The sequence below is a fragment of the Chenopodium album genome, chromosome 4 (genome assembly GCF_948465745.1).
Source record: "Chenopodium album chromosome 4, dcCheAlbu1.1, whole genome shotgun sequence".
NCBI lineage: Eukaryota > Viridiplantae > Streptophyta > Magnoliopsida > Caryophyllales > Amaranthaceae > Chenopodium > Chenopodium album.
In genome coordinates this window covers 69,670,158-69,742,246 of record NC_137837.1, presented here as the reverse complement: position 1 = coordinate 69,742,246, position 72,089 = coordinate 69,670,158, and the positions used below count along the sequence as shown (strand labels likewise).

Here is a 72,089-nt window from a genome sequence, read left to right as displayed (position 1 = left end):
CACTTTAGTTTGTTAATTATTATACTTTAAATTAACCTCTAATTCTCTTCTTCATTATCTCATTTTGTTCCTATTATTCTTCTCCCAACCATATGTATATCCATTTAAATTTTCTTATCTTTTAACCCAACTATTAATCTAGACTTAATTTAATTCAAGTACCTTAACAACCCAAAAAATTTATCACATTTTCTAGTAATCATATCACACCTTAAGCTCTATCCTTTCTACACCCTCAACACTATAAATAGACCCTTAATTCTTCCCACTTATTCACACCAATTCTCTACTTTTCTTCTCCTGGCCTCTTTTTACACAAATCATCCCGTTTATCTTTGAAGCCAATTTTTGGGCACTTCTGGTCAGTTTTTGGGGCATTGACGTTTCACAAAAGATTGTTTCTCTCGAAAAATTATTGAGTTTAGGATCAAGAATCACTTAATTCGGAGTTATACCAAAGGAGTTATAGCCTCTGCAAGTTATGCCTATTCTTTCCAACGCAAATCCAATTCTTCTCTTTTCCTTGGTTTCTTATCTTTTCTTATTCTCTTCTCTTATTCAATTATTATTATTATTATTATTATTATTATTATTATTATTATTATTATTATTATTATTATTATTATTATCATCATCATCATCATCATCATCATCATCATCATCATCATTACTACTATTATTACTACTATTACTATTACTACTATTACTATTACTATTACTTTTTAATTTAATTATTTGTGATTATTTGTTAACCTTATATTGATTAAGGTTATATTTATTTGTAGGGTGTGTTCAGTTAAGGTTCTTGAGGTTCTTTTTGTGTGGTTTTTCTAGCAAGGATCAAGGTGCTTTTAGGTGGCTAGATACCTTTGAAAGTAATTGGTTTGAATAACATGTTTTACATGATTTGATTGGTGATTGAATTAAATTGGATTTGAAATAAATTATGTTTGAAGGTATTTATTTTAATAAAAGTATTTGAATGATTGATTTTTAAATCATGTTTTGAATGGTTTGGATTACTTATCGTGTTTAAATAATATTGGGAACTATTGGATATTAAAAGGATTTATTGAACCATTGAATTATTATTATTAATGATTTATAAGCATGTTAGTAATCCCACTATGAGGATTTGGTTTATTGATAAGGCCTTGGACTTTGTATGACCGTGTCTTTCCTCAAGAATAGCCTCCTAATATAAGGAGACTAGCTTGGGGAATGTGCACACTTGGGTGAGGAATTGGATTAAAAGGAATTGGTTCTTAATAAAGGAATTGGTTTTATTAACTATTATTTTGAATATTGAATCATTGGAATCGATTTTGGAATAATGAGTTTTGAATTTATTGGATTAATTATTAGAATTGGTTTTAAAAGCATGTTTGCAAATAAATTGAGTTTACGCTATCTTGCACTTATCGTACTTAGCATAGTTTGCTAATCTCTATTTCTTATTTGTTTTGGTTCGCCCTGTTTACCGTAATGGTAAGCAGTGTTGACTATTTTCAGGTGGAGTCATGAATGAGCATATGGGAGTCCAAGGATTTGCTTCACCTAGTTTAGGAATGTTGGTCTTGTCTTTATTTTTGAGCACTCATAACAATGTTACTATTTTAATAAGTATTAATAAAAGAAAATTGAGTTTCCGCTGCAAGTTGTTGTTGAGTTAAGTACTTTGAGTAGCCTTGCGTAATCACGCGGCAGTAATACGCCCAAGTCTATCTCTACAGTATAATCATACGTATTATACTAGTATTTCTGTAACACCCCCAAAATTCGAGTCTTTAAAAACAATAAGAGTAACCTTTAACTTTCAAAAACCCAACCATCGAACTCTGGAAATGTTACTGCTACACTTATTTTCTGTAGAAAATAAATGCAAAGCAAAAATAGCATAATATTTAAAATAACTAAGTGGTCTAAGTTGTGGCAAAATAAAATAGTCATTACATAAAAAACTGCAATTATTTGAAACCAATAATTGAGAGGAAATAATTAAATTCAGGGATAAACTAAATTGTCTTAGCTACGTGATTATTCTAACGTCTCCTCACACGTAACCGAGTACCCTTTTTACCAACCTGCAAAATAAATCAGAAACAAGAAAAGAGAGAAAACTCCCAAAAATCAGATAAACTGAGTAATTCCAACTTCATCCCGTAAAATAAATAAATTTTAGTTCAAAACAGTTTATACATAATATAGTCTCATAAATATTTTAATACTCAACCAAGTTCAAATAGTCACATAACATATTATTACTTCATTTAAGAAAGGGAAAGAGAACGTCAGTAAGCCGGGATTAGTCCTTGTCACCACCTATTTTACAGAGGGTCGCGCATTACCCCAAATGGCCATGAAATAGACAGAATGTCCATAGTGTGCACACCCCTCACTAATACCCAGTGATTAGGAGGAAGACTAACAGCAATATACAATAATTTAAACCAACTAGTAGCAACCATAACTACTAGTGGGCAACCTGTTCTTCACCCTTTCGGGTTTCATTTCCCTTCTTAAATTAAATTTCACTGTACAACTTATTAGATTATATCATCCAATTACACTGTACACAAGTATTTCACAAATCAATTTAATTTCAAGTATCAATACTTCAATTTCAGTATTATTAGACCATAGTCATCCTACATGACATATAGACCATCAATAACGTATAATCAATCATCCAATACCCAAGATTATATTTTTTTTTAAAAAACTCATACGATAACAAATAATCATATTTTTCGAAATTACATATACTAGTACATACACAAAATAGAAAACTCATATATAATATATGATTCCATAATATCATACGATAGCACACTCATCACATATGATTACATAAACACGTATTTGACACATAATATTTCAAAACAATTTCCTAACGGGATTCTAAAGATGATGGACATTGAAAATTACCTTGATCGTGCGTAAAATTCAAGGTAATTAACCTCTGGAACGGTCACCTAGTAGCCTCCGTCTACAAATAAACGATTCTAAGTTAGATAATTATACGACTATATATATAAAAAAAAGTTGAGGGTGTGATTAATTTATCACAATCCATAATCTAGTCACCCCAAAACAAAACATAAACAACTAATTATAGAGTTAGATGGATAGTATTATATCATCATCATCTCCACCATTATCATCATCACCATCACCATCACCATCACCCATCATCATCATCACCGACATTATCATCATCACCATTATCACCAAGATTCCACTAAAACCCAAATCCCAAATTCCACTGAAGCCATACAAAATCGTTTTTTTTTTATTATTTTTTTTATTTTTAGAAATCAATAAGCACAAAAATCCAATAGACCAAATACATACTGAAACCGAAACAATGGAGTGATGAGTTGCGGTGACTTCCGAACTCGTCAAAATATTTATTATTATTTTTTTTTTAGAAGAGATAGTTTACCTGAGAAAAGATTGAAAGTACGGTATTGAAATTTGAGGTTAAGGGGGCTTTATATAATTTGAGTTGTTTAGCACTCTAGAAATTTCACAAGATAAGGGTCAAACTTATCTTGAGTTTGTTACATAAACTCAGTAAACAGATTTTCAAAATTCCTTTTTATCAGCTTCCAAACCAATCTCTGTATGTTATCCAAAATCAGTTTTTTTTTTTTTATTTTATTTTATCAAATCCGAAAATAATAATAATAATAATAATAATAATAATAATAATAATAATAATAATAATAATAATAATAATAATAATAATAATAATAATAATAATAATAATAATAATAATTTTTACAATTTGAAAATAATAATAATTAGTTTTAAAGTTTATTTATTTATTTTTGAAAAGAAATCGTTGACTAAAAATACTCCAAAATTAATACTCCAAAATTTGGGGTATTACATCTACTCCCCCTTAAAACGAAAGTTCGTCCTCGAACTTTAAAATTAGCTCTCAAAAAGTCTCACACGAAGATAAAAGATAAGTTAGTATTACTGTTGGACTTAATGATTTTGATGATGACACAACCTCACTTACTTACAAACTAATAAGTGCTTGATTGTTTAAGTGTGTACTCAGTTACAAAGACTAGGAGAATGAAGTGTCTTGTAAAAATACCATGAGGAACAAGAAGGCCAGAAGCAGAGCTAGCCATATAGAAGAGTTCCCTCGCAGGAACTGGGCGCTTCAGAAATGAAGACTGGAGAAGAGAAGGTTTCCTCAGGGAACAGAAGCTTCAGAGAAGAAGCCTCATTAGAGAAGAGAAGTTCCTCCCAAGGAACAGAAGCCTCGGAGTAGAAGCTTCATCAGAGAACATGAAGACTAAATATATTTTTATATTTTAGGATTTATGTTAGTATAAGATATTAAATGGCACTCGAAAAATCTGTGTGGAATTGGTCTAAAAAGATAAAATTGTGCATGCTAGTTTTTAGGAAAACGGTTGCTTTCTAAAACGTTTATCTTTTGAAAGGGATTTTATTTTATTCTGAATTTCGAAAATATCTTGTGCAAAAAGATTTTATTTTATTTTCTTATTTTCGAAAATATCTTCTGAAAAAATAAAATCACCATGTTTTCCAAAACTTACGGCTTACTCTCCCATGTTCTATGTCAGTCATGGTTTTGCACATTGAGGAGTTCATAGTTCCTTAATTCTAGGAACATGATCTTCTTAGTGGGTATGAGTAGTGGCGTAATGGTGTTGCTGCACAAAGAGAATTTTCCAAAGCATTTGTTGATCTATAAATAGCCATTGATTTCTGTTGGAAAAACTCACCCTTGCTCACATAAGTTTTCAAGCTTTAAATCGAGTCAAGTGTCAAATTCCACACAAGTTCATTAGAGTGTTTTAATGTTCTTATACTAGAGTTTGTTTTTCTTTTCGAGTTGTAATTTGGGGAATGGGGAAGTTCGAGTGAACATTTGTATGAGAAAGAGAAAAGGGAGAGAGAAGAGAAAGAGAAAAGAAAGAGAAGAGAGAAAGAGAAGAGAGAACAGAGAAGTGAGAAGAGAGAAAGAGAAGAGAAGAGTAACAAGTTGGGTGACTTGTTCCTCAGGGTCTCAAGTTCGTAGAGGAACTTGAGTTTGAGTCTTTAGCTTGTAATAGGATCATTTGCCCTATTATAGTGAAGATTCTTTTCCCAAAATCCCAAGTGGTCGTGGTTTTTCTCCTTGTTAGGGCCAAGGAGTTTTCCACGTAAAATCTCTCTTGCATTCTTTAGTTCCTTTAGTTTATCTTTCAGTTCCTTTAGCTAACTTAATTTTGATTCCGCAAAAAGTTAGGCTAAATTCTCATACTACAATTCAACCCCCCCTTCTTGTAGTATTCTTTGGAACAACAATTACATTCTACCCCATTTTAAAAGTTTTGACCTCGAAATTTGGCATACCTGGTCGAAAAAGTTCCGGGTAACATTTTTTCATATCATGCTCAGCTTCCCAAGTTGCTTCTTCAGAATTCTGATTAGACCATAGGACTTTAACTAACTTTACCGCCTTATTTCGGGTACTTCTCGTTTTGGTGTCGAGAATTTTCATAGGGCGTTTTTCGAAAGTTAAGGTCTCATCTAGCTCAATAGACTCGGGTTGGATAACATGGGTAGGGTCATGAACATATTTTCGAAGTTGGGAAACATGAAAAACATTGTGAACATTGGCTAACTCCATGGGTAAGGCTAGTTGATATGCTACCTCTCCAACTCTCTTCAATAATTCATACGGGCCAATGTATCTAGGACTCAACTTCCCTTTTCTACCAAACCGCATGACTCCCTTGGTAGGTGAAACCTTAAGTAAAGCCTTTTCCCCAACTTCAAATTCCACTATTCTCCTATTCTGGTCTGCATATGACTTTTGTCGATCCTGAGCTGCCTTCATGTTTGCCTGGATAAGCCTAACTTTATTCTTTGTTTCTTCAATCATTTCTGGCCCTAAAGTCAAAGACTCACTGATATCGCTCCAACACAAGGGACTCCTACATTTTCTCCCATACAACGCTTCATAAGGCGCCATTCCTATACTCGCATGATGGCTATTATTGTATGAAAATTCAATCATAGGTAATCTTTCGTCCCATGCTCCGCCAAAGTCCATCACACAAGCTCTCAACATGTCCTCCAAGGTCTGAATTGTTCTCTCTGTCTGTCCATCTGTAGCAGGGTGAAACGTTGTGCTAAACTTCAGGATAGTGCCAAATGCTTGCTGAAACATTTCCCAGAACTTTGATAAAAATCTTGGATCTCTGTCTGAAATAATATCTTTAGAAACTCCATGTAGCCTCACAATTTCTTTCACATAGGCAGCTGCCAACTGATTCACATTCCAAGTATCCTTTATTGCTATGAATCTTGCTGTTTTCGTTAAACGATCAACTATGACCCAAATAGCATTCTTTGCTGCCCTTGTAAGTGGTAATCCCATCACAAAATCCATAGAGATAGACTCCCACTTCCATCCTGGCACATCTAACGATTACAACTTCCCTCCAGGTCTCATATGTTGTATCTTCACTTTCTGACATGTAAGGCACCTTGCCACAAACTCGGCTACTTCACGCTTCATGTTTGACCACCAAAAATGTTTCTTAAGATCCTTATAGAACTTATCTCCTCCTGGGTGTACAGAGTACGGGGTGTTGTGAGATTCTTCTAAAATCTTCCTTTTGAGATCTTCATTTTTAGGAATACACCATCTCCCTTTGTATTTCACTGTTCCACTATCATCAACATCAAACTCAGTTGTCGCTCCTTCTTCTTTTATCTTCCTCACCTTGGTCAACCACTCATCTAACATTTTCTTCTCACGAATCTCATCATATATGGTAGGTTTGACTGACATTGCATTCAACTGAGCGTTCACCTGACCATACTCTACAACCTCCAAGTTCAACTTTCTAAATTCTTCACAAAGTTCCTTGGCTAAAATCATCAAGTTCACTGTATGACTTGTCTTCCTACTCAAAGCATCAGCTACCTTGTTCGCCTTTCCTTCGTGATACAGAATGTCTGGGTTGTAATCGGTTAGCACCTCAAGCCATCTCCTTTGCCTCATGTTCAAATGAGTCTGTGTGAATATGTATTTAAGACTCTTATGGTCCGTATACACCTTACATCTCACACCATACAAGTAGTGTCTCCAGATCTTGAAAGCAAACACTACCGCTCCTAGCTCCAAATCATGGGTAGGGTAATTCTGTTCATGTTGCTTGAGTTGCCTTGATGCATAAGCTACAACCTTCCCATGTTGCATAAGTACACACCCAAAGCCATTCTTAGATGCATCACTATAGATTTCAAACCCCTCAGTCCCTGATGGTAAGTTTAAGACTGGTGCTGAGGTGAGTTTTCGCTTCAATTCTTGAAAAGATTGCTCACACCTCTCATCCCACTGAAACTTAGTAGTTTTCTTCATCAAATTTGTTAAGGGTTGAGCTATCCTTGAAAATTTTTGTACAAATCTCCTATAGTATCCAGCAAGCCCTAAGAAACTTCTCACTTCGGTCACACTTTTGGGTCTTGGCCAATCAGAAACTGCTCGAATCTTAGATGGGTCCACCGCAACTCCTTCCTTTGAGATCACATGGCCTAGACATGCTACCTTCTCTAGCCAAAATTCACATTTTGAAAATTTGGCATATAACTTCTTCTCTCTAAGAATCTCCAACACTTTTCTTAGATGTTCTTCGTGCTCTTCTCTATCCCTCGAGTACACCAAAATATTATCTATGAACACCACCACAAATTTATCCAAATATGGCTGAAAAGTTCTATTCATGAGATCCATAAAAGCTGCCGGCGCATTAGTGAGTCCAAAAGGCATAACAGTGAACTCATAATGTCCGTATCTTGTGCGAAATGCTGTCTTTGGTATATCTTCCTCAACAATCCTCAACTGGTGGTATCTTGTCCTCAAGTCAATTTTTGAGAATATCCCAGCACCTTTAAGCTGATCAAACAAGTCCTCGATCCTAGGAAATGGATATTTGTTCTTTATAGTGACATTATTCAACTCTCGGTAGTCAATACACAACCTTAAGGATCCGTCCTTCTTTCTCACAAACAAAATCGGTGCTCCCCAAGGTGAAACACTTGGCCTTATATAACCCTTCTCCAGCAACTCCTCCAACTGCACCTTCAACTCTTTCATCTCTGCTGGTGCCATTCTATATGGTGCTTTAGAAATAGCTCTAGTCCCAGGCACTAAGTCTATTTTGAAATCCATCTCCCTAACCGGCGGCATCCCTGGAATTTCATCTGGAAACACATCTTGGAATTCTCTCACCACTGGAATGTTCTCTATGGATTTCTCTTCTACACTCACATCTTGCATATGGCATAAATAAATAGGGTAGCCCTTTCGGATATAAGAATGAAAAGTCATGGCTGACACAATACTGATCCCTGGTTTTGACACAACCCCCTGGTAAGAGATTCTATTCCCTCTTGGCCCCCTAAGAGACACCCTTTGGGTATGACACTCAATTCTAGCCTTATATTTACTAAGCCAATCCATCCCCAATATCACATCAAAGTCAGTTAAGTCAAACAGAATAAGGTTTGCAAGCAACTCAGTTCCAGCAATGTTAACTGGAATGTCTTGGTATATGGATCTACAAGGAACTACCTCCCCTGAAGGAATTGTTATGTTGGTTTGACACAAAGATGAAGGTTTTAAAGCATGTTTATTCACGAAAGAAGTGGTGACAAAAGAATGAGATGCCCCAGAATCAAAAAGTAAATAAGCAGGTTTTGAGTTAACGAGAAAAGTACCCGTCACAACGTCGGCATTAGAGTCAATCTCGCTCTGGTTCATGACATAGATTCTTCCATTACTGGTCCTACCATTGCCATTGTGGTTTCTTCCTCCGCCATTGTTGTTGCTTTGGCTATTCCCTCCTTGAGCATTGCCATTTTGGCCCTGAGAATTGTTGTTGTTGAAGCGGTTGTTGGAGTTTGAGTTCCTCCCATAACCACCTCCCTTATTTCCATTGTTGTTACCTTGCCCATTCTGAGCTTGATTATTGCCATTCTGCTTCTTTGGGCACTCAAATTTCTTATGACCAACCTCCCCACATTCAAATCAAGTAAGCAAATCTCCATTGCAGTTGCGTCCTGGATGGCTCTTGTCACATTTACGGCATGGTCGGTTGCGAGATCCTTGCTGATTCTGTTGCCCCTGGCCTCGGTGATTATTGATTTGATTGTTGTTGTTACGGCCTCCCTGCTGACCATTTCCACCATTCCCATTGCTATTACCCCCTAGGCGTGGTCTCTTGTCATAACCTTGAGGGTTCGATGAACTCTCATCATTTCCTTTCCTCTTATGCCTATCCTTGACCTCCTGTTCACGTTTCAAAATCCTTTCAATATTACAAGCTCTATCATAGGCCTCCTTATAAGTAGCAGCAGTACCAGCCCCGATCACCTTCTTTTGGATCCTAAAAGTCAGTCCATCTTCAAACTTCTGAGCCTTGGATCTCTCATCAGGCACTACATTAGGACAAAACCTTGTGTACTCATTAAATTTCTCAGCATACTCCTGCACACTCATACCAGCTGTTTGGTTAAACCTACTAAACTCACTGTATTTCTGCCTCTTGATATGCTCAGGAAAGAAACGATCCCTAATTGTTGTCTTAAAAGCCTCCCAGTTAAAATTCTGTTGAGCTCTTATGGTGGCTCCTTCATTTTCCCACCAAATATCAGCAGCCTCACGTAAATAAAATGTGGCTTGATCCACCTTCTGAGCATCAGGGGTACCAGCAGCAGTGAAAATCTTGTCAAAGTCACGTACCCAGTTCTCAACCAACATGGGATCTTCCTTCCCCATAAATAGCGGAGGTTTCAATGCAGCAAGTTTCTTAGCCATAGCAGCTTGAGGGTCGTTGTCATTATTGTTGTGGTTGTTGTTGTTATTCAGCTGGTTTTGCAACAACATTCCAAGGTTCTGGTTCATTTGCTCAAGAGCTCTTAACCTAGCAGCAAGTTGTTCAGGAGTCTCAGCCATTTGTGCAATTCTTCTCCAACGAGACCTGGTGTAAACGTGGTAATTTTGCATACACAGTCTGCACAATTTCAACACTGGTGTTACCACCATACACATTTTAACACGAATTATTTAGATCGTGTGAATTGCAATTAAATCATCAACCACGACATGCTTTCATGTAACACATCAGCACATATAGAGACAAGAATTAAGCGATTTATTAAATCTCATAGCATTCAAAGAGTCGGCCAAATTCCAAACCAAATAATGCATCAACTTAGCATTATACTATAGATTCGTGCATTGCTTTGTGATTTCACTATCACCCGACCAAGTCATTACTAGTCTTGACTAAAGTAAGCATAAGAAAATAAGAGCTTTGTCCTATATAAATACAATAGATAGAAAAAAAAATGAATTGATTTTTATTAATAATAATAAAATAGCAAGGTATAAATATATTAATCAAAATTATTTTATTGCAAAACCAGAAGAGAATGAAACTCGTCTTTGAAATAAAATACTAGTACTAAAATAGCTCAATAAACTACTAGTTACAAATAAACCAAAACTATAGTTTCTAGTCATAAGAAACTAGCTTTTATTTGTAAAACTAATATATAAAAATTTTAACCAAATAAACTAAACGTAGCTTTAAAAAAAATAAATGGATAATTCAATTACTATTTTCCCCTTGACTCTCACGAGCTTCACTTTCCTGGGGCTCATCCTCCTCCTCATCATCCAGGTTATAGTCAAAGTCTCGCTTGGCTTCCATCATTGCCTTCTCAAGGTAGTCCACAGTACGGATCCATTGTTCATCATAATAATACTTATCATTCGGTTTACCATTAATGTATAAGTCAACATACTTCTTTGTAAGTTGAGCATAGGGTCCCTTACCAATTAACGTGTGTAGAAGGATTTGAGATTGCCTCTCTGGAGTGAGATAATCATATTGGCCCCCAAGTATATTGTAATGAAAGTGCTCAATGCCGAGATTTAAGCGGTGCACGTAATGTCGAATATTTTCATTATAATTCATATGAATCCCGTAAGAAGAATCAGGTAATAAATGTGTACGCTTCCTAGCACTCGACTTTCTTGCAGTTTTAAGTACTCGTACCATCTAATAAAATAGAGTAAATAATCACATAATAAGTATTAAATAAAAGTAATATAAAACACATAAATCCCTTATCGTGATTCCCACACTCCCAGCTTTCCTAAGCTTAAATCAATTTTAAACTTATGTACAAATTTTAAACCTAAATCTTTAATTTAATTCATTTAAGTCCCTAAATTTTTGAAAAACTTGGCTCTGATACCAATTAGTAACACCCCCAAAATTCGAGTCTTTAAAAACAATAAGAGTAACTTTTAACTTTCAAAAACCCAACCATCAAACTCTGGAAATGTTACTGCTACACTTATTTTCCGTAGAAAATAAATGCAAAGCAAAAATAACATAATATTTAAAATAACTAAGTGGTCTAAGTTGTGGCAAAATAAAATAGTCATTACATCAAAACTGCAACTATTTGAAACCAATAATTGAGAGGAAATAATTAAATTCGGGGATAAACTAAATTGTCTTAGCTACGTGATTATTCTAACGTCTCCTCACACGTAACCGAGTACCCTTTTTACCAACCTGCAAAATAAATCAGAAACAAGAAAAGAGAGAAAACTCCCAAAAATCAGATAAACTGAGTAATTCCAACTCCATCCCGTAAAATAAATAAATTTAGTTCAAAACAGTTTATACATAATATAGTCTCATAAATATTTTAATACTCAACCAAGTTCAAATAGTCACATAACATATTATTACTTTATTTAAGAAAGGGAAAGAGAACGTCAGTAAGCCGGGATTAGTCCCTGTCACCACCTATTTTACAGAGGGTCGCGCATTACCCCAAATGGCCATGAAATAGACAGAATGTCCATAGTGTGCACACCCCTCACTAATACCCAGTGATTAGGAGGAAGACTAACAGCAATATACAATAATTTAAACCAACTAGTAGCAACCATAACTACTATTGGGAAACTTGTTCTTCACCCTTTCGGGTTTCATTTCCCTTCTTAAATTAAATTTCACTGTACATCTTATTAGATTATATCATCCAATTACACTGTACACAAGTATTGCACAAATCAATTTAATTTCAAGTATCAATACTTCAATTTCAGTATTATTAGACCATAGTCATCCTACATGACATATAGACCATCAATCACATATAATCAATCATCCAATACCCAAGATTATATTTTTTAAAAAAAAAACTCATACGATAACAAATAGGAAAAATTGCTCCCATTAATCTGAACTTTGCCTCGTCCGCCCAAATTAATCCCAACTTTCGTTTATTATCTATCACTCCCAACTTTAGGGGGTATTAATTTCTATTGCACCCAAATGACTTGAAACCGGTTGAAGAGGTAAATTTTGCTGACTTGTGATTAGTTGCACACGTGTCACATAATGATTGGTTAAAATTAAAAAAAAATTAAAGATTAAAAAAAAAAAAAAAACAAAACCTTCCCCACGACAGCAACAACCCGCCCCACCCACCCACGGCCACAAACACCTTCCCCCGGAGCACCGACCACCGCCCAGACCCCCTTTCCTGCCCTGGTGTCGGCGCCACGGCCACCACCCAGCCTCCTATTCTCCTTCACTCTCCACGACCACAACCACAACCCCATGTTTCTCCTTCCTCGCACCAAAACAGGGGAAAAGAAATCGGGGAACAAAAAGGGGGTGAAATTCGACGGGGAAAGGGATGGGTAGGCGAAATCCGGCAGGGAAGGGGAGAAAACGGTGGTAAATAGGGTGAAAACGGCGGGGGAACTGGGCAAGTGAGATGCGTGGTCGTGGTGCTGCGGTTGTGTGGTGGTGCTTGGCTGGTGCGTTATGGTTGTCGTGGTGCTGCGGGGCTAAAGGGGGCGAAAACGGCCGGCTGTTTTAAGTGGTTTAGGGGGGTTAGTGGACCGGTTTCCGGCGAGTTTGGAGGCTGGGGTTAGGGTTCCGGTGGGTTAGGGGGTGGGGATAGGGTGACTGGTATTTTGGTTTTAGTTTTTTTTTTTTTTTTGTATTTTTTTTGGACCTATCACGTGTGGACACGTGTCTAGGTAACCTGCAATATCAGGTTAGATTACCTGTTGGGTGCAATAGAAATTAATACCCCCTAAAGTTGGGAGTGATAGATAATAAACGAAAGTTGGGATTAATTTGGGCGGACGAGGCAAAGTTCAGATTAATGGGAGCAATTTTTCCTAACAAATAATCATATTTTTCGAAATTACATATACTAGTACACAAAATAGAAAACTCATATATAATATATGATTCCATAATATCATACGATAGCACACTCATCACATATGATTACATAAGCACGTATTTGACACATAATATTTCAAAACAATTTCCTAACGGGATTCTAAAGATGATGGACATTGAAAATTACCTTGATCGTGCGTAAAATTCAAGGTAATTAACCTCTGGAACGGTCACCTAGTAGCCTCCTTCTACAAATAAACGATTCTAAGTTAGATAATTATACGACTATATATATAAAAAAAATTGAGGGTGTGATTAATTTATCACAATCCATAATCTAGTCACCCTAAAACAAAATATAAACAACTAATTATAGAGTTAGATGGATAGTATTATATCATCATCATCTCCACCATTATCATCATCACCATCACCATCACCCATCATCATCATCACCGACATTATCATCATCACCATTATCACCAAGATTCCACTAAAACCCAAATCCCAAATTCCACTGAAGCCATACAAAATCGTTTTTTTTTTTTTTTTTTTTTTTTTTTTTATTTTTAGAAATCAATAAGCACAAAAATCCAATAGACCAAATACATACTGAAACCGAAACAATGGAGTGACGAGTTTCGGTGACTTTCGAACTCGTCAAAATATTTATTTAAATTTTTTTTTTTTTTTAGAAGAGATAGTTTACCTGAGAAAAGATTGAAAGTACGGTATTGAAAATTGAGGTTAAGGGGGCTTTATATAATTTGAGTTGTTTAGCACTCTAGAAATTTCACAAGATAAGGGTCAAACTTATCTTGAGTTTGTTACATAAACTTAGTAAACAGATTTTCAAAATTCCTTTTTATCAGCTTCCAAACCAATCTCTGTATGTTATACCAAATCAGGTTTTTTTTTTTTTTTTTTTTTTTATCAAATCCGAAAATAATAATAATAATAATAATAATAATAATAATAATAATAATAATAATAATAATAATAATAATAATAATAATAATAATAATAATAATAATAATTTTTACAATTTGAAAATAATAATAATTAGTTTTAAAGTTTATTTATTTTTTTTTTTGAAAAAAAATCGTTGACTAAAAATACTCCAAAATTAATACTCCAAAATTTGGGGTATTACAATTTCCTTATAGGGAGATTTGGGGGTGTTACATTTTTATGGTCAAATTTGACCATGAAAACAATAATTCGCATGTTGAAGTAAATCTGAACACCATTTTGCTCTGGAAAGAATGAAGAAGAAAAAGAAGACAACAATGGAGTAGCGTGAGACAAACTAAAATGGAGATGCAAAAATGGAGATGCAATCACCAAACTAAAAAAAAAAAAAAAAAAGAACAGAGGGATAAGGAGAAGAAAAGAAAGGAAAGAGAAGAGATAGAGAGAGAGAGAGAGGAGCGAGTAGAGATAAATTAGGGGTAGGGTGAGTTTGCCACCCGTTTTATAGCCTATTTTTATAAAAAATTATTTTGCGACCGCTTTTAGCGGTTATAGAATTACGACGGATTCTGAAACGGTCCAATTAATTTGCGACCGTTGAAAGCGGGCATAACAAATTTATTTTTTATTTAAAATTATTTGGCACGCTTATTTTATTTTTAAAAAAATGTGCAAATACCTTTGCGACTATTTAATAGCCCAAAGTTGGTCGCAAAGCGGTAGCAAATTTGCGACCGCTTTGAATGCGGTCGCAAAACTGCGACCGCATTAAAAACGATTGTAGATTTTACCGAATTTTAGTAGTGAAGGTTGTTTCGAAGTTGTACTTTGTACATCATTATTTTGAGGGTTAAGACTATATGATTAAGACATATTTATAAGTAAATGCACTATTACTATTAAATCATTTTATTTTAAAATTTTGTGAAATGAATATGAGTATTAAGATTTGTTAGTCGTGCATCGCACGGGTGCTATACTAGTTATGCAATTATGACTTATGCTTTCCCATAAAAAATCAAAAAACTTAAATAAGGTAAACTAATTATGAATTATTTTGTACTTTAATGTTAGATTTCAAATATTATTCTTTTCTTATTTTATGTGATTGATTCCATATGGGATTAACATTATGAAATAGAAAAAGTAAATAGGTTTGGAGGAATAAATCTTGGAATATTCAACTTCCAAAGTTGAATAGCTAATTTAGCAGAGAACATTGAATGTATATGGAAGTTTCAACAATCTAATATCATATAACTAATATATAAAATAAAACTTTTAGTCAGGCTACGAGACATTGATATTTGGCAATTCAACTTTTCGCCAAGTGTTGCACCACGTTGGATAGATTTAGATAGACTTCATAGGATTAAAAGAATAAATAAAATTAGTTTTGAATTCTATTTTCAATCAAATTTGGATAGAATTTTAGGATAAAATTGTTAGTTTAGAGATTTATTTTTGATAAAATACCAATATTTCAGATGTACATATTGAATTATAATAATTTTATTCAAAAATAAAATAAAATAATAGATTATAATTCTCAAGAATTATCATATAAATTTATTTTTTATATTATAATAATAGTTGGAGCGAAAGAAGTAGTTCAAAATGTATAACATTTATTTTTATATATATACTAATCAGTTGAAATAATATACTTAACAATCTAATATAATTTTATTACTATGTAGACCTACCAATCAAGGTCGGGTCATGAGCCATCTTTGATTGGGTCACTTTAAGTTACGGGCCAAGAAATGTTCAATCCTTGCCCAACGTTTTGGATTCGGGTCAACCCAATGGGCTATGGACATTTTTTTTAGGAAAAATGGAAAAGAAAAATCCAACCTTTCAACTTTTTCTTTACAAAAATCCAACATTTTGATTATTCCTCAAAAATCCAACCTTTATACCCCTCCTTCTCCAACAGGTCCATTTTACCTATAACCTGATAAATAGGTTAAAAAGTTTTTTTTTTTATTTTTTGCATTTTCCCTTTTCACTCCTATTCTTTCTCACTCCTCTCACCTCAACCACCAACCCCACCTCCGTCACCACCACTCAACACCGCAGAAATCGCCGATTACTACCAACCCTCGACGACAACAAAGACAGCGATGAACAGAGGATGGGGTGGACTTGGATAGTGCGATGAGGAGAGCAATTGAGGAAGATGAAAACCGCAAAATGCCCCGTTGTCGCGTCGGAGAATGCAGTGAGAGTGATGGAAGGTGGTGGTTGTGCGTTTGGAGTTGCGGGGCTGATTAGGGAAGATCGAGCGTGGGAGATGGGTTTTTGGTGGTTTTGCGTGGGAAGGATGGTTTTGGGGAAGGGGGTTCCCGCTGGTTGCCGAGGAAGAGGGAAGAGGATGGCGATGGGGGAGAGGGGTCGGCGACGGCGCCAGGGGAGGGGGATCTGGGCGCGGCCGGTGCCGGGGGTTGGGAGGAAGGTTGCGCTGGTGGTGCTGGTGGCTAGTGGAGGAGATAAGTGAGTTTTTTTAAAAAAAAATTTGGAGTGGCTGGGCGTGTGTGTTGGTGGCTGGGCGGTGGAGTTGGTGGCTGGGTGTGAGTGTTGGTGGTTGTGCGTTGGGTTTCGGTGGCGGTGGGTTGGGGTGGTCAGGGAAGGGAAGGGAGAGGGTGGGGCTGGTTTTCTGATTTTTTTTTTCTTTTTCTTTTAATTATTTTTGTTTTTTAGTAATTAAAAAAATAATTAACCTATTAATAGCTGACACGTGGAATATGACTTACAAAAATGGGTCATCAACAGGTAATGGACCTGTTGAAGAAGGAGGGGTATAAAGGTTGGATTTTTGAGGAATAATCAAAAGGTTGGATTTTTGTAAAGAAAAAGTTGAAAGGTGGGATTTTTCTTTTCCATTTTTCCTTTTTTTTTTATTTAATTTATTTTTTTTTTGCTAATTTTACATTTATTTTTTTATGTATTTAATCGAACATTTTTATCAATATTATGATTAGTCATTACATGCCTACTAGATAACAAAACGTCACTAATGCACATTAATTGCTAACCAATTTTGTATCAATGATATATTTTAAAATTTGACATATATATTAAAATTTATCTTAAAATTTAATAAATAACCTGGGCATCGCACGGGGCACAAAACTAGTATATATATAAAGGGAAGTTTTTTCCCGAGTTTTTAGAGAGTCATGTAGGATTTAATTTTCTTAACGCGCCACGTAGGATTATAAATTTTAATTGTAGCCAATAAAATAAGAGATTATTAATTTCTTTTAAAATTAAATAATTCAAATGCCACGTAAGCAAAAATGGCGAATGAGATTTTTAAGTTTAAATTAATTAAATATAAAATATTATCTTTTGATGTTATGAATTTTATCTAAATATATAACAAATTTTAGCACATACATAAAAAAATAAAAATAAAAAAAATTCAAACAAACCGTGCAACGCACGGGCTTCATCTAGTAAAGAGCATAAATATGAATTAAGCATTGTACGTTGCATTGTATGGTTTTTTTATTCCTTTTGGACTTGCATTAAGAAGTTGGGCTTCAAAAATTAGGGGGCTTGGGCAGCCGCCCCACCTACCCTAGTCCAAATACGAGGCTGGTCTTGTGTGATTAGTCTCATAAAATAGTTTCACAATATTAACTTTTTATAATTTTTACTTATATATAATTATAAATACTTAACATATAAATTGTGCTTTGGAGTGCGTAATTTCATCATTGTTACAATATAATTGGAATGGAGGAAGTATAGCATGTAATATAATATATGTTTCTCTTAGCGTAGTTTAGCTGCCAAAGCACGCAATTTATGATCCATTATTTGCTTTTCTAAATCAAAGACAATATAACATTAGCAAGAGCTTCTTGATCCGCGGACGAAATGAAATAAATAAACTATCCTTTGTTTTTTTGGGTGGTACTGTATGCATGTAATATTTTAACTAAATGCATAATTGAGCAGTCCCCATTGATATCCTATATTCCTAAATTAACATGTTTTGTTAATATAGTGGCAGTTTGAAAAATAAATGCCTTGGTTTTGCATTGTCAATCTATTATTCATTAAATAATGATTTGCTTAGTTGGACTTCGTTCTCTACCTCTCTAACCCCAAGTCCGTTTTTATAATTCATTTGATGTAACGTCGTCTGTTACCTTATGTTCGTATGAGTATATCATAATTTTGGGAAGGAGGAGAAAGAAACCAAAATGTACACTAAGAGAATGAACATGAATTTGTTCGAAACTCAGGCGAATCCGATCGACCCTAAATGAAAATGCAGTTCATACTTGACTCCTTGTACTGGTCTGGCTATGGGACGACCGATTCGAGAACTTGTAGATATTTTGCCGATTTTTTTTTTCAGATTGGAAAAAATCAAACAATTGCATCACTCCTAAATGCATCTTCAGATTTTGTTGTATAATAATTTATTCAACACAATAATCCAGTACCTAAGAACAATAACCTAATTACGACACAATTAACATTAATTTAACATTTACTATTTTCATAATCTTCAATATACCTTGTTTTTGCAATTCAAACCAACTAATGTGGTGTCACCAACAGAATTGAGTTATGTCTTGCTCTACACCATTTCTCCTTTCTCCTTCAATTTGGCAGATATTATATCACCGTTTGATTTGATGATGGGAAGCTTAGTACAATCTTTTCCTATAATAAGATAGACGAACAGGGTTCCTCCCTTTTAGTACCACCATTGTTGTTAGATTTGCGATTTAAGGTTTAGGACATTTTGAGATGAATTGATGAGAGTTACAAATGGTCGTTAACATCTCTAGCTTTCAAAATGGTGTACAAATTATGGGATGTATCGGAGACCACACGACATTACAAATTTACCCCTCATTTAATAGGTGAATAGATCTCTAGCTTTCAAAATGATAGAGTAGTTTGGTTGACGATAAAAAGTGTAAATGAGGAAATGGCAAATTCATAAAAATAAAAATTGTGACTTCTTACAAAATATGGGAAGTTAATTACTCACCCCCTTGGTAATTCAAAATTCCCATGATTTGCAACTTCCTTCATGTCAACCAAACAAATTTATGCAATTCCTAGGAATTTGATGTATGTATTTAATTCCCATGAAATACAAATTCCTATGGGAAGTAAATTCCCACAGCAACCAAACAACACTTAACATCTTTTGTTGATATTGGATATCAACTTGCATTGTATTAGCAGATCTTGTATCACCATTTGATTTAATATGATAGGAAAATACAAGTTGATTGTTGATGGGAAAATACAAGTATACATTACTCAATTAACTATTTAGGACTTGTTTTATTCACGTAATTTTCATTTATTCCAAGTTTTACAAGTTCATATAAGTTTAGATAAGCTCTATAAAATAAAAAATAAAATAAAATAAAATAAATTATAAGGTTACTTAAATTCACATTATAACTACAATAAATTTTGATAAGGACTAATAATTTCATATTAGAGAAAATCATGTGAAAAACACCCTTAGGGGTGTTACAATTACAATGAGCATTTAAGGCTAACATAATATTTGAGATGTAAATTAAAATCATAATGATAATAACCAAGATTCTAAGAGATATGTGATATCTCTAATATAATTTTTTCATAATTAAACAACTCTAAAAGGATAAGTTTCCTTACTAAGTGATTCATGAAATCCATTCTCCAACCCTTCCTCAACCACCATAATAAAAGGTTCAATAGTTAGACCTTAAAATTCATACGAGTTTATATAAAATAAGGTAATTACTAATACAAGTTTTAAAATCAGAAGTCCAAAATGAATCAAATTGTGCATAAACATGTTATAATTCTCCTACTATTTGTATCAATCCATGTAATATGTAGGTGCAAGGCAGAGTGGAACTCAACAATGCATGTAGGAATCATTAATGAGTTGGACGGAAAGATGAATCTCCAAGTTCATTGCAAATCAAAGGACGATGATTTAGGGGTACATGATATAACATACCTTGAGAAATATGAATTCAGTTTCAAAATTAATCTCATAGGTACAACATTATTTTTCTGTGGATTTAAATGGGAAAATACTTTTCAAGAGTTTGATATCTATGATTTTAATAGGGATAGTAAGGGTAAGCATAAGGCTTGTGAAGATTATTGTAATTGGAATATTCAAGATAGTGTGCCTTGCAGGGTTCCTAGTGATAATATTTGCTTTCCCTGGAAATAGTAATCTACTATAATTATAGATGCTTTTTATAATAAAGATATATTTATCTTTTCAATGGTGTAAGTAATCTACTATAATTATAGATGCTTTTATTGTTATAGTTATTGTTGTTGTTTTGTTATTGATATTTAAATTATTTTAGGCATATACAAATATATAGGAATTAGGAAGGATGGAAATTAGAATACAATAATACATTAATAGAATACAATACCTTAATATATACTATTATGTTTTTAGAAAATAGACCTATGCCTAGTTTAGTTTCTGTGCGATGCACAGTTTTATTAAGCAAATTCATTGTGAGATTTGTTTATAATACGGCGTAAGAAAGTTTTCTACCTTGTTAATTTTTTATATACATAGTAATTAAGTAATTTCTACTGTAGCGTATTACTTGTAAAATTAAATATAAAAAAAATCACAATGAAGACTTTGGAATATTGAAATATTAGATTATTGTGTGATGCATGATAGTTATAATCTTTTTCCCATAATTAATTGTGATATAATATAAAAATGAGGCACTCATGTGGATTAAACAAATGCAATTCATATAGAATAATAAAATAATAATGTAAAAATTATAACAACTACAATTGTAAAATAAATAAATAAATAAATAAAATATTTTTAAAAAATATTGTTAATTTGTTGTGCTAAATATATTTAAGAGCAATGTACAATCTACAAGTATTACATATTGATACATATTATTCCCGATAAAGCTATACAATCTAGTGACTACATGACTAAAGACTTAATTATAAATGCCTTTTAATAAACATCAAACTACAAAACCGAGCAACATACTAAAATCTACAGTCGAACTATTAGCACAATATTCATATAAATATACAAATTAATTACATACAAATAATATATCACTTTTATTTCCAATAAAATAATTTTAATTGGAATAGATACTACTCAGATCACTAAAGTGTTGGGTTTTACGGTGACTGAGCACCGTGCGGAACCAAAACTCATCCCGCACTACATGCATAAATTAATACGACTAAACTAAAACTTCCCCCACCAACCTAACCTCCACCCCCACCCCCCATCCTAGTCTCCCTCCCTCACCATCCTGCCACCCCCACCTTTCCCCTGGCATCACCCCTCCTTCTTCCCACTTTTGAACCACTACTCCCCTCCCCAAAACCCCCTTCCATTTCCCACGCAACCATAAAGAAAACCTGGCCCCTTTCGCACTCCCGAATAACCCAAAACCGCCCCTTTCCCACCGAGAAGCCCTAGCAAATAGGGTTTTCAACGGTGGGGGAGGGGCGATTTTGGGGTTAGGGATTTTCGAGAGTGGGCAGCAGCGGATATAGGATTCCCAGATGGTGAGTCACCGTCAATTATTGATCGATCACAAGTGATTTTTTTAGATAGTTCATAATTGATTTCAATTCAAAAATAGGACATCAAAATCCATACTATGGAGTTAAACCAAATATTACTTACAAAAAAAAAATACATTTTTAAGCCGAAAGTATGACAAATAACATGTAAAAAACAAACAGTACACACCCATTACTCTTAATAGTAGCCAAAAAAATAATAATAATATGACCTTAGAAACCGGTTGTTATATATAACCAGTCTCTTTTACTGAAAAAGAATGCAGCAGAAAAAATTAGGGTATATATATAGTGTATATATATACATACATATATATATATATATATATATATATATATATATATATATATATATATATATATATATATATATATATATATATATATACAGAGAGAGAGAGAGAGAGAGAGAGAGAGAGAGAGAGAGATCGGTTATTATAATTAATCGATCTCTTTGATTGGATTTTTTTTTAATTGAACTTCAAAATTATTATTTGTTGAGCTGCTTGATGTGTCCATTTTTATATATATATATATACAGAGAGAGAGAGAGAGAGAGAGAGAGAGAGAGATCGGTTATTATAATTAATCGATCTCTTTGATTGGATTTTTTTTTAATTGAACTTCAAAATTATTATTTGTTGAGCTGCTTGATGTGTCCATTTTATATATTATTTTTACCCCCGTCCCTTGGTCATAATTAGTAGTATTTTTGGCTCTTTAGAGCCACTTTTATTACTAATTGGTGTTTTTCAGTGTTTTCGTAGATTTGGTTGACTTTTGCAGGGATTTATGCTTTTGGAGTATTTTCCCGAGATATTTTGGAGCAATCACGAGCATTGGAGAAGCACGACCAGACTTTATAGCCCAGGGCTGGTTAGAGCCATCGAACCAGTGATTAAGGGCTCGGTATAGGTGATACCGGGGCATTTGGACCGAGTATTCAAGACCCAAAGAGGAAACCCAGATTGGCCCGAAGAATTGGAGCCCAATCGAAGTCCAAATATTGGCCCAAATGAGCCGCCCGGCTAAAAAGGCTGGCGCCCGGAGGCGCGCCCGGCCGGGCGGGAGAAGCTTGGTCTGGCGCCCGGTGACGCGCCCGGCCGAGCGTGAGATTTGTATTGGAGTCAAAAAGGCGCGCCCGATCGGGCAGTGCCTCGCCCGATCAAGCGCGTGTATTTTTAGGAGATGATTAGCGTCGTTTTAATTTGCTTTAGTTTAGGATTTTTGTACGGAGTATAAATACTCCTCCGTAATACGATTTTAGTACATCTTCTTTTTTAGACTTTCTCTCTCTACTTAGTTTTCTCTCTCTAAAACTCTCTCTAAACCTTTGTTCTTAATTCTTTCATTAATTCCAGATTTATTTCGGTAACGATTTCTCTTCCCTTAATCTTAGTTATTTATTTTATTCCTTTCACCATGATTTATTTTATTACTTTGATTAGTTTAGTTTTTAATATGTGTGAGTAGTTTAATTTCTAGGGTTTATGGGGATCTAATAAATAATATGAAGGGGTAAATTATTGTTGTTGATTATCAATGCTAGATTAATTTTCTATTGATTGATTTAATGCTCTGTGACTAGATTAGGCCTATCTTTTATGCATGAGTTTGACAATATTGATTCAAGAATCGAGAGATGAGAATTAATGTTTAGGTCTAGTTTCAATAGGCAAGTTAGTTTATAAATGGTTAAGTCAAGATTCGAGAGATGAGATTTAATACCGATAAATTAATTGTGTGATTGTAACAAGTAGCGAGAGCCCTTTACAATCTGGTTAATTGATGCATTGATGATTGACTATTATTGATTATTGATATTGCATGATAATTTCCTATTGAATTGTTTTAATGTTTTACAATTGCGGCTTGTAAAAGTATAGCAATATTAAATTGATGAATCGAGCAGATGTTAATTTGATATTAAAGGCTATTTTCAATAAGAACTTAGATCTAGTAAATTGCGAGAGCCTGTTAGATCTATGTTGATTAATAAATTGCGAGAGCCTGTTAATCATGTTATTTATGCAATGTCAATGATTGATTACTATGTTTTACCCTGGAGTATTATTTATTGGTGAACCTATGACCTAGATCCTTTTATATATTGCTTTTTCCCCTATTCCTTTTCCTTGTAGTTTAGTTTCATACTTAATTATAAATATTAGTTACTTAAATAATTTAGATTATAATATTTAATTAGGAGTAAAAAGACTTGTTTCCCTGTGGAGATCGACCCTACTTCCCTATCTACCTTAGTTAGTGATTTAGGTAATTATTTTTTATTAGGGGATACGACTTTACCCTGTCAAAATTTGGCGCCGTTGCCGGGGAGACGGTTTTATTTTTATTTCTGATTGTTTTTGTAGTCTATATTATTTCTCTTTTGTCTCAGAGAGCGTGAGATCTCTGGGACAAATCTCATATTTGCTTCTAGTTTTTGTTTATGCCCAGGTGTTCCAGATCAGGTTACATCCCTTTCGATCCTGAGATCGAACGTTCCTTCCATAGACCGAAAAACTTCTACAAGCAAATCCTGGCGGATTCTGGTGATAATAACAATAATCACCGCGATCCTCCAACTGATTCTAGCAATTCAGAGACATCATCAGACATAGAATCAGAGATGGCGGCTCCAAAGAAGCTTAGTGATTATTCACAACCAAAGCTTACGGATTTTCCACATCTCACCCCTACTCCGGCTCTTGATGGGGTTCAATTTGAAATTAAACCTCAATTTATAACGATGATAGAGAGGAAGCAATTCAGTGGAGCAAAGGGTGAAGACCCGAATCTTCACATTGCCGACTATTGTCAATATTGCAACACCATCAGGCAAGCCGGGGTCACTCAAGACCAAATCAGGGAGATTCTCTTTCCCTTCTCTTTAACTGGAAAAGCTAAATTGTGGTTTAATGGCTTAAATAGAACTACACTTGGTATAACTGACTGGGAAACTCTTGTTTTGAATTTTTATAACAAGTATTATCCTGCAGAGAGAACAGCAGTACTACGGAGTGCGATTCAGAACTTTGCCCAAGAAGCCGATGAGTCTTTATATGAGGCTTGGGAGAGGTTCAAGGACTTACAAAGAGAATTCCCTCACCATAATTTAGCGCAATGGCAGTTAATCCAAGCCTTTTATAACGGCATTGGAAATTCTTCTAGAATAATTTTAGACTCTGCAGCTAGTGGGAGATTTATGAATCTTAATGTTGATGATGCAGGTCAGGTTATTGAAGACATGGCGATACACAATTCCCAATATGGGAATCCCAGAGGATTTGCTAACAAGGGGAAACATAGTGTCGACTCTGTATCCTTTTTGCAAGCTCAACTGACCTCTACTTGCCAAAAATTAGATAATCTGAGCACTGCCAATGTAGCCAATGTTTCTGCGATTAATAATAATTCTAATGAGGCTTTCTGTGAAAATTTTGGTATTGTAGGTCATTGGGAGCAGGATTGCAGGAGTTCCGTGGAGCAAGTTAATGCCTTCCAAGCTTATAGACAGAATAACCCATACTCCAACACTTACAATCCTGGGTATCGAAATCATCCATACCTTTCCTATCGGAGCACTAATGTTCAAAATCCACCACCACAAGAACCACAGGTGCCACAGCTACAGCAGCAGAAAGACTATCATCCCAATGCTAGCCAGAAGAATCAACCACAACAACCCCCCTCATCTTCCGACCCTTCTTTAGGGGAAATTAGAGCAATGTTGGTCAATATGCAAAAGCACATGGAGAGCAGGGATGCGACAATTGATCAAATTCTAGCGCATAATAAAATTGTAGATAATGAAATTGCGCAACTCTCCGCTACTCTACAAGCTCGCCAACAGGGAGCCCTGCCGGCACAGCCGACTAGGCCTACGGATCAAGCATTTTCAATTACTCTACGGAGTGGTTCAAACTATGAAGGGCCCTCTATGCCCAGAGTTGATGAACCTGTCTTATTAAATAATGCTAATCTTGATTCCATTAAACCAAACAATGTAGTTGATAGCCCTGCAGGGCTAAAGGATAATACTAACATATCTAATTCTACATTGCACGGTAAAACTCCAGAGAAGGTGGCTACTCCAGACAAGAATAAGAATGCTCAAAAGCCAATCATCAAACTTCCTTTCCCTAATCGTCAATTGAAGACAAGCTTGGATAAGCAGTTTGGTAAGTTCCTGGAGGTGGTTAAAGATTTGAAGGTAACAGTCCCCTTTACTGAATTAATCACACAAATCCCCTCATATGCAAAATTTATGAAAGAAATTTTGACGAGAAAAAGGTCTATTAGTGAGGTAGAGACAGTAGCTTTCACTGCAGAGTGTAGTGCCGTACTTCAAAATAAGTCTCCACCTAAATTAAAAGATCCGGGTAGTTTCTCTATCCCTTGTCATATTGGCAATCTCTTGATTGATAATGCATTATGTGATTTTGGTGCTAGTGTTAGCGTCATGCCATTATCCGTGTGTTCTAAGTTAAATATGGGTAAATTAAAAGCTACCAATATAAATCTGCAAATGGTCGATCGTTCTTTCAAATACCCCTAGGTGTTTTAGAGGATGTCCCCGTTAGAGTACGTAAATTTTATATACCTGTGGATTTTGTTGTTCTTGATATGGCTGAGGATATGCAAACCCCAATTATTTTGGGTAGACCATTCCTTAACACTGCAGGAGCAGTCATAGATGTAAGAAGTGGTAAGTTAACACTATCAGTAGGGGACGATAAAGTGGTTTTTAATCTGAATAATGCCCCTAAAAGCTCCATGACTGAGGAGAAATGTTTCAGTGTTAATGTGGTTGTAAATTATTCTAATAAGCCCCAAGCTCTTGAAAAAGATCCCTTGGAGGCGGTATCTTTTGTTGCATCCTTTTCAGATGAGATAGACAAATGGCAGACGGAAGTCGATGCAATAGAAAGAGCACTCTACAATGTTGGTCTTGGTTTCGAGGATGAACAAGTGGAACCGATCGAGCAAGTTGTGCGAATCGAGCCTACGGTAAGTGTTCCGCCAGATCGAGTTGCAAGTGTTGAATGCAATGACAATCTAAAGCAACATTCGATCGAAGAAGGGTTTTTAGTGCGTAGCACTGAAGATCCCCCAGTCCAAGTCAAGGAGGATCCACCATATAAGGCGACTTGGCGTCCCACAGGTTATGTCAGGAAGCCGCATCGCAGCTTAAACATCGCTAGACCGGGTGAGAAACCACCCGATCAAGCGTTAGGCCAAGGGTCCTAGAAATTGTACTTGGTAAGAAGGTCGTGCGGGACCTAGATAAACCAGCGCTGTGCGGGAGGCAACCCGTATTTTTAATGCTTTTTAGACTAGTTTTTCCTTTCTTTTTCTTATGAGAGGAGAGATGAGGGAATTTAATGAGTTTTATGAGTGTTTGTACAGGTTTGAAGGAAAAGAGTTAGCCAATTTTTTGGAGAAAAGAAGAAAATAGACATTCCTCGATTTAGTCTCGGGCCTGACCGGGCGAAGCTCGCCCGATCGGGCGCGCGAGCAAGGGTTTGAAATTAAGGAATTTCGCCCGACCGGGCGCGAAACTTGACATTTACGGACTAATTTGTCCGCCCGATCAGGCAAGCCTCGCCCGACCGGGCGTGAGAAGGGAAGAATTTGGGCCTAAAATTCGCCCGATCGGGCGAATGGCGCCCGACCGGGCGCGAGAGCAAGACGAAATCAGGTAGTCGGATCGCCCGACCGGGCGCGAGAGGTTGCGGACCTTAGTACATTCAGATCGCCCGACCGGGCGCGAGAACAAACCTCTTATTTCTTCAGATCGCCCGATCGGGCGACCCACCGCCCGATCGGGCGCGAGTGGCAGACGCTTCCTTCTTCTTTCTTCTTTCTTTCTTCATTTCTTCTTTCCTCCATTACTTTATCTCTCTAAAACTCAAATTTTCTCTAACTTCTCTCTAAGATTTCTCCTCCATCTCTTACCCAAATTCAAAACTCTTTACATATTTGTGATCCTCTCTTCATCCTCTTCACTCTCATATAAAAAAATTTCAGTTTTAATTCAGAAAATTTTAAACCCATTTCTTGAATATGGCTTCAAATAGGGCAAGATCCATTTTTGGTAGGAGCTCCAGCTCGAGGGAGGAGTACGACCCAGACTTGCAGCTCCCGTATTGGCCGACGATCCGGATCGTGAGCCGGGAACAAAAGGAACGATTGGAGCATTTGGTCGGTCGTGAGGACATTCCTTTCGGGGGACCGGCGGGGGGGAGTTTTCACGCTGACTATTTTTGTGGTAGCTCTTCTGGTGCAGGTGGTGCAGGTGGCAGTGGAGGTGCGGGTTTCGGCTCGATGGACGAGGATGATGAGGACTAGCTATGCTGGGCTAGTTTCCGAGCCAATGAGGACATTGTCTGATTTAGGCTTGGGGGAGATTTTGGTTTGGTATCTCTCTTTTTCTCTTTTCTTTTATTTTTGGTGTGTTTTCTTAGGTTAGATTTCTTGTTTTCCTAGTGTAGTTTTTATTGTTTTCTTATATAAAAAATACAAAAAAAAATTAAAAAAATTAAAAAAAAATCCAAAAATACGTTCCAATGAATTATAAATTATGTTTCCCTGTGCCCCTTACTTGAGAAAATTGTTTTGATTCTTGGTATTCGATGATAGGCATTGCGGATAAGTTGATCATGATTTGATGTTTGATTGCCTTGAACCTTTACATGCGTCAATTTTGTCCAACTACTTGTGAATATAGTGCTTGACTAGTTGATTTGGTAAGGAATGTGTGATAGTTCCATAGTTCCTGGTATGTCGATGAATTTGAGTATTGGTTTGCAACTATAAGTAATGTTTATATGATTCATTATTATGCACATTGTGGAGGACGAAGGCATTTGTTCTTTTAGGTAGCCTCCAGATATTGTAGATACATTTGTTCCCTTCTTGCTACCCATGTTGTTGCCTTGACCTTTTTGTTGTTTATTAGCCACATTACAAGCCTATTTTGCCCCATTGGTTACTAGTCCCAAGCTTGGCTTGGGGGAGCTATTAGTGAGTGAGGTAAGGGAGTTTGTAGTGTGCTATTTATTTGCACAATTTGGGTGGGTTTTTGAGAAGTTGTTTTGTTGTTATTCATGTTTATTTTTGATGAGTTTGAGAGTTATATTTTCTTGAAAAAATAAAGCATGATATTATGAAAAAAATAGAAGTTCAAAGAAAAAAAAATGTGAAAAAAATAAGTGAACTTCGAAAGAAAAAAAAATGTCCAAATGTTCTAGTTGGAGGGTGATCAAAAGAAAAATAATTTTTAGCCTCAATGAAAAATTCAAGTTGAAAAATAAAGTTTGATTATTCACTCTACTTCTTCGTTATTATATCTTATGAGTGAAATTGTAAGAGTTGGGATTATTTATTATGATTGGAGTATATCTGGTTGATGTTAGAGTTTGTTATGTAGGAGATGTATGATCATTATTTATTTTGATCATGGGTTTTATTAGGATATGGCTCCTTTAAGCATAGCTTTTCTCTCACTTATTCCCAAATTTATCCTACCCTTTACCCTAACTTTACATTACAAGCTTTAAAGACCTTCCGACATTTGTGCATAGAATTGTATGAATGTGAAAGTGTTGTTTATCAATGCAAGTTATGATTTGGCATATTTCGAGTCGACTAGTAGGATTGAGTGTTCATTGTTTATACACACGAGAGTGTGAGTTGGGAGGGCATTGTTCACATAAAGGGGTTGGATGGAGAGCGATCGACTACATCTTTTACTCGCCACTTAAATGAGAGTTGAGTGTGTGAGCACTGGTCTTGAATTCTATATGCTCTTGTGGTTTGCTCTGTTTGACAATTGTTAGGGAAGATTGGTAATTGGATGGATTTGATTGGTTGACTCTGAAGCGTGTTTATTTGATTTACCCTAGATCGTTTGTGCTTGATTTGTACTTTTGGGGTGAAACATATTTATTGATTCATTGATGAGATCTTTGCTTAGGGACAAGCAAAGGTTTGGCTTGGGGGAGTTTGATGTGTCCATTTTATATATTATTTTTACCCCCGTCCCTTGGTCATAATTAGTAGTATTTTTGGCTCTTTAGAGCCACTTTTATTACTAATTGGTGTTTTCCAGTGTTTTCGTAGATTTGGTTGACTTTTGCAGGGATTTATGCTTTTGGAGTATTTTCCCGAGATATTTTGGAGCAATCACGAGCATTGGAGAAGCACAACCAGACTTTATAGCCCAGGGCTGGTTAGAGCCATCGAACCGGTGATTAAGGGCTCGGTATAGGTGATACCGGGGCATTTGGACCGAATATTCAAGACCCAAAGAGGAAACCCAGATTGGCCCGAAGAATTGGAGCCCAATCGAAGTCCAAATATTGGCCCAAATGAGCCGCCCGGCCAAAAAGGCTGGCGCTCGGAGGCGCGCCCGGCCGGGCTGGAGAAGCTTGGTCTGGCGCCCGGTGACGCGAGATTTGTATTGGAGTCAAAAAGGCGAGCCCGATCGGGCGGTGCCTCGCCCGATCGGGCGCGTGTATTTTTAGGAGACGATTAGCGTCGTTTTAATTTGCTTTAGTTTAGGATTTTTGTACGGAGTATAAATACTCCTCCGTAATACGATTTTAGTACATCTTCTTTCTTAGACTTTCTCTCTCTACTTAGTTTTCTCTCTCTAAAACTCTCTCTAAACCTTTGTTCTTAATTCTTTCATTAATTCCAGATTTATTTCGGTAACGATTTCTCTTCCCTTAATCTTAGTTATTTATTTTATTCCTTTCACCATGATTTATTTTATTACTTTGATTAGTTTAGTTTTTAATATGTGTGAGTAGTTTAATTTCTAGGGTTTATGGGGATCTAATAAATAATATGAAGGGGTAAATTATTGTTGTTGATTATCAATGCTAGATTAATTTTCTATTGATTGATTTAATGCTCTGTGACTAGATTAGGCCTATCTTTTATGCATGAGTTTGACAATATTGATTCAAGAATCGAGAGATGAGAATTAATGTTTAGGTCTAGTTTCAATAGGCAAGTTAGTTTATAAATGGTTAAGTCAAGATTTGAGAGATGAGATTTAATACCGATAAATTAATTGTGTGATTGTAACAAGTAGCGAGAGCCCTTTACAATCTGGTTAATTGATGCATTGATGATTGACTATTATTGATTATTGATATTGCATGATAATTTCCTATTGAATTGTTTTAATGTTTTACAATTGCGGCTTGTAAAAGTATAGCAATATTAAATTGATGAATCGAGCAGATGTTAATTTGATATTAAAGGCTATTTTCAATAAGAACTTAGATCTAGTAAATTGCGAGAGCCTGTTAGATCTATGTTGATTAATAAATTGCGAGAGCCTGTTAATCATGTTATTTATGCAATGTCAATGATTGATTACTATGTTTTACCCTGGAGTATTATTTATTGGTGAACCTATGACCTAGATCCTTTTATATATTGCTTTTTCCCCTATTCCTTTTCCTTGTAGTTTAGTTTCATACTTAATTATAAATATTGGTTACTTAAATAATTTAGATTATAATATTTAATTAGGAGTAAAAAGACTTGTTTCCCTGTGGAGATCGACCCTACTTCCCTATCTACCTTAGTTAGTGATTTAGGTAATTATTTTTTATTAGGGGATACGACTTTACCCTGTCACTGCTGTTGGACGTGCACTAGTGTGTACATGTGTAGATCCGCCCCTGAGAATGGGGGAGGGGTTTCAAGGGATTTTCTAGTGAAGGGGGCTTGGGGTGGAGGAGAACCAGAAAAGGAGGGGGATGGATTGTGAGGGAAGGATGGCGGTGGGAGGTAGGTCGTTCCTAGGCATCATCACGAGGGAAGGGGAAACCAACGTTGGGGGAAGGCGTTGGGGTTTGGTGGATGTTGGTTGGGGTCTGGGCACTAGTGCAGGGGGAGGGGAGATGGCGCCAGTGGGCTCAGGGGAGGGGTGGGTATTTTGGGGTTTTTTGTTCTGTTTTACAAAATTTTAACTTGTGACACATGCTTTTTTGAAAAAAAAATAATTAACACTCTCAACAAGTTACCGGTTATTGGAATTGGTAGAATAAAACAACCTTAAAATTGAGATTATTCTGAAAGTTGGAATTATTTTAAAAACATAGGTTTTTCAGTGCGGCAGGCCACATGGTGTGGCAGGGGTTACTTGTAGGGTGTTACTGGTTTTTTCAGAGGTTACTTGTATTATGGGGTTACTTGCACTGGCGGATCGACATTGGAACCCGGGGGGGGGGGGGGGGGGGCGCTACCCCCGGGAAAAAGAAAAAAAAAACAAAAAAAAAAACCTTCCTTCTAAATACTTGATAAGTATTAAACAATGCATATATTAAATGAATACTGAATTTGCTTCAGCGGTACAAAGTAGGTAATTAAAGCTTCCTTTGAAGTGCCCTGGGGTCAGCGGTTCGCTTCTCTCCCCAAACACTTTTTTTTTTTCTTTAATTACAAAGCAAGTAATTAAAGCTTCCATAATTTATCTCTCCATATTTTGCTCCTTTTTTTTACAACAAACACTTTCTTTTTGGTTTATTATAAGTCTTTATGTTTTTTTTTAATTTTTTTTTTTTGAAAAAAAATCACCTATCAATGCTTTATTTTTTTTCCACCCCAAATAATTTTCCTCTGTCTTGACATTTAAATAGATAAGATACAATTAGCTTCCAACAAAATTTGATTCTTTTCCAAATTACTTTTCACTTTCTTCACATTCATTTTAAAATACATTACATAAAAATAACTTCCATAAAATTTTGTTCAACAACAATAATAGTATGAAATATATATAAATATATATAGATTATTCGTCCGTGAAGAAAATTAGTAATATCTGATAAATTGACTAATTTTATTTGATTGTAATACGAAATATATATTTTGATAGCTAGTATGTTGTACATGCATAATTTTATCCGCAATAATAACTCATAGCAAAATGTATAGATAGTTGAAATTTAAATTGATGTGTTATTACTAGGGCTGTTCAATTTCGGATATCCGAAATTTTCGGATCGGAGAAATTGTGATCTGAATCCGATCCGAAATTTTCGGATATCCGAATTTTCGAATCGGATATCTGGATTTTCGGATCGGATAGTCAGATATTCGGATCAGATAGTCGGGTTTTCGGATCGGGTAGTTAAAATTTTTGGACAAAATTCGATCCGTATCCGATCCGAAAATCCGAATTTTTTTCGGATATCCGATCCGAAATACCGGATCGGATATCCATAATATCGGATCGGATCATCGAATTTTCGGATCGGATATTTCGGACCGGATATTTTTTAACACCCCTAGTTATTACCTTCTTAATTATGCAAAAACTTTAACTTGATGTGTTATTACCATCTTAATTAAATTTAGTTTGAGTTTCAAGTTCATAGGTGTATAATGGTTATTTCGTCCCTTTAATTTTTCTAGTATGCGTTTAGTGCTACCCCTAGTCCGGAATCCTGGATCCGCCACTAGTTACTTGTATGGGTTGCTTGTAGGTGTTACTTGTATTCTGAGTAACCCCATACCAAATCAGTAACACCCTACATGTAATCCCTGACCAAACCAGTAACACCATACAATTAACCCCATAATACAAGAAATCCCAAACCAAACCCCCATACTAAACCAGCAACACCCTACAAGTAACTCCTGACTAATAAACCAGTAACACCCTACAAGTAACACCATATAAGTAACCCCTGACCACACCATAATCAACTCAAGAGCACGAAGGAGTTCGCTCCTCCTCCTCCTTGTTCTTCTTCTTCATGCAGCTATACTTTCTCTCTCCTTTTTCTTTGATTTTCTGCAAATCTCTACCTAACTTCATTCTCTAACAAACTACTCAAAACTACCAAATTCAAAAATGAAGCAAAAAAGTACTCTACAATCTACTCATACTATTATTGTCGTTTCGGTTGCTGAATTTTTGACAAAGAATGTTCAATTGAAGATTCCACGAAGAAAACGAGCTCTTATTTCATCAATTTCACTACTTCAAATGCTGTTGATGATCTTAAGTTTAATTAATCGCTATTTTTTACAGCAATTTGACACCTAATTTCTACAATTTCGGGCTTTAATTGCAACAATTTGGCAAAGAGGGGAGAGAAAATGGGTGGACTAGAGATATGATTATTGGTGATGTGCGGTTTGGCTTGGAGAAGAAGCTAAAAAAAAAAAAAGGAGAGAGAAGACTTGTTGTATTCAAAAATAAAAAAGGGTTTTTCTAAGTTACGCCCCTAAACTTCTTCGAATTCTAAGCTGTGCCCATACTTTTTCAAACGTCTAAGCTGTGCCCTCAACCTCACTAATTTTTATTAACAATAACCTTTGACGTTAACAATAGCTTTTTTTTATTATTTTATTTTCTGATTTTTTTTTAAAGTGTTAAAACCAATTAGATGGGATATGTGTCAAATTAATAACACCACGATACCATTGTTGATAAAATAACTTAACTTTCGTTAACGGATATGACTGTCAAAGGGTATTGTTGATAAAATATCATAAGATGGAGGGTACAGCTTATAACTTTGAAAAAACATGGGTACAACTTAGAAACCGAAAAACTTAGGGGGCATAGCTTAGAAAAACTCAATAAAAAAAATTATGTAGCCCACCACATAAAAAAAATTTGTGTTTTAAAAAAATTGAGCATGAGATTATTTTTAAACCAATTCTTCCAAAAAAAAAATAAATAAATTTGCGGAGTACAGTAGATGACAATAGCCCTGTAGGAGCCCGCGAATCTGGACTTAACCAAGTTTAAAATTCGGCCTCACAATCCAATACCAGTATACCACACCACTTAAAGTTTAAAGTTTAAACCTCAGCTTCAAAGCTCAAGCCTTCAACAATGGCGTCTTCCAGAGCTTGCATTTCTCGAATTCCTTTACTTCGTTCATCTTCTCTCTCCTCTTCACCCCTTTTCTCTTTTCTCTCTCCTCCATTCTCCACTTCCCGCAGATTCAGTCGTCTCTCTGCTTCTCTCTCAACCCAAGACTCAAATACTCATCATTCTTCTGAACAAGGTCCCATTCTCAAAACTTTGAGACCCAGTTGGAAACCCTTGTGCTTGTATTATACTCAAGGAAAATGCACCTTGGTAAGCTCACTTTTCCCTTAAATCCTTAATTTTCTATTTATTTTCTTCAAGCCCGATTCGTTTTTTTTTTAAAAAAAAAAACTAGATTGTGGAAGGACTTTTGGGAATTTGATTACTTGGTGAAAGAAGACGAATTTCAGAAGGGTTGTTGGGGATTGTGTTTTCTGGGTTTTCCATTGCATGTAAAATGTTGCACGTTAAGTGTTCGATGAAATGCCTGAGTTAATTTTATCAATGTAATGCTAGTTTGCTAACTCAGGTGTTTAATTTAGTTTTTTTAGCTTCTAAGTGCTCGTTATAGGACTAGCTGATTGTGACACAATATGCGTTCTTCAGAAATTTGTTATATGAACGCCGTTTCTTGTATCATTTTGTGTCATTTGTCGTCTTATATTACGAGTAGCTAATTAATTGATGAAATTAATCTATGTTTCTTTGAATACCATTGATGTTGAGGATAGGCCTTTGAGAAAAAAAAAAAAAAAATCGCTGGATGACTTCGATCTTTAATGAACTCTGTGCCATCCATCTTATTGATCTTATCATTTTGGTCATTTTTTTGCTATTACCAGGCAAATGAGGCAATATAGAAGATTTTATGTTTGGGGGTTTGGTACTGGTGAGTTTATATGATTCCTTCTTAATATGAAGTCATTCCAGGGTTTTCAGTGTTGTTAGTGAATTAAGGATGACAAATTAACTCATTTCTTATCGGAGTATTATACAGTCATGGGACTGAGTCTCTTCTCAAGAATATCTGTTTTTCAATGTTATTAATTTTTTTGATCAAGTTGAACATATATCCTTTGTACATATCATGAAAATATAAATGAAATTCAATCTGCTGTTGCAAACCAAAAACAAACAAATTATGTGGTGGTGTGGAATTATGATGAACATGTTCCATCCTTCTAGTTTGTTTCTTGTTTTCATTTGATTATAAGCACTTCTTGTTTCTTATCAAGAGGGAAAGCCAAATTTACTGCATTTTTCAGAGTTGGTAGTATTATAAAACTGCATGTTTCTCATGCAATTATATCAATATGCAGATGAATGAATCTTTCCATCTGGACAAGTTCAATCACAATTGCTCTGTGCCTCTTGAAGAAAATATTTCTAAATCGGATAAGTTGCGCTCACAGAATATAGATTTCTTTCTGGTGATCGATTTGGAAGGAAAAGTTGAAATACTTGAATTCCCAGTTATGATAATTGATGCTAAAACACTGGAGGTTGTTGATTTCTTCCACAGGTTTGGTTTTCTTACCAAATTTCTACTATGCTCTTCCCTGTTAGTGTTCTCCAAACTTCAGTCTTTTTTCATGGCATGGATGTGCCTCAGTCCTCCCCCCCCCCCCCCCCCCCCCCCAAATTAAGATGTGCCTCAGTTGCCCCCCCTCTCTCTCCCTCAGGTAAAAGATAAAATAAAAAGGGGTTAGATGGAGGGATGTTTGATGTATTTACATTGTGATAAGGCGAGATCTATGTTTATGTTCTCTTAAGAGAGATTTTGCAAAAGGTTCCCCTACAAAATTTCTAGATTTTGCACCCTTTTGCTTTCTAAGCTATAACTTAAGCAGTTTTTAACATGCCTTTATTTAAGTGGCTTATTCACTTCTTCTGCATTTCTTCTTCAGGTTTGTTAGGCCTACAAAGATGAGTGAGCAAAGGATAAATGAATACATTGAAGGAAAATATGGGAAAATAGGTGTTGATCGGTAAGTTCAAGATAGGACATGTTAAACTCGTATCATGACCTGATTTATTTACCTTGTTTGATACAATGGAAAAACTCATGGCCAACATTTCTATTTATTTACTTTGAAATTAATCTAGTTGCTTTTAAATATAAGATGTTGCACTTCTTTTGGGTTTTGGCAATTCATAGTCCAAACAAAACTAAAAGGGGTATTTTTCAATGATTTGATGCGATTAATTTTCTTGATGTTAAGTAGTTGATATAATATTTAAATGTATGCAGTGTTTGGCATGATACAGCTATACCTTTTAAAGATGTCATTCAAGAATTTGAGGCTTGGATCTCTGGTCATAACCTGTGGGAAAAGGAGAGTGGTGGATACCTAAACAGAGCTGCTTTTGTGACTTGGTGAGTGTTATTAAGTAAACTCATTCTGTAATATCTGAGTTCATCTATGATTAGATACTGGACGCTTCTTTGTTAATTGAAGCAAAGAGATTTGACTTCATGCGCATTCAGCCCAGTAAACTCCCGTTGACAGTATATAGCTTGAAGACTTACATAGTTATATCAGGCATAACTTTATATCTTCAAGATTTTCATGTGAAAATGTTAATAATACCTATCATATACCTGCAGTTGCAGGCATTGCAGCTGTCCATGTAAGTTTGTAGCAAGAATACAATCGAACCTCAACAAATTTCCAAATTCCTAAACTTTACTTGTGATTAAAATCATGTCATTGCATTGTAATCAACTTGTCATTCTTGCATGAAAGCGTGTAGAAGGCAGTTGTTGGTTGGTTGATCCAGTCAAGGCTTTATCCTTTGATTAAATATTACAATTTTACTGTCAAATCCATGTCCACTTGACTTGCGTTCAGACGAATATTAGCAATTTTAGCATGACCTGAATGCTGCATCTTAGAATCTTCAAATTGTCAAGTCTTTGGTGATAACATCCAATTTTTTTTTTTTTTTTTTTTGCCAATACCCTGCAATGCTAATTGGTTAGCTAAGCATTGCTGGTCTAATTAACATTATAGTTGTAAGATTTACATCCCTGTAAGTTGTGCCCTTGTTGATTTTGTTTTTGTGGTCGTTCTCTGTTCTTTAACTTCTCTTATTTAGGTGTTACTTCCTTAAAACTCCCTGATTCTCGCGTCATTAGAAATACAGAACTTAGGCTTTATTGACTTTTCATATACTGTTACAGTGGCAACTGGGACATCAAAACAAAAATTCCTCAGCAATGTCAAGTATGTGGAATGCAAATACCCCCTTATTTCATGGAGTGGATTAATTTGAAGGATATCTACTTGAACTTCTACAATAGAACGGTAGGTTATTGTTGGCAAACTGGCAATTAATTGTTTAGTGATTAGCTCTTGATCGATCCTCAAATGGAGTCTGGGCATAGGAGTTCTATGCTGGCTTGCAAATGTAATCATACATGCTTGACTGTTTAGCAAGCTGAAAGTGTCTACATTTCTTGCATTTATTTAATAGGTCATTAATACTTCAGTCAGCTGTGCAATTTTGCAAATTAGGTCTAACATAACTTATTTATCGTAATTTTCAATTAGTCAGGACTAGTCAGACTACGGCTTTGCTGATTCCATCTTTTCCCTTTAGTCTTTCTGTTCCAGCATGACTTGCTAATTCATTATGCCAGGCCAAAGGAATGAGGACCATGTTGGATCAACTTCAAATCCCATTATTGGGAAGTCATCACCTAGGTATCGATGACACAAAGAACATAGCAAAGGTGGTACAACGGATGTTGGCAGATGGTGTATTAATGCAAATTACTGCCAGGCGGAGTCCTGCAGATCCCAAAAGTGTTGATTTTCTTTTTGAAAACCGCATTAGGTATAATCCTTTTTGCGTTTTATTAGTTATGATTGTTGTGGTTAAGCTTGTTTGCTTGCTAAACTTTGTAGTTGATGGCCCCTCTGTCTGTAGGTGAAGATCAGTTGGATTTACAACTGATAGCTGCAGTTGATTCTGTGTCTGTCATGCTAAAACTAGAAGATATGGGAGATAGCAACTACATAGCGACGCCAGTGGATTCTTTCATAGAAAAATTGGAGCTTCTAGTTTAAATCTCGAGGGATGCATACTTGCATTGTATATCTTAATATGTAATGGGAGAAGGTGTAGCATTGATGTTGCATGGATCCAAACCTTTTATCCCACTTTCTATGTTCTATATAAACCTTTTATTGGTCCATATCACTCAAACCAAACACATTTGTTATTATCTACACCAAAAAGACAAACCCAATTGTCCCATTTCAACCATGCATATGAAATTCATCTTGGCTTCCACAACTAATGAGATCGTATCATCGATCATCTTGGAATGAAATACGTCACAACTTGTCTCTAATTTCTTCTTCTATTCTAGGGCTTAGCAAGTACTTTTTAGAGGAAGGAACTTGTGTTGGTAACATGGAAGGGCATGAATTAAAAAATGCATTTGTAATTTTTTTTTTTTTAGTGATTTAGTAGTAATCAGGAATTTGTTTATTAATTAGGTTAAAGTGTACGATAAGCATGGTGAACCGTCATCTATAATTTATTTTTATATCAAGATGAGAAACATGTAACATTTATTCGTATTAATTTTGGTACTTTGCCTTGGTGAAGTGAGAGTACTTTAGGGATTCTTAAAATAAGACGTTGATGATTAGAGCAAAAATTTGACGCAGGAAGCAGCAAACAAAGAAGCTCACAAGCAGCATCAATGGAGAAATCAATGGAGGAGAGAGATCACAAACAGACGATGACATCTATCCTATGGAATTAACCATTCCTTTTAATTTTTTGCTTAGGGTTTCTTTGAAATCAACCGCAAAGCTATCAGAAATGGCGGCGTTGGTTTGTTGTGTTTATTTTCGTTAGGTATCATTGAAACGACTTGAAGCACTTTATCCACCATTGAAGCGCTCTCTATTAAAGTTGTTAGTGAGCTTTTGACTTTGAAGTCGTCAAGAAACATCTATAGTTTATGTTTTTTATATTTGGCTTTTCTTTTAATTAGAAATTTTTTTAAATAAAGAGACAAAACCAATACATTTTATTACAATATTGTCACAAGATAAACGCTTTTGATTTATCCTCGTAAGTAAACATTGACACGCTCGTAAAAAAGTGCCCTTCCTAAAATTGACCTCTTTCCTAGTAAACCCTTGCAAAGAATACCTATCTTTCCAACCACTTGCTTTTAAAGATTGATGTATGTATTGCCAAATCCAAAAGAGACCCCTCCATTCTCTCATATTTCTAGTTGAGGCACTCCCCACATTTGGCGGTAAAAGTGTTTGGTGGGAAAAAATACAACAACATTCTAGAAAATAACATATCATCCAATTTTCTCAATTTCTTTCCAAAAAAATTAAAAATAAAAAAATTGCCCACTCTCATTAACCACGTGCTTTGGATACTCAATTTAAATGACCCTACCAAAATATTCATTTCCAAACAATTTGGACAAAAAGTGCAAAAAAAAACGTTAACTTCTTCTCTTAATAGCGCGTCAATTCACGCGATAATAGCGCGTGAGATTATACAAAAAAATAAAAATTAAGCAAATAATATGAACACTCCCCCCTTTTCTCTGCCCTAGTTCTTCAAAATAACAAGCGCATGAAAAATGAAGTTCGAGTGAAATTGAAAACAGAGGAGAGAGAAAAAGTGTCAAGATAATGCTGTAATTACCCTAAAAATCTGCAGATTTTTCAACATTTTCTTCGTTTAATCGATAATCAATGAGATGATTTGGGATGTTTGTGGATGAAATTTGCATTGGAGTTTCTAGGGTTTATGTGATTGTTTTTTGGGGGATCAAATTGGTGTTGTCGACGAAGAGGTGAGTGTTTCTGAGTTTAATTTGAAGTTTTAATTTGATGAATGTTGATGTATGATTAGGGTTTTATTTCTGTAATGTTTGTTGGATGAATAATCGAAAATAGGGGGGTTTGCTCTGTTTTTTTGAAGTAATTTGTGATGCGAAAATCTGAATCGGAAACCATTTCTCCTTCGAAAGGAGGGAATGGGAACCGGTCGGGTGTAAGAACTCGAAAGAAACATAAAAGACTTGATGCAATTAGTGAGGATGTGTATAATCAGAATCGTGGGGTTAAATTGGAGTCTAATGAGGGCACTAGTAGTAGAGGGGAATTGGTGGGGAAGGAGACTGAGCTTCGTCGAAGCTCGAGAGCGATAAGGGCACCGGTGATTCTTGATTCGTCTCCTGCCCCATCGAGAAAGAGGCGGAAAATTGATAAAATAGGGGGGAATGTTAGTGGGGGTTCAGGGAAGAAGTTGAGGGGGAAGGGGAATGTGAAGAATGATGGTCCTACTCCGAGTGTTGTGAATTCGGAGGAGGAATTGGGAGCTTTGAGGTTGAGGGTAAGGTCTAGGGGTAAGAGTGAGGGTCTTAGTTTGATAGGTAGTCGGAATAAGGCTCGTGGGAAGAGGAAGCTTTGTTGGGATGATGATGAGGAGATTAAGTCTGTGAAGGATGATCCGGTGGAGGAAGAACCATGCTTGGACAGTGATAAATCGAGGGCTATGACGTCTAGTGAACCTGATAGTGGTAGGGTTTCAGTTGATGATGAGGATGAGTTGCATGATGATCATTTAGAAGATGGCAACTTGGAAAATAGGGTTAATGCCATAGGAAATGAAGGCGATGGGGACTGTATGCCCTCAACGAGTGGAAGAATAGTCGGAAATGAGGAGATTAGGGATGGTAGTCTTGTTCATCTTGTAGATATAGAGAGTGAAGGTCCTAAGGATGATATACCTATGGAAAATGTTGATAGCATTGACAATATGGTAGGTGACGAGAAGAATCATGAAGCATTGGATTCATTGAAACATGATGAGGGCGATGAAAATCATAATCAAGTTGCAGAGGTGACTGCGATGGCTACTGATTTAGCTGAAGATGTGGGACATGATGTTTTAAAAGAGGTTGCAGAAGTTAAGAAAAAACATGCAGAGGTTGATAGTGGTGCAGACCAGGCTGATTGCAATGTTGCTGTTGGTGGGATTCCTAAATCACGTGTAAAGAAGGGAAGACGATGTGGTTTGTGTGGAGGAGGGACTGATGGAAAGCCTCCAAAGGTTACGGCTAATGATTCTGCTGGCAGTGACAATGAGGCATACAGTGGTTCATCTGCTTCTGAGGAATGCAACTATGATCCATGGGATGGTTTTGGTGATGAACCTGGTTGGCTTGGAAGACTCTTGGGCCCTATAAATGACCGATATGGAATTGCTGGAATTTGGGTTCATCAACATTGTGCTGTATGGAGTCCAGAGGTGAGTTGCATGATTCATATTCTTTTTACTTGTCTACCTTATCCTACATGATAATGCGTTTAATTTGTCTGAAAAGGTTTGAGTCTACTAGGAACACGCAGGATATTTTGCTCCTTAGTCCTTACTCCTTACGATTTAGATGCTTTAGCCTTACAAAGTTTGTTAATTTGATCGAAGTTAGGTTCAGCTTCTGAGCAATTGTAAGGGTGCTTACTCTATCAATTAATTGTGTCTCTTGAAGAAATTGGGATGACGATGTTTTATAATGTATTTAAAATTTAATGGCAGATAGCTTCAGATAAAAAGAATAACCTTTAGCTTCATGTGTACTTCCCTGGTGTGTTTACTAATTTTAGACATATATACCTGGTGTTCCAATGTTTACGGGTATGTGGCCTGAGTTTTCAATTAAAATTCCCTTCTCTGTGTTGGAATCGTATACCCTCATGCTACCTCTCAGTTTGTTTTTTTTTTTTTTTTTTTTTTTTTTTTTTTTTTTTTTTTTTTAGAGCATCCATGGTATACTTGTTTAAGTCATATCACAAAAATGGAATGAAGAGCATCCACACAAGTTGTAATGAACAACCTGCTTGCAAATAATTAATAGCTGGAGCAGTGAGCTTACTAGTGTGAAGCAACACTAGTTGTAGTTTGTTGATATATATGTAGCTCCACAAAGCGGTGTGGTTTCACATATATCATGGTTCCACTTGGCAATTCAAAAGCATTAAAGTTATTGTTTGTTGTTTTTCTTTTATTATAAAATAATTTTAACACGTGGGCCCATTTAAGTTAGAAGAGATTGTTGCTTACCATTGGAGGGTAAAGTAGTTTTTCATGGTTGTAGTTTAGAAAGCTTAGTTGGTAAACAAAGCTGCAAGGCTTATAGCTCACCATTGCTGTTAATATATTCAATTTAATACTTCGTCTTTGAATTATCTTTAATGGTGTATATATATGAGATCTGTGGAAATAATATCATGTTTTATAATCAAACATAAACTAAAACATATATTTTGAAGATAAAAGTTTGAAGAAAAAGGAAAATAAAATCCTTTTCAATTTAATTTGGCTTTAAATTATAGGAGAGGTTTAGTTGACTTTGCTTTAGATACATAATTTCTTTTCAGGTGGTTGCACCTTTTAGTGTTTTCTTTTTTATTTTTTTTCCTTTTATTTATCCATCCACTCCCCTTTATGATCCTATAATGTCCAATGTCTTTTCTAATTGAAGAGTGAGATCACGGAGAAGTTTAACGAGGTATAGGGATAATGAAAATGGCTTAGTTGGAAGGAGTTAGGAAGGATATGAAGCGTATGGATTGCATGAGATTGAGGTATTTGATTGAAAAGGATGGAGGAGGAAGATTTTTGTGGATGACTATACGGAATAATCACTTTTGTTTAATGTTGCCAACCCCAAAGGCTTTGATTGATTGATTGAATCAAATAGATAAGAGAGGGGTGGGGGGGGGGGGGGGGGGGGGTGGGGGGTGGGGGGTGTGGGGTGGGGAGATGCATGCTTAAAACTTGGCTGTCATTTAATCTATATTTCCTTTTGCTTTAAACATTAAGTCACATTTCAAGTTGCTGTTTCATTACCATTTTTTGTTCAGATGCCTTTAAATACTTCCAAGGCGTTTGAGAGACACAGTGTACACATCTTTTTTGGAGCTCTTGGTTATATGAAGTTTGGTCTTCCCTTGCTTTGATTTAATATCTAAAATATTACCAAAAAAAAAAAAAATGTACACGTGTTTGATGTTTTGGTTATCAAATAGTTAGGATTGGAAATTGCTGACCTCCTGACATTCAATGTTTAATACAAGTAACATCAGTCCATATATTGTTTTTTTTGCTCTTGACAGTCTGTCGGCTTTTCCTTTTGAGTTCCTAAGAGCATTCTGACGTATACCAGTTTATGCGATTTTTTTTCCTCATTCAAAAATTTTTGTTGTTGATTAATGTCTGTAGGTTTATTTTGCTGGCTTAGGGTGTTTAAGAAACATCAGAGCTGCACTTTGTAGAGGAAGGGCGTTGAAATGTACCCGCTGTGGAAGACCTGGGGCAACTCTTGGGTGCCGTGTGGATCGGTGTCCAAGAACTTACCATTTGGTAAGGAGCCATCTAACTTTTGTTCATAGTTTATTGCAGGCAGACCTTTCATTTTGTCAAATTCTCATATTGATGTTGATGTGAATTTTCTATTGCTCATATTGTGATCTTGTCCAGGATCTTGTATACCTTTCAAAATTGTTGTTATTGTCTGCCATTTATCGACGCATGTGTTGTGTACTTGTGTGCGCTCTTCTTACACATTGTCTCATCACTCTAGATCGTTTGCAGTCAGAAGGTTAAAACTTTCATCAATTGATTCAATTTATTGTTTGTGTTGTTGATTTGTTATTTCCCGATTTACTTTCCACAGCCTTGTGCACGAGCTAGTGGCTGCATATTTGATCACCGTAAATTTCTTATAGCCTGCGCTGATCATCGACATCATTTCCAACCTCATGGGTTTCAATATGCACAACATATGAAGAAGCTTAAGGCTAAGAAAGTGAGGTTGGAACTGAGAAAGGTGTCAAATGATGCTTCACGAAAAGATCTTGAGGCAGAAGAAAAGTGGTTGGAGAAATGTGGTGAGGATGAAGAATTTCTGAAGCGTGAATCAAAAAGGCTTCAGCGTGATTTGTTAAGAATTGCCCCTGTGTACATAGGGGGCCCACATTCTGAAGGTCAGAATTCTTTTGAGGGTTGGGAATCTGTTGCTGGACTTCAGGGTGTCATACAATGCATGAAAGAGGTTGTAATCTTGCCTCTTCTGTACCCTGAGTTTTTTAAAAACATGGGGATTACACCTCCCAGAGGCGTTCTATTGCATGGCTATCCTGGCACAGGCAAGACTCTAGTTGTGCGGTCATTAATTGGAGCCTGTTCTCGTGGGGATAAACGCATAGCTTATTTTGCCCGGAAAGGTGCAGATTGTTTGGGAAAATATGTTGGCGATGCTGAGCGACAGCTTAGACTTCTCTTCCAGGTTGCCGAGAAATCTCAGCCTTCAATCATTTTTTTTGATGAAATTGATGGGTTGGCACCTGTTCGTACGCGGCAGCAAGACCAGACTCACAGTTCAGTGGTATCCACCTTGCTTGCCTTAATGGATGGCTTGAAGTCTCGAGGATCTGTTATAGTTATAGGTGCTACAAACCGTCCTGATGCTGTAGATCCAGCTTTAAGACGCCCTGGAAGGTTTGATAGAGAAGTTTATTTTCCACTACCTTCAACAAATGATAGAGCTGCTATTTTGGCTCTTCATACAAGAAAGTGGCCTAAGCCAGTATCTGGTACTTTGCTGGAGTGGGTATCTGCTAGAACTGTGGGATTTGCTGGTGCAGATCTGCAAGCTCTTTGTGCTCAAGCAGCTGTTATCGCCTTGAAAAGAAATTGCTCATGGCACCAAATTATTTCTTATGCTGAAGACAATCTTGAGCAGGGAAAACGTCCACAGCTTCCTTCATTTGTGGTGGAAGAGAAAGATTGGTTAGAGGCTCTTTCCCTTGCTCCTCCCCCATGTTCCCGTAGAGAGGCAGGGATGGCTGCAAATGAAGTTGTTGGCTCTCCTCTTCACATGCATCTTATAACTTTCCTGCTCCAGCCACTTTTAAGCTTAATGATATCTCTATATCTTGATGACCGTCTCTGGTTACCTCGTCGTCTTGTATATGCTGCAGCAGCCATTGAAAGGGTTGTTGTTTCAGTTTTGGAGAAAAAAGGTTTGCAGAGTGATAAATGGTGGTGTCATGCACAAGATATGGTGCAAGATGCAGAAACTACTAAAGAGATTGTGAGAAATCTTCTCATGGCTGGAATCCTAGAAGGAGATGCTTCTTCCGCTGGATGTGATATGTCAAGGGATACTTCATCTGGGGATGGTGGATTTCGCTCTTCTGATCTTCATGTCAATACTTATGGTTCTCACCAAAAATTTTGTGATGTTCTATCAAAGAAAATAGGGTATAGGATAATGATTTCAGGGGATCCAAGATCTGGCCAAAAGCATCTTGCTTCTTGCCTTCTTCATTGTTTTGTGGGCAGTATTGAAATGCAGAAGATTGATTTGGCTACAATTTCACAAGAGGGGCATGGCGATATGGAACAAGGCATTTCAAATATTTTAAGTATGTCATGCTTCAGTCTTTTCAAAACATTCTATTATAAAGGGTAAAATTGAATACTTTTGCTAGGCTGAAAGTCCTTTAACGTTTGAAGACAATAACTTAAGATGATTGCTAATTTTTTTTATTATTTTTTATTTTTTTGGACATTGACAATTTCCAAAATAACCAAAAGAAAGCAAGATAGGGAAAATTTAGGTTGCTATGTTTTGTATTCTGTATACAAGAATTTCTACTCCTGATTTCAGGTTGGGAATGGGAGGAAATGAAGTATACAATTGTGCCTGTCCCTATTGAGAGGAGATCAGAGAAGTTAATTAATTGGGTCATAACCTAAATCTTTAATTTGATCCTTGATGCCTACGAAATGTCAAATGTTCCAGGTTTAAAATTATTGTCCCATTTACTGATCCCCCCCCCCCCCCCCCCCCCCCCCCCCCCCCCCCCTTCCTTCTCATTCCTAATTATAGCCATGTGCTATGAGGTTTATGGAAGTCAATATTGTGTACTAAGGGAGGTTTAAGTATTGGAGTTGAACGATTGGATACAATCTGAAGAAGCTCTGGAATACCCCTACCCCCCCCCCCCCCCCCCCCCCCCTCCCTTGTGTTTTTCTATAATTCTATAACCTTGTCCTCTATTCCTCAAACATTCACAACTAATTCTGGTTTGGCTTCAAGGCAAATATGAGCTGCTGTCCTAGCTGATTAGTTGTTAGTTATATGACCTTATTGTTAATGCTTCCATGACCAAATATGATTTGGACATTTGAATATTTCTCATTGCTTGTCATTTTTGCAGTGAAATGTGCCAGTTTGAAGATGTGTGGTTTGTTCATGCCCAGGATTGATCTGTGGGCTGTACAGTCATGCCCGAGTGTCCAGGAAGATGTTGAGGTTGCAACATTACATCAGTCTTCCAAGGAATCCTTGTCAACATCTCGTCCAATTGATCATGAGAACTGTAGTCCCATTCCAAGCAAATCTGAACTGATGGAAGTGACAGCATACCAATACGAAGATAGCAGTGCCTCCCAGATATGGAGATCTTTTGTGGAGCATCTAGAATACATACGTGTATCCTCATCCCTTATCATACTGGTGATTTCTCTCTCTTCCATTCTGCCTCTTACCCTTCCTTCTCACAGGAATGGGGTATATTTACTTGTCTTGTCTTTATTACATTATCTGTAACTATTCCTTGACTTAAGAGAGTGGAATAATTATTTTCTTAAATTGTGATTTTGGGAATTATGGCGCTTCATAAAAAAAATTCGTCCAATGATTCTCAATTTTCTATGTTTGGGGTGGGAACAATTTTTTCAAGGGTGGAAGATAACTCTCTCAAAATTTGGAAACATCTTTCTTGTGTAAGAAAGGGAAGCTAAGTTTTTGCCCTACTCCCTTGCTTCCCCTCACTTTCTCCTCCAATCTATCTTTTCCCTTCTTCTCCATTTTCTTTTTGTCTTTAACTTTTCTTGCAAGGAACTGAACAATTGAAAACTAGTTTGTACCTGTGTTTTTCCTAGAAAAATTATTTTCCACAAAAATTCATATATCATCGAAAATATTTCCATTAAACCAAATAGGGCTTTACAGTCTGAAGTAAATGGAACTTATTGGGTGTAGGCTAAAGAAGAATGAGTGATAAGTGGAAAGAAAAGGAAAAAACTACCACCACCACAAACAATAACAAGGGATACACCCTACAACCCTGCTCTCTAGATCACGACACTAGCAATAAAGGTTGGCCTTGGTGGTTTTTTGGGTTGTGACAGTTGGCTAGTTGGGTGAATTTTCGTGGTGGGTGGATAGATTTTGAGGTGGTTAGGGTTGTATTTGAGGTGGTGGAGTGGTTTTTGGGTGGTTAGGTTTGCTTATGGGGTGAGTTTGTTGGTTTTTGGGGGTGAATAGGGGAGTTGGTGAGGTTGTTGGTGGATAAAGAGTGTAGTGTTTGTAGATGGGGATTGGTGGGGTCAGGCAGTGGTATAGTGTGATGGAGTGGTGAAGGTGGTTGGGTGTAAAGGAGTTTTGGGGTTAAATGATACGCATTGTTTGGTGTGTTTTGGGAGAATGTATAAATATGACTTACAAACGACGAAAAACGGAATCAAGGGAGTGTCCCTTGGCCGTAGGTCCTGACACAAGGCTTGCATTTTGAATCTTTTTTACTTCTTCAAACCCCCATTACAATGCCCCCTAAGATTTCACATTGATTTGTCTGTCTGATATGATTTGTTTATAATGAGAGCACTTGGCACAAGGGTTCATATGTTATCCCTGAATTGACTGCTTATTTGTTGTTTTCATGACTAGGCTACATCAGAGATTCCAAGTTCAGCTCTTCCTGCAGAATTGCGTCAGTTCTTTGGCTGTGACATTTTAACATCTGAAGGCTCTGTTCATTCGGAGTATGGAACTCCCCGATTTTCTGTGGAGGTGGAAAGGGAGTTTCACCATGATAAGTTGATTCATTCGGCTGCATTAGACTTATCACAGGATCTGATTCAACAATTTGTGCAACTTGTTCACATTGGAATTCATGGTGATTCAGATTCAAGTACTGCCTATAAAGCTCGTCATGGAGGTAAAGTTGATGTATTAAGTCACCATAATGAACTCAAATTGATGGAGGAACCAAGAGCAAATCCAGAACTGGCTGAAGGCTCTATTGCAAAATTGCCGGCGCCATCTGCATCTAGAAATGGCAAAGGAAAATCATCCGTGACGTTGGCTATAACTACCTTTGGCTATCAAATTCTGAGGTACCCACATTTTGCTGAACTCTGTTGGATCACTTCTAAGCTGAACGAAGGTCCAAGCACTGACGTCCGTGGACCTTGGAAAGGATGGCCATTTAATTCATGCATTGTACGCCCTTCTAAGTCAGTAGCAAAGGAAACTGTTGCATGCAATACTAACAGCAGTAAAGGTAAGGACCAGTTTACATTGGTTAGAGGCCTATTAGCTGTGGGCTTGTCTGCATATCGAGGAGTATATACTTCTCCACTGGAAGTGTCTCTGGAAGTAAGGAAGGTGCTTGAGCTCCTCATTGAGCAAATAGCTACCAGGATCCAGGCAGGAAAAGACAGATACCAATATTTTCGCCTTTTGTCCCAAGTTGCTTACCTAGAGGACATGGTTAACAGCTGGTCTTACTCATTAAAAAGGTATGGTTTCATTAATGTGCTGGTAAATTCTCTTGTTTCGCCTGAATTGTCTGACAGAAATAATGTTGAATTTCAGCTTAGAGGCAGATGCTCAAACATCAATTGTGAACTCGAAGCTAAATGGTGCTCAGTGTCCTGAAACTGTGCAAGTTTTAGAAGACCCAACTGAGGAGAGCCTGCAGGCCTGTAGTGCTGAAAACCCGTTACACACACCAGGTGACAATTCTATCCAGGTTGAAAAAGAGCCTAATATTCCAGGTAATGGTTTCCAGCAGCCAGAACTTGAAGTAGTGCTGCCAGAAACTATTGCTGTAAGTGCTCAACCTGCTGATTCAAACGTGGGAACTATTGATTCTGGCAATGACAATCTGACAGAGGCAGTGAGCCTTATTGAAGAGTCTCGACCAACAGCTGCGGCTATAGCCCATGTTCCACAGGATGTATATTCTGAAGTAGAGGTTATAAATGAAGAAAAGGAATCCGCCGATCAAATACTTTCAGGGAGCAATATGGTGTCTAGTACCAACTGTGTGGATTCTGTTCATCAATCATATAGTATAATACCCCAGAAATTTACAGGATGTGAAGAGCCAGAGTTGGAACATTTTGAAGATATTTCCGTCACTGGTGGACGCATGCTGACTAAACAAGAGTCTAGTCAATTGGCTTGTACAGAATCTCTTGATCAACCAGCAGCTGGTATTTGTAACTCTGAAAAACTTGAAAACACTGGGCTCCATGTATCCAGTGAATTCTGCAATCAAACTATTATTGAACCCTTGGTGGAAAATGAGATTTCTTCTGAAGCTGGAAATTGTACAAGTGATCTTCAGCTCCATGATTCCAAGTCTTCCCAGAGCAATGATTTGTCATCAGAGTCTGAAGCTATATGTTCTTACAGTTGTTGCAGTGAATGCATTTATACTCTTCAACAACTGTTAAAGAAAAAAATCGCCCAAGAGTGGAAATTGACTTCGTCACGTTGCACCGTGGAAGATGTCCATGATCTTGTTTCAGCACTATCTTCAAGTCTGTGCTCAACTATAAGGAATCTGTATAGCATTAAAAGATGCAGTAATTCTGAAAATGGAGGTCTGAGAAAGCTTGAATCCCAGGAAGAAAATGCTTGTCAATGTGAGGCTTCAGAAAATAAGCTGGCAAATCTTGTTGAATGTGTTTGTCATTCAGGGAAGGACTTTTGTAAGAAAGTTGGTCCTTCTTCATACAACCAACCCGAATCCAGTCTGACTTACCTTTTTAGGAACGGTGTCTTGATTTCTGCAAACTCTGACAACGAGTCTTCTTTCCATTGTGAATATGATACCTTGTGCCTATCTTCTTTGATAAAGGTGATAGAAAACACCAGACAGGCTCTAGATTGATGTAGTGTTCATGTAGTAATTATACTGGCTTGGAAAAGCGCAATTTTGGCAGTGTTATGGTATTCAGATTCAAGATCAACCATATACTATGAGATGCATGAATATGGATACTTGCTATAGGATCATGTAGTACATTTTATTGACATAACTTGTTCTAGCGCAATGAAATTAGGGCTGATGCTTCTTAGTTCAGTAGCTCCAAGTTCCAATCGTGTAAGATTTTGATTTAGAATTCCCATCATAAAAAAATTTGTAAATTTGCTTAGTTTGATTATGATTTGAAAGTCTATTTTATGTAAGAAGTGTATACATAATCTCAAAACTTCATTGTTTTTCATATGATATACAAGTATATGGGTTGTGGTAAATTGTTGACTGACGCCTGAATTTTACTAACACCTGCATTATTATAAGAAATGAGCTTCTTTTGTCAAAAAAAAAAAGAAAAAAAGAAAAAAAAAGAAATGAGCTTCATACACCCTACTTAAGTTCCAATTGCTCACTATCTTTCACCTAGGCTGCCACCATCTCACCATTAAGGCATCCATCAGTCCAACTCCATGGGCACAAGTCACAACCATTGGTAAACGCGGTACACATGGACGATAAGCAACCGCCCACGTAGCGCAAGTCCTTAACATAGCTGTGGCTGACTTTTGTCATTTCTTGTTAATCGAATACTGTAAAGGTAAGGAGTCGAATGTCAATCCTGAAAGCCATATATTGCATTATTATTGAAAAAATATATACACTTTACAAGTACAACTTGTACAAGTTTGCCCCAAGAATATTTATGAACTTTGGCCCTCTGTGAACAGTGGCGGATCTATGAAGGCACAAGGGGTAGCACATGCTACCCCTGGTAGAAAAAAAAAAGAAGAAGAAGAAGTTCAAAGAGACCTATTATGTTAAATAACTGGTCTCTTAGAGTATGCTATAATAAATGCCAACAATCCCGCTTCTTCAACTTAAAAGAAAAGAGACTGTTTATATTAAACAGGTCTCTTAGGTTCTAACCTTTTCTTTTTATAACCTTGTTAAAAGAAAAGAGACCTGCTTATATAAAACATGTCTCTTAGATTGATTTTTTTTTTTTTTTTTTCTTTTTTGAAACAAATCAACTATAGTTATATATGTACATAATATTTTCTTCAAAAAAAATAAAAAATAAAAAAATATTTGTACATAATATAATTTTTGAAAAAACTCTCATTTAATTTATAAAAACTTACAAATTAGTAGAATTTTAAGATTTTAAATTATAAAATATATATACTTATACTTTTAATTATTTTAACCACCGTACATAATACCAAATATAATAATAATACAATATTATTCTTCCTGTAAAAAAAATAAAATATTATTCTTAAAAACTCTTTATTTGATAAAACTTCTTCCCATTTTTGTTGCACTTTACAATGCATATATTTATTTGGTAAGTAATTAATATATTTACTATTTAATTTCATTTGAGTAATTCAATAATTTATATTAATTAAAATAATTTTATAGTTTTATATTTACTTTTGAATAGTAAATTCAATTCAGAGGAATACATACAAAAATATACTGTTAAACCTATGAAATACTTTTTAATTTGATCATATTCATAAGTAGAATATAATTTATTCCATATTCGTTATATGAAAAATCATCAACAAAAATGAATTTTTAAAATTAAAAGGCTAATGATAATGCTAGTATATAATATAGAGCTTTTTTTTTTTATTTTTTTTTTATTTTAATTTTTTTTCCTCTTTATTATTCTATGCTACCCCTAGTTAAATTTCCTGAATCCGCCACTCTCTGTGAATTCGTATAAGGTGTACACCTAACTTTATTTGTATTACATTATATTTTTACTAGTTTGGTGCCCCGTGCGGTGCCCAGTTTGTTTATTGAATTTGAAGATAAACTTTTTATTTATGTATCAAGTTTTAAAATATATCATTGATACAAACTTAGGTAAGAATTGATTTGATTTAGTGACGATTTAAATTACTTGACCTGTTTCTTTTATCACGCTTGCCAATACATAACTTTAACGATCAATAACTTTAATTCTTCATAAGTAAAAATTATAAAAGTTGTATATTATGATAGTACTTATTGAAACGAATTAAAAAAGATATTATATGAATATATTTTTCCTTACATATCATTCACAAAAGACGGACAAAGGAGAGGTGATGAATAGTGTAAAAGTCAAAGCGTGTCAAGTAAAAAAGAACGGAGGAAGTATGTAGTAGGCATGTCATGCCTAATCTAATATATATATATATATATATATATATATATATATATATATATATATATATATATATATAAAGGGGAGTTTTTTCCCGAGTTTTAAGAGAGCCACGTATGATTTAATTTTTTTAACGTGCCATGTAGGATAATAAATTTTAGTGGTGACCAATTAAATATGAGATTGTTAATTTCTTTTAGAATTAATTATTTTATATGACACGTAAGCAAAATTGGCGAATGAGATTTCTCAGTTTAAATTAATTAAATATAAAATATTATCTTTTGATATCGGGAATTTTATCTAAATATATAACAAATTTTATCACATAAATATAAATATAAAAAAAAATTATTAGTGTGTCATGTAGGATTATAAATTTAAGTAGTAGCCAATTAAAAACAAGATCATTAAAATCTTTTATAATTAAATAATTCAAATGCCACGTAAGCAAAATTAGCAAATGAGATTTTAAAATTTAAATTATAATTAAATGATTCATATGCCACGTAAGAAAAATTGTTGAATGTCATTTTTAAATTTAAATTAATTAAATATAAAATATTATCTTTTGATATTAGGAATTTTATCTTAATAAATAACCAATTTTAGCACATTAATTAAAAATGTTTTTTTTTTACAAAATTCAAACAAACCGTGCATTGCGTGCACGGGCTTCATCTAGTACTCCTTCCATTTTTAAATACTTGCTCCACTTTCCTTTTTCGGCCGTTTTTAAATACTTGCTCCATTTCTTTATTTGGAAAGTTTTTACAATATTTAATTCATTTCTCTCACCTAGTGGACCCTACAAATATCATATTTTATTAATTTCATATTCTCTGTCCTCCAATTTCTCCACTACTTTTGTTTTTTTACAATTTTTCATTTTTCCACCAACCCCACTACCTCCATATTTTATTACTTTCTCCAATTTTTCCTAAAACTCCGCGTGTGGAGAAATGGAGCAAGTATTTTAAAAATGGAGTGAGTAATAGATAGTATTGGTAAAAATGTTTGATTTAAAAAATTATTAAACAATAGCAAAGTAAGCTTGAAATATTAGAAATTTATGAAAATGCCAAAAATAAGAGTTAACACAACAAATGGGCCCTCAATTGTTGATTTTTTCATCGTTCGAATACTCAAAAAAAAAAAATTTCACTGTTTGGGTACTCTTACCCTATTTCCTGCCAAAAAAATTAATTCACCCAAAAAAATTGAGTACCCTTAGTTAAAATTTGAGTACATTGGGTTAATTTGTGGGGCCCACCAAAAAAAAAGTATGACTTTCTTTCTTCTTCCTCCTCTGTTCATATTCTTTTCCTTTTCTAAAAAATTGAACGAGGTTTGGTGAGGAAAAAGGGTTTGGATTGTAGCCATATTTGGGGAAAAAGGCAAGAATCACAACCATTTTGTGAGGTATGTATGATTCTTCAGCAATCTACTTGTTTTATATTTCTTTATTTTGATTATTTGTGGTGTTTGAATAGTGTAGTTTCGCAAGTTAGGGGTTTATAGTTTATGGGTTGAGAACGACAGTGCAATGGTGATTTGTTGTTGTTTTTCAATTAATTTGTGCTTATGATGTAGTATATTGCTGCTATGTGTGATTGATTTTGTTGAATTGTGGCTAATTGTTGTAGAAATTGCTCTAGGGTTTAATGTTTTTGTGCGTCGCAAAACAGGGGAAGTTTTGCTCGAAAATTTTATGGGCGAATGTTGCAAATTTGGTTGTTTTTGTTGTCAATTTGAAGTCGCTGACTTTAGATTATGGTCAGTTTAATTTGTTTAGGCAAAAATGTTCTGAGGGAGGTTCTTGAACACAGAAGGGAGAAGGATATCTGTTCTTGAGAAAGCTGGACTGATTTTTTGAATTTTTTGTATGATTTTATTTTTTTTTTTTTTTGGGGAAATCTTACTTGGAATTTTTCCTTATTGATATGGTTTTTTTTGGCTTTTTTTTTGCTACTGTAAACTCAAATTAATAGCCACTAACGACTATAGATTTAATTAGTCATCAGAGTTTGACTGTGAGTTAGAAAGTTGAAGCGGGAAATATTCTGATTTTTTCATCCTCTTCCCCATGAATTGTCTGAATATTGATATGTGTTGAAAGGATATTCTGGAATTCTTATTCAGTTTTTTTATTTTTATTTTTTTTATTGGGAAATCTTGCTCTCAATTTTGCATTACTGATATTGTTTATTTTTCCTTCTGTTTGGAAGGATATATATATATATATATATATATATATAATATTTGCTGCTGTAAACTGATTTTAAAAGCCTCCTATGGCTATTTTTTTTGAAAACAAATTCGTTTAATTTATGCATTTTATTTTTATCAAATTTAATTAGTATTTAATTACCTATAGTTAACGGTGAGTTAAAGGTGAGTTAGTTGGTCGGATTTTGGGTTAGAGTACCCAAAAAGTGAAAAAAATAAATTGAGTACCCAAAGAGTGAAAAAAGTAAGAATTGAGGGCCTGATTGTGATATTAACTCCAAAAATAAAGTATATAAAAAAATTGTTCTAGTAGACACGAGCCAAAAGTTTCATATCTTTTTTTTTGCTGACGACACTCTTCTCTTTGCTAGAGTCAACCAAGATGAATGCTCTAAGATAATTGATATACTCAACGTATACGAAGCAGCTTTCGGGCAGAAAAATTGTTCTAAGCCTGTTAGCTAGACCTAAATTCGAAACTTTGGGCTAGTGTGAACATTTCTTGACCCGTTACCTAAAGTAACTTGATCGAAACGACCTATGAGCCGACCCGATTAACAGTTTTACATAATCTAATAAAATCATATTAGATTGTAAAGTATTTTATTTCAATCGATTATGATATATTATACATGAATGTTCTACGTTGTGAACTATTTCCTTGCTTAAAAAAAATATGGTATAAAAATAAATTTATATGATAAATTATTTAAATGTTGTATACATGACGCGACATTTAGTAAAAAGTTGAAACATCATGTGTCCTTGTCTCGTGATTTGGATAAACTTATAATTTATTTTGTACTCCCTCCGTTTTTAAATATATACTTGCTCCATTTCTCTTGGACACGCATGCCGATGCTAATCTTTGATCATTAATATCTTTAATTATCAATAGGTGTAAATTCTAACAATTGAAAATTAATAATTTGTTTATTGAGATGATTCCAACAAGTACCCACAAGACTATATTTTTTCTTATATATAAATCACAAAAATTAGTCAAAATATGACAAATGACTAGTGCAAAAAATAGAAATGGAGCAAGTATTTAAAAACGGAGGGAGTATCTGTTAAATATAGCTATTTTATCGAAAATAAAAATCTAAACTAAAAATTTTATCCTATAAATCTATTGAAATTTATTGAAAATAAAACTCGACACTAACTTTTTTTTTTATCCTACAAAATCTATCCTATTTTTTGTCCTATTAAAAAATGCAACTTTTTTATTCATAAAAAATATATCCAAAAAAAATCCTATGTGCCATACTAATGTTTAATTGTTGCTCACCTTGCACGACACTTGACAAAAAGTTGGAACACCAAGTGTCACTGTCTCGTAACCTGGCTAAAAGTTTAGCTTTATATATTAGTTATTATTAGTTTTGTGTCCGGGCGATCACGGATTGTTGATAAAATTTTAGGATAAATTTTTTGTCTTTTGATAATGCAGGATATTTAGATATATGACATCCTATCGCTTATTTATAGAACAAAATTATTGTTATTGAATCATAGTAAGATAATCAACTAATACATACGGGGCACTAGGAGCATGGTTTACCCAACATTGTTCAAGACCAACCGGCACTAACCTAGCAAGATGGTGAGCTACGACATTGCCATCCCGCTTTACATGAGACCATAAAAGAGAATGAAAACTAGAACTAGATAGAACGGTGTCCTCTAAGATATTGTCCACTGGTGACATATTGAAGGAGTTCTTCTTGAGTTTGGAAACCATAATCTGAGAATCAGATTCTAAAATCACTTTGTCAAAACCGAAATCTCGTGCTTTCTTTACACCAAGCAGGGCTGCCTTGCACTCAGCCACAAGGGGATCCCATCTGGCCTTAATACGCCTAATAACTGCAAACAGAACATGACCCAAGCTGTCACGAGCCACCACCCCCAAACCAATCCACCCTTCATCTTTAGTAGAGGCATCTACATTGATTTTAACAAAATTAGGGGGCAGGGGCTGCTAAATCTTCCTGGTGCATTCTTGTTGGGGACTAATCCCACCATAAATCTTCTCATTATATACGTTAAAATTAGCAACAAGTTTACTGTGACGTTGGAGGAGGATGTCATCATACTCATGGGAATTCTCGAAGATTAATTTGTTGCGTCTATTCCATAGGAACCACACCAAAAATAAGCAGCGTTGAACGATGTCCCGATTCTGCTTCTCCACCCACAGTAGCAAGAGCTCGCCAAAAGAATTGGCTTCACAAACATCCAACGCAGCAGAGCAGCTTGTTTTATCCCAGAAGACGCGAGTACTTGGCAGGTAATAAGGGCATGAATGAAAGATTTATTCTCATAGCCACACATGGACATTTAGGGACGTTGATCAAGTGTCTATGCAGAAGAATGCTTCGGGTAGGATGGGAATTAGTGCAAAATCTCCAAAGAAAATGTCTTACTCTTGGAGTTACCTCGGCCTTCCAGATTTCTACCCAGAATTTTTCAAAATTCTCAAGAAAACAAGACTTACCTAGAAGACAGGCAGTCTTCACCTCATAGCAACCGTCTTTCAACTAGGCCCAGGTAGGCGCATCCATGGGCAGCCTATCGCTCAATAAAGTGGCTAAAATCAGTTGCTTATCCCTCTCATTAAAAATGTTATCCACCTTCCATATCCCAACTTTTATTATCTTCAGAGATCAAGTCTGCAACAAAATTACACTCATCATACATTTTCTCGCTTGTGGAAAATCGTCTCTCATCATAAATGAGCCACGATTCATCCCACACCTTGATTTTCCTGCCATTCTCAACTCTCCACAGCAATCCCCTCAAGCACAAGAGCCTTCGATCCCCAAATACTTTGCCAAGAGTAGCTTGAACAAGGCCCCAAAGCAGCTTCAAAAATAGAGGTGTTAGGGTAGTACTTTTCCTTGAAAACTCGGCTTAGAAGGAAATTTTCATTGCAAGCAAGTCTCCAAATTTTTTTTCCCAGCAAAGCATCATTGAAGACTCCTAAATCCCGGAAACCTAAAGCTCCAAGCCATTTCGGTTGACATAGGAAATCCCAACTTCTCCAATGAATTTTATTCTCCTTCATATTCGAACCCCACCAAAACCGAGCCATCATGGAGTGTATTTCTTGTAACAAAGTTGAGGGGAATTTATAAACCCCCATAAGATAAGTCGAGATTGCTTGGATGACGGATTTCAATAACACCTCCTTGCCCGCTCTTGAATTTTCTTCCAAATTCTCTCCTTCACAAAAGAAAACACGGCTTTTTTTCCATCTCCCCACTACAGTTGGCAGACCAAGATATTTCACATGATCATCAACCATTTCCATACCAAGGACCGAGCTCAAAGAGACCCTTAAGTGAAAGGGAACACCTTTACTAAAAGAGACTTCCGACTTTTCTAAATTGATCTTTTGCCCGGAAGTTTCTTCATATTTGTTGAGAATATCAACAATGATTGAACATTCATGTCGGGTTGCTCTAGTAAATAAGAGACTATCATTTGTAAAAAAAAAATGAGTAATCTCGGGGCCATTCCTGCTTGCCTTTACACCATGAATCTGTTTTTTCTCCGAAGCCAGCTATATCATCCTAGATAGGACATCAGCAACTAAGATAAAGAGGTAATGTGAAATAGGATCACCTTGCCAAAGCCCCCTCGAAGGAGTAAGAGTTGTCGAGGGTTCATCGTTTATGATGAAGGAGTACTCGACCGTGGAAACAAAGGCCATGATGGTATAAACCCAAGCTCCGGCAAAGCCTAGTTTTGTAAGAAGCCTCAGAAGGAAATCCCACTCAACCCGGTCAAAAGCTTTGCTCATGTATAAATTCATAGCAGCATAACCTCTTCTACCTTTTGCACGCTTCTTCATAGTATGGAAAAGCTCAAGAGCAATAAGGGCATTATCGGTGATCAACCGCTTTGGAACAAAGGCACTCTGGTTTTCAGTCACAATATTTTGGAGGAGTGGTTTAAGCCTATTAGCCATAGACTTAGAAGCCAACTTGTAGAGAACATTGCATAACACAATAGGGGATAATTGAGTAATGCTTATGGGATCTTTCACTTTCGGAATAAGAGCAACATTTGTCCTGTTTATCACACTAGGAGAGATTCTACCATAAATAATATTATTCACAAAAAATAGTCACATCATCACCAACAATATGCCAATTCTTCTAATAGAAAATAGCATGTAAACCATCCGGACCTGGAGCTTTGCAAGGGGCCATTTGAGAGAGAGTTATATGAATTTCATCTTTGGGAAAATTGCGACACAAAGAAAGGTTTATACCTTCGGTGATCAGATTTGGTACACAAGCAAGTACCTCATTCATCATTTGTCTTCAATATCTCCTGCTGCAAAAAGTGAGCTATAGAAATTCATAATAATAGGTTCAACCTCTTTTTCCCCCGTTCTCCATACTCCCTCTGCATCCTCAAGCCCCTTGATATAATTTTTGCTCTGTTAGTTGAGACGATTAATACAAGAGGGGGGGGGGGAGGGTGAATTGTATAGAGTTCCTAATGACTACTTTTTGCGGATAAATAAACAATGCGTATAGGAACTTAAGCAAACACACAGATTTTACGAGGAAACCTTCCAGGGCCCAACTGGAAGTAAAACCTCGACCCTACCTTAGGGATTTCAAACACAAAACACTTCACTATAATAGGGCAAACACCAAGTTACAACCTATTAGACACAGACCTTTATTTCACAAGTTCCTCACTGGACTTGTTACTTGATAGGACCCTATCCTACCCAATCTAAGCACCACACTTAGATTCACTCATACCACCAAAGTACTACTCATACTACCAAAGTACAAAACACTCGTACCACCCCAGTGAAAACTCACAGCCACACCAAGAAGCTTACACAAAACTGTATATAACACAAACTATAAAACCACCCAAATAACCCAACCAATACAAATATAAGACGCCTATTATGATAGGTAAGCAATGAACAAAATCCAAAACTAATATGATAAGTTAAAAGCTTGGTAAACTTACTCGTTTAAAGCACTGTGATTAAACAAGTGACACTTGTATAGAAAGTAGGTTTTCTAAAAAGATAAATATGTTAACTTGACTTATCTTAATTAAACACGGTTTTAGTAAATCAAGTGGAATAAAATCTTTTCCGAAAATAAGTATAAAAGATATTTATTAAGAAAACTTATCTTTCTTAATAAACTGACTTTAGAGAAAAATAATCTTTTTAGAAAATCTTTTCCTAAAATCTATCTTTTATTATTTTCCATATTTATTTTATTTACCAAGCAAACTTATCACGTTTCTAATAAATTTCATGCACTAACCTACTTACCATATTAACAATAATTTCTAAGAATAAAACTTTAACAATTATTGTTGCGCCGCACTCTGATCAGATGAATTACTTGGGCTCCAAGCATATCAAGTTTCACCAAAGAACTTAACTGCTAATCTTCAAGTTCATGTTAGGGATTCCCTTAGTTCTTGTTAGAGAAATGTTCCTCTGATTTGTTTAACTTCTTCAATAAAGATCTTCTTCAGGTCTTCTTAGATTCAGATGGTTCTTCAATCACCAAGATTATTCTGCACCTTGACTAATCACACACTAGAGAATCTTTATTAGATGAGTTTGCTTTTAGTTTAAGTTCCTCATCATCAAAACCTTTATACTTCAACATGCTCTTATGTTGTGAATCTTTGTGGTGAAAGTAGCTTGTGTTGCGGTCACCATCCTTAATTTCCGAGACTCTAGAGCGAAGGTACCAATACGCTTCATTTTTCTCATGGAGGTCATCTAGGAGGGCTTCAAGTTGAGAACATTTGGAAAAATTTGAAGTGCCGCCATGACTAATCTGAGCTTCTTTAAGAGAGTCCTCTTCGTCTGCAATTTTCGGGCCAAGATTGTCAAGAGAGTCCTTACTCCAAGCCGTGAGCTTTGTTGCCACCATCTCCAGTTTGTGAGGCATAATTGGATGTCAATAATCCCCCCACGCCTCCCTCACCACATCCTCCATTCCCTCTTTAAGCAACCATCCAGTTTTGAATCTAAAAGATTTCTTTTTGGGCTTCTTTTTCATTTTCTGAGCTGGTGAAGTATCAAGAAGAATGGCTACATGGTCCGAACCAATTTTTTCCAAGTGCTTGACACTTGCATTGCCAAACCATGATGTCTATCCTGTACACGCAACAAATCGGTCTAATCTCTCTTGGACAATCGAATTTTCAAAATTGCCACGCTCCCAAGTAACCCAAGACCCATCATGGCCTAAGTCTTTAAGAGTACACATATCAAGAACTCGTCTAAACTCATCCATAACTTTTTGCTCTCTAAAAACACCTCTTGATTTTTCTTGTGAACAGAGCATTTCATTAAAATTGCCTCTAAAAACGACTGGATAAGGAGAGTCGAGGTAGAGTGCCCAAATCAGAGCCCAAGTATTCCCTTTAAGTGCTTTATCCGCCCACCCATAAATTCCCACAAACCTCCATTTCCTTCCCCCTACCTCCTTAATATCTCCACATATGTGATGATTCAAATAAGACACAACTTCAAAGTCCACTCCTTCTCTCCAAAAAATGCATAAACCTCCCGACTTCCCTACATTATCTACACCAACAACCATAGAAAAATTTCAAACCTTCTGACCTCTTGTGATCAATCATCGCTTCTGACAGAAAAATAATATTTGGGCATAATTTTCTACTCTAGTGACGGAGTGCTCGAATTATTCAAGGTCTGCCAGCTCCTCGACAGTTTCAACACAAAAGTTTCATTGTTGTTCGAGGGGCTGGTCAAAACCAACACCCTCTAATTGATTTATCCTATATCCGACAAAGGATTCTCAGACTATTTTCTGTTTCTTTTTAGGCTCCACATATACATCTCGTTCGCTTTCCTCCAAAACAGCATCAAAAATTCTCTTTTGAGAAACTCCTGATGGGGGTAAGGCAACTTTGGAATTATCACATTCTCGATCATATTCTTCTTTGCAATTCTGACTTTCTTCTTCCCTATATTCACTTGTGGATGTTCCAGAATTAAATCATGTTCCATCTCCACAACCCCCTCCTCCTGCCTCGCAATCTGCTTAAGCAAATTTTTGCACTTGTCCAAGTCTGCATTCGGTGCTAAAAGATTCGATTCCCTAGCTTTCCCCTGGTGCTCTTTCTCTGCCACACTCATGATTTGGAGAACAGTTCTCGAATTTGTATCATTAACCATAGGGACTAGAGCATCTTCCCTTCATCATGGAAAAACTGCTTGATCTTTTTCTCGGATTGGGGTTGAGAAATGAAGTCTGCGTGCAGCCTCAGGAGGGCCAAGTTTAATAGCAGCAGCATCATAGTAACAAGGAGCTCTTCCCTTCCTAGGGTGCATTAACTTCACTTTTAGTTTCCTCTCCTTCTCAACTTCAGAATCCGAATGACGTGTTGTCCTCCTAGGAGAAGCTCTAAGCCATGGACCATATGGGAAGACTATGTCTCTACAATCATCCCTCGCTTCTTCTTTGAATGAGCAGCTACTTTCAGTATGGTCTAATCTTTCGCAAAAGAAACAAAACTCCATCATTCGCTCATACTTGATGGTAATCCACTTAGAAGATGATTTTCCATTGGCCAGGCACAAACCCCTTCGCAAGGGTTTTTCTATGTCTAGCAGAGCTTTCACACGCATGAATCCCCCCCACCCTAGCAGGTCTGACTCATCGAACTCGATAAAACCTCCAAGAAAGTCACCAATTTCACGCATGAATTCCCCCCACCCTAGCGGGTCTGACTTAACTTAAGTTATTGTTATTGAATTTAAATTATTTTTTACTGAAATGAAAGATATTTTACCAAATCAAAATTATTTTTACTAATTCTATAATTTTTTAACTAAATTAAATATATTATTAATTGGTCTCATTTTAAAGAACTTTTTGAAATGAATTTTATGATAGAAATAAAACCGAGTTATAGGATATTTATTAAAATTTATGATTTATTTTGTATATATGAAATATTAGAAGCATAGTGATAATAAAACTATATACAACATTAATCTATATATATACTAAAACAGAGTACACTCGAAGCTCCACTCTAACTATACTTTGACACGTATCGAGCTATTGTTAAAAAAATTTCCGCTTCATTTTTCACTCCTAAATATAGAAACTAAATCAAATTTTATATGTTATAAAATAATATAAATATTTTATACACATTTACCTATTACCATAATATACCTACTTCCTTCTTATGATAATGCATGTTAAATCAGGATATAATCTTTTATTATACTTCCTTATAATATTATTCATCTAAATATTTTTATTATCTTCTTAATATTTGATCTTAACATTTTTTTTTTGAATAACAATATTTGATCTTAAGCAAGATTCATGATCTTAAGCCGTGAAAATTCTTAATTGCACTACGAGCATGTATTTTTTTAACAATGGGTCGTGGGTTGCACTTCATCATTATTGATGATGTAATTTTAAAATATATATACACAGTATAAGAATTTTTAAAACAGTGCAATTCATTTTTCTTAAACCATGAAAATTTTATTAGATATGTTAGAAATGATGAGATAATTGATAGTATATAATTTTGTGACCACATTGTGGCCTGGGATAGCGAGAAAGTGTTATTATGTTGATTAAACCTAAAGTACGTACACAGTTTAAAGGTAATCATAAAGTTTCATAAGGTGCTACAAAATCAGTTAAGCCACATTAAAAAAAAACGGTTGGGGGTGTAGGGAATATTTCAAGCATCCCACACTTGAGCCCCAATGTGATCATACACTTAAGCATGATGGCGTCCAAAGGGAAGGAAGTTAGAGTAAAAGAGTCGCCAACAAGTTTTAGGAACTTGTAAATCGTTCACAAGGTGAAGGTTACACCCCTTCACGATCCATGAGATCGCTAACTCCATAATGGTCTGAAACCATGATTGGATATTCGGGGATGAAGGTATAAATCCAACCTAAAAGAGATTGAACATGCCCTAATAATAGACCTCTACTTTATTCTTCTCATATTCATGTGCGCTTTCTGACTAACATGCAATCATTAGGTTAACCCAAAACCTTTTAATCTATGTTGGTTGAATATTAATGCACAAACAAATCAATTATTGGCGATCACTTGAATTATAAACATATTAACCTAAACAAGATTATTAATTATTTTATTAACCGTGATTACAAGTACAAATTTCCTTTAAACATGCATAAAAGGCGTGATCAAGAAATAACAATAAATAATATATATCAAGCAACATAATAATAATAATAATCTCAATAAAGCATAATAATATTAGCAAAATCCTAGGCATGATACTAACAAGATTAATAACAAATACTAGCATGTCACTAAACATTAAAGAATCAAAGCTTTATCCCTAACATGGTACTAACATGATATTAAAAAGGATAGGAAGCCACCTAAACATGATACTAGCAACACATGATATTTGAAATTTTAGTTAATACCCTAAACATGATACTAGGAAGCAATAAAAACATCATAACATGATACTAGGAATTAAAATAATCAAAGCATGATTTCTATATCAGAAGATCAATAAAGTAATTAAATTACTTATATGCCTCATATCTCTTTCTAATAACAAAATACACACGTTAGTAACTTCAAGGAAAATATTAAAGCAAACAATTAAATTAAATAATTGAAAGAGAGATTTAGGACCAAACCCTCAGAAATTATCAACCTTTCATATCTAGGGCGAAGGCATTAGGCTGCATATAAAATTCTAGATCATTAGGCTGCATATAAAATTCATTTCGAGCTCAATTTAGTATTTTGACCATAACTTCTTCATTATTCATCGGAATTGGGCTTATAATATATCGTTGGAAAGCTCTTTTTGAGCCCAATCCAACTACACTATTATTGGACCCTTATCATGGACCAAACTAAATTGGACTGGCTATTTTCATAAATAGTTTATAAAAAGAAATATTTTCAAAAGCAGAAAGAGAGATATTTTGATAAAATCAACCACATCACTAGACTTTTCACACTTTCACTTCGTTCGATAATCAAATGACGTGAAAGGTATTCATCACTGGGTTTGGTTTTGGGGAGACACAATTGGGTGACTGCAGGGGGTTACTCCCTCGGCCAGGGGTTACTTGGTCAGTCAGGGGTAACTTGGTTAGGGGTTACTTGGTCAGTCTCGATAGATCAGGGGTTACTCATCGGTTAGTCATGGATTACTCAGTCAGGGGTTACTCATTGGTTAGTCATGGATTACTCAGTCAAGGGTTACTCGGTTGATCAGGGTTTATTTGGTTAGGGGTTACTCGGTCGTGGTCAAGGGTTACTTGTATCATTGTGTGCTAGCTGTTCACTTACAAAAGTTGCTGAAAGGTAACATATAATATATATAAATGAGCATGAGTCATCCGAATATAAAAGGTAAAATATGTAAAGGCCATAAATCTTTTTATATCTCCAAATTTAATTTTTTTTTTAATGCAACATTTAATTAAAATTCTGATACACAATACCATGATAAAATGGGTATATATATCTGTGAATTTGCACGGGTACTAACATGATAAAAACCATAACTAACAGTAAGCTAATTTTAGTTTCAAATTTCAGCATATATAATACATCAACTTTTAAAACCGTGCTATTTGCACGGGTACTATACTAGTAACACCTATTTGTCATCTTTGTGGTGCGATACTAGGCAAAAAATTGGAATATCAAGTGTCGTTGTTTCATGGCCTGGATGAGAGACCTGATTTATGTATTAGTGAAATAATATGATATGATATGATATGATTTAGGTAGTAAATATTTTTTTTAACCCAAAACGAAGGAAATATAATACTGTTATTTAAGGCTTAAAAACATTCAGTACAACAAAAGCATTGCTCTTCAAATCATTCAGAAAGGGAACCCAAAATAAAATATGGGTAGTAAATATCAATAGCAGTTAATACTTAATGGTAATACTACTATACTAGGACTTGTATGATTTATGAACAATAAAAATTAAATATGGCAATGTAGCAACCACTATGATATGACATGTCCCAACGGTTTAAGCTCATGTCAAAAATAGTGCTCCCTCCAAATTTTGGGGTCGAAACTCCTAGACCGTAATAAAAAAAAAAAAATACATCTTTTAAATAAAAAGAGGCATTGTACTTTGGTTTACCATAAAAAATAAGGCTTTGTATTAGGGGACGGAGGGAGTATTAGTTACTCCCTTGGTCCTTTAATGAGTCTATTTTGACTGAATTTTATTCCTAAAATCTTTACTCATTTGCTTTTTTTTTTTTTAGTCCTAAAATGTTCAACCCATTCGCTTTTTTTTTTTTTTTTTTTTTTTTTTTTTTTAAAAAAAAAAAACCATTACTATCACATTTTTATCAAAATTCTCTCCAATTTGCAAAAGTATTTGTGCAAATTAGGTTCCCCATGTAAATTTGCCATTTCTCATATACTTTTACTCCCTCCGTTTTGTATGAATTGGAACATTTTCTTTTTACACCCATTTCATTTTTCTTATTAATTGCAACATTTTTATATTTGAAAAGAACCCACCATTATTTTATAATTTCTCTCTCCCACTAATCCTACTTTTACAAATATTTTATTATTTATCTTTCTTACCAACTGTTAAACATGGGCAACGGGCCGTGCCGTGCCGCGGTGGGGGCCGTGTCGTGCCGGCTCCGCAGCGGGCCGTGCCTGAAATTGGCACACCCCAGCCCACGGCACGGCACGGCCCACGTGCCTTGCGGTCCGTGCCGTGCCGGGCCGCGGGCCAAATCGTGCCACCCTTTTTAATTTTTTTTTTTAAAATAAATGAAAAAAAACGAATTAAACGATATATATTTTTTTTTAGTACAACTTAATATATGTGATTAATTTATGTTTATGTTAATGTTAATATAATTTGTTTACATTTTTTGAACAACTTTATTTTAATTTAGGTTATATAAATTATTTATCTAATTAATAATTATGTTTAAGTTTATATAAACAAATAAAAACAATTTTATTAATTTAGCAAAAAACAACAATGCATACAATAAAAAAAAAAATACGAGTGCGATAATCCGAAAACACAAAAAATTGAAGAATAACTTATTTTATTATATGACGGCAGCCGGTACGATAATTTAATAATACAAAATAATTAAATTATTTTATTATATGGCGGGCTCGTGCCGTGCCGTGCCGTGCCCGGCCGTGCCTCGTGCCGTGCCGGTGGGTCGTGCCAGCGTGCCGGCCCACGTGCAGCCCGCCGTGCTACGTGCCGTGCCCGTGCCAATTTCCAAAAAAGCGGGCCGCCGTGCCGGGCCGTGCCGGAGTCGTGCCGGGCCGTGCCAGAGTCGTGCCGGGCCCGTGCCGCTCGCGTGCCGGCACGGCCCGTGCCCATGTTTACCAACCGTACTACACTAATTATTATTATTATTATTATTATTATTATTATTATTATTATTATTATTATTTCTATCTCCTACTTACAATAATTTATAAATATATTAAAATAACAACCGCTGACATCATCATTTATTAAAATTATACACATGTCAAGGTGTTGTTAAAATTTTCCCCGCCTAAATCAATTGCTGACATCATATTTTTTTACCTTAAATTATTATAATATTTTTTGTGAAGACAATTATTATTATTATTATTATTATTATTATTATTATTATTATTATTATTATTATTATTATTATTATTATTACTATCTGACTTCAAAATATAATTACTGTCGGTTAAATTTACACATAATACATAATTTGCTTAAGTTTTTATTGTTCTTCAAAATTAATAAGATCTAAATATCATTACAAATGGCAAGTAATAATTATGTTTTTATAATTTATTTCATATGAGAGACATATGTAAAATATATATTTATTTCAATAAATTGTTTTACGTCGTGCTTCAAAATTAATAAGATCTAAATATCATTGCGCACGGGACTTATCTAGTTTATATTATAAAAAATCCTATAAATTTTCTTAAATTTTGTGAACACCACGGATGGAGCATTACTTTATCTCTATACTTTTTTGCATATCCCGTGTAAATTTACTTTTTTAATGTATTTTTATTATTCTTATTTAAGTTTCTTGATTCCCATTAAATTTTACTAAAATTATAGAAACTATATTAAGAGATGGAGGGAGTTTTTTTTTTTTTTTGGATCATCCATGAAATTTAAGAGGTTATGATAGATTTATATTATGAGGTGATGGCTCTTATGATTTGTCAGTTTTGGCAATAAAGTGATGTGTCAATTGGTTCAGCTTCTTTTTTTTAAAAAAAAAAAAATTGAAGTTTCTTCATTTTTCATCGTGAGATACTTTGGCCTTGTTTGGTTAATAACATAAAATAAGAGAAGTGGAAATTTATGGAATTTGATAATATATAGGCCTTGTTTGGTTGACACAAAAAAGCTAAAATAGAGGAAGTGGAACTTTATAGGAATTTCAACTTCCCACAAAACAAGGGAAGTAAATTACATATCCCTTCCTAGGTTAATTTAAATTCATGGAATTTCTTAATTCTCATATTGTTAACCAAACAAATTTAGGAAATTTCTAAGAGTTTCATGAGAGAAATAATTTTTCCATAAAATACAATTTTCTATGGAAAATTAATTATCATGTCAACCAAACAAGGCCTATATATTATTCAACAATTTGTTATAAATTTGATGTTATTCCACCCAAAAATAAGACAATTTTGTACAGGACGACAATAACAAATAACCTACTACCTTGCTGAAAATGAGGAGAGAATCTTACCCACTTATATATATATATATATATATATATATATATATATATATATATATATATATATATATATATATATATATATATATATATATATATATATTATCTATGATTAATTTGGAAATTATTAAGCTCGACTTTTTAACATTTGTGTCCGCTTTCTTATTCTAATTCTCATAATCTCATGGGATAGTATCAAGTATCAACAATATGTCAATATCCGAATCATTGAAATTGAGTCCGAAAAATCAAACCAGAAATAAGGTAATTGAACCAAAATTTAGAGAAATGAACAACACTAATCCTTTATACAGTTTATCATATCTTTCGAGTTTAATTCAAAACTTAGGATAATAATTTAAGGCGACAAAGATTAATTTGGTACGCAAATTTCTTGAAAATTTATATTCCTCTGTAAGTGGAAATGCAAATTCCTTTATGTTAAAGGACAAAATCAACCGTCTTTAAAACAAAAAAAAAGGACCAAATCAATCAAAAACTTAAATTGATGGTTGAGGTCAAGGAATATGTTTTTATACTCTATCACCCGTCTTCACATGAAAGACCCTTTGGGTTTGAAATATGGATGTAACACAGGCACTCCCATACCCGGCGCGAATTAATTCCAATTTGAAGGATGGGTGGATGAGATTCGAACTCGTGACCTTTATGTCACCTTGCTTTGATACCATGATAAATTTCGAGAGAATATGAAATGGGCATGGGTAACCCGAACAAGGAGGAGGAGAGTTTGATCCACAAACTAGGCTTAAGAGCTTCCATACTAAAATCAATTGGCAATAGCAGGAGTTACTCCTCTACCTTATAAAGTGGAACCACATCTTCTCTTTCTGCAATGTGGGACACTCACAAGTGGGCTACAATGGGTTTCAACACCCCATCTTCACTTGTGAGTATCCTTAGAATTAGAGCACACCAGAAGGTACAATATAAATCCTCTTTGGAATGAACATCCAATAGAGGCCCTTTAACCAGTGGTTTGACAAATACCCAGTTATGAACGGCCCAACAAACTTGGGCTCTGATACCATGATAAAGGACCAACTCAACCAAAAGCTTAAGCTGATGGTTGAGGCCCGAGAATATGTTTTATACTCTATCACTTTGAAATTTAATGAGAAGTTCCAGTTACCAAGATCTCCCTAGGTAATTAAATTTCCCCATTTTGTAGGAAGTGAAATGAATTTGTCAAAAAAAAAAAAAAAAAAAAAAAAAAAAAAAAAACCTTTAAGAATTGCAATTTCAATTTTTTTTTTTCCCAAACAATACCCAAAATAAATTACCAGGGTTTTAAATATAATGAAGAGTTTCCAAGTAAATTAAACACTACGTATTATTATAGCTAACTAAAATCATGTCCATGAAGAGTTTTCTAAAGTAACTAAACATTATTACAATTCAATTTGGTAAGAAAAAAAATATGATGTACATAGGATGAACACGTCGTAATTGTGACACAAAACTGACACCACATCATAAAGAAGGGTAGCACATATCATTAACATGTTGTCTCCATATATTATACGAAATATTCTTATTTTATCTGATCTATGGAACTCTCTCTATTCCTAAATAATTAAGATTTGAATACACAATTTGCATATCTACAATTTTTTTTTGATTGAGAAAGATCACTACTACAGTATTTACAATTGTATACTGTTAAAAATATAAAAAGCCAATGTAAATACTTCCTCCGTTAAATGTTGTGCAACTTTGGGATATTATTTGTGAGATATAAAATATTTCAAAGTTACACATAACATTTAACAGAGGTAGTAACAAGTCAAAATTAGCATGGAGTTTAGAAATACTATATAGAGTTAAAGTAATATCCTAAGTAGATATGGAAGAAGTGATTGCCAATCAGCAAAGTTGCAATGCCCTGAGTAATGATAGATCACTACCTGGTATGGGCTCGTTGGGCCCATACCAAAGGCAAAAATGTAATTTCACGTATTACTTACCCATGTGTAAAAAAGTAGTCTATCTCCTCTCAATGACAGTACTCCTCCGTGTCTTTTTTAAGTGTTACAGTTTGACCGACACATAGTTTTAGGCCATTTAATTGACTTAAATAAAATAAGAGGTAAGTGGAGTAGTTGGAGTATTAAAAAATTGTAAAAGAAAGATAGTGGAGTTAATAGTTTATTGAAAAGTAACGAATGTAGAGGAGAGATATAATATAAAAAGTAGCAGTGGGTTTGGGTGGGGACCATGAGAGGAGAGAGATATAATATTTTAATGTATCTTTTTGCCAAAAAAAGAAGTGTAACACTTATTAAAATACGACCGGATTTGGTAAGTATAACACTTAAAAAAAACACGGAGGGAGTATATAAATTAAGAATAACATTACAAAAATAAAGAATAACAATACACAACCCAATAATAACAGTATAGAAATTAATAATAACTGAACACCGACAAAAAATTTCCGACGTCAATTTCGATCGAAGTCAGCGATTTTCAGCATAGAACTCACCGTTTTAATGGCTAGAGCCATAAGTTTGTGTCTCTCATTTTTGGGTTAGGTTTTTTTGGGTGGTTTCCGGTGATTTTCAATGGAGGTAGTTGCATGTTTTTGGATTTCGATCAATAATGTAGTAGCTGGTGGGGTGGGCTTCTTGCTGTCGAAGGTAAAGGTGTGGTGGACGGAGGTTTGGCCGGCAATGAGAGCTATCCATGGAGGTGGGAAAAGGGTTTAAGGAAGGAAGAAGATGAAGAGGAAAGGGAAAAAAAAAAGGGAAAACAAAAAAAAAAATTGTGGTATTGGGAAGTATTGAGGTATTACCCAATACCCATACACTTACTCGCCCTACTTGATACTTTTTTTTTTTGATTAAGATACTTGTTAGCTAGATACTAGCATTCTTCACGTCTTCTTTATACTCGTCCTTTTCGAATGGAACGTGATGCTTCAACTACCCTCACGGGTCATGCACTCAAAACTCGTCCTTTTCGAATGGAACGTGATGCTTCAACTACCCTCACGGGTCATGCACTCAAGCTCATACAGATACTCATCACTCATGTCATGGGCGTTGGGGTGAACGAATTTTATGATATCATCGATGGTTTT

At 35.3% G+C, this 72,089-nt stretch overlaps 4 protein-coding genes, 1 long non-coding RNA gene and 1 other non-coding gene across 6 annotated transcripts; 2 read left to right on the top strand and 4 right to left on the bottom strand.

The window, feature by feature from the left end:
- Positions 1-1,983: 1,983 nt before the first annotated feature.
- On the bottom strand, positions 1,984-4,214 carry LOC145627166 (uncharacterized). Its single transcript, XR_014111338.1, has 3 exons — positions 4,112-4,214; positions 2,929-2,989; positions 1,984-2,084 (listed from the first exon to the last, which is right to left on the bottom strand). It is a non-coding gene; the product is annotated as an uncharacterized LOC145627166 (long non-coding RNA).
- Positions 4,215-24,843: 20,629 nt separating this feature from the next.
- LOC145629674 (small nucleolar RNA R71) lies at positions 24,844-24,950 on the bottom strand. The gene has a single exon (XR_014111831.1). It is a non-coding gene; the product is annotated as a small nucleolar RNA R71 (small nucleolar RNA).
- Positions 24,951-34,685: 9,735 nt separating this feature from the next.
- LOC145627165 (putative exonuclease domain-containing protein At3g15140) lies at positions 34,686-38,887 on the top strand. Its single transcript, XM_081679563.1, has 7 exons — positions 34,686-34,956; positions 36,006-36,208; positions 36,594-36,674; positions 36,938-37,063; positions 37,871-37,994; positions 38,330-38,526; positions 38,620-38,887. The coding sequence occupies exons 1-7, from the start codon at positions 34,708-34,710 to the stop codon at positions 38,621-38,623; spliced, it is 984 nt and encodes a 327-aa protein (XP_081535689.1). The 5' UTR covers positions 34,686-34,707; the 3' UTR covers positions 38,624-38,887.
- A 1,400-nt stretch (positions 38,888-40,287) lies between these two features.
- On the top strand, positions 40,288-51,207 carry LOC145629250 (uncharacterized). The gene is made up of 6 exons (XM_081681794.1): positions 40,288-41,988; positions 43,963-44,103; positions 44,417-46,169; positions 46,968-47,266; positions 48,482-49,335; positions 49,412-51,207. Exons 1-6 carry the CDS (start codon positions 40,666-40,668, stop codon positions 50,715-50,717), a joined length of 5,676 nt encoding a protein of 1,891 aa, XP_081537920.1. The 5' UTR covers positions 40,288-40,665; the 3' UTR covers positions 50,718-51,207.
- Positions 51,208-56,704: 5,497 nt separating this feature from the next.
- LOC145628076 (uncharacterized) lies at positions 56,705-57,903 on the bottom strand. Its single transcript, XM_081680400.1, has 2 exons — positions 57,837-57,903; positions 56,705-57,147 (listed from the first exon to the last, which is right to left on the bottom strand). The coding sequence occupies exons 1-2, from the start codon at positions 57,901-57,903 to the stop codon at positions 56,705-56,707; spliced, it is 510 nt and encodes a 169-aa protein (XP_081536526.1).
- Positions 57,904-57,979: 76 nt separating this feature from the next.
- On the bottom strand, positions 57,980-58,510 carry LOC145628074 (putative mitochondrial protein AtMg00310). The gene has a single exon (XM_081680399.1). The coding sequence runs from the start codon at positions 58,508-58,510 to the stop codon at positions 57,980-57,982; it is 531 nt and encodes a 176-aa protein (XP_081536525.1).
- Between the last annotated feature and the right edge of the window lie 13,579 nt (positions 58,511-72,089).

What these genes read in the sequence shown, in the direction of transcription:
- LOC145627165 (XM_081679563.1), top strand. Translation starts at nt 34,708, where the DNA reads ATGGCGTCTTCCAGAGCTTGCATTTCTCGAATTCCTTTACTTCGTTCA. An exon ending in CTCAAGGAAAATGCACCTTG is followed by an intron (nt 34,957 to 36,005) that starts GTAAGCTCACTT and finishes ATCAATATGCAG; the next exon opens with ATGAATGAATCTTTCCATCT. An exon ending in AGAGCTGCTTTTGTGACTTG is followed by an intron (nt 37,064 to 37,870) that starts GTGAGTGTTATT and finishes ATACTGTTACAG; the next exon opens with TGGCAACTGGGACATCAAAA.
- LOC145629250 (XM_081681794.1), top strand. Translation starts at nt 40,666, where the DNA reads ATGCGAAAATCTGAATCGGAAACCATTTCTCCTTCGAAAGGAGGGAAT. An exon ending in GTGCTGTATGGAGTCCAGAG is followed by an intron (nt 41,989 to 43,962) that starts GTGAGTTGCATG and finishes TAATGTCTGTAG; the next exon opens with GTTTATTTTGCTGGCTTAGG. An exon ending in TGGTCTTACTCATTAAAAAG is followed by an intron (nt 49,336 to 49,411) that starts GTATGGTTTCAT and finishes GTTGAATTTCAG; the next exon opens with CTTAGAGGCAGATGCTCAAA.
- LOC145628076 (XM_081680400.1), bottom strand. Translation starts at nt 57,903, where the DNA reads ATGTATGATGAGTGTAATTTTGTTGCAGACTTGATCTCTGAAGATAAT. An exon ending in TAAAAGTTGGGATATGGAAG is followed by an intron (nt 57,148 to 57,836) that starts GTGGATAACATT and finishes AAATCAATGTAG; the next exon opens with ATGCCTCTACTAAAGATGAA.
- LOC145628074 (XM_081680399.1), bottom strand. Translation starts at nt 58,510, where the DNA reads ATGGTTGATGATCATGTGAAATATCTTGGTCTGCCAACTGTAGTGGGG.